Source organism: Malania oleifera, chromosome 4 (genome assembly GCF_029873635.1).
Source record: "Malania oleifera isolate guangnan ecotype guangnan chromosome 4, ASM2987363v1, whole genome shotgun sequence".
Taxonomy (NCBI): Eukaryota; Viridiplantae; Streptophyta; class Magnoliopsida; order Santalales; family Ximeniaceae; genus Malania; species Malania oleifera.
The window spans coordinates 94,089,502-94,161,590 of NC_080420.1; the positions used below are offsets into that span (position 1 = coordinate 94,089,502).

Below are 72,089 nucleotides of genomic sequence, written 5' to 3' on the forward strand. Positions count from 1 at the left end.
ATATACATACTAGAGTATAATCCATCCAAAATACATACATCAACAAACACCCTAAAATAACAAAACTCTAGAGGAAAACATCCATCCCTAGATCAAACACTTACCCTGTATATTAGGGTCCCTGCTCCACTCTATCTGGGAGCTTTATCTCCAACTCGATCTCGGTTTCTTGAAATATTTAATACTTGGGTGAGACACATCTCAGTAAGATGGAATAAGTTATTGACAGTGTGTGGCAATATGAGTGCAATTACATCAATATACATATATATGTTCTGTCAAAACATTTTTCATCTGATAAGATATCTGATATGCACAAGTAGCTTTATAAATATAAAATACAACAGTTATAAACTTTATATCTCATTTTCCAGTTTCATTTATTTTTCTCATGTTTCTTTCATTTCAACTTACTTTCATTACGTCATTCTTTTCTCATTTATTCAACCCATGAGTATCCTTAGTAACCTTTCCATATTGTGTATGTAACTCATGGTCATTTCCAGTTTGCTATCCAGCCCATGGGAATCCTCAGTAACCATAACATGCCGTGTTTGTAACCCATGGCTACCTTGAGGATTTTTTTCTTTCATGCCATGTTTCCCCCCATGATCAAGGTTAGGCGGCCCGAAGTCTGGATCTAACCATGGTTGGCTAACCCGGTTAGATCAAATAATACCATATACCAATTTGTAGTAACGAATGGCCTGCCCATACCCTGGTCCGGAATCTAGGGGGCAATAATCAACTATACTCTGGCCCATTCGTACTGCCACGCCACATGCTCCACGAGTTCGTGGGGTTGCCCTTTTCAACCGCTAGCATCGGTACCATGCTCGATATCATAACCCATTGTCGGGGTTTACATATCCATCCATCAGGGTTTTCATTTCCACTATTTCACTTTTCTCATATCAACGATTCCCATATCAATACATATATTCATTGCAGTTGTTACGCTGCAATGTTCACAATTCCAGTATTCACATTTCATTTCCAATATTCACATTTCATTTCCAGTATTCACACTTCATCATTCACAAATCAATCCCCATATTTCAGTATTCATATTGCAGAATTTCACGTTGCAATATTTCCATATTCATATATCAAAATTCACATATCTAGTATTTTCATTCAATATTCATAAAACAATATTCCCAGTAGATTCCTCATTTTCTACTATTTCATTCTCAGCATTTCAATTTCACAATTCATCTCATAATAATAATATATAAGCAAATATGGGAATATATCACATTTCATATATTTCATCATTTCCAATATGCACATATCAGTATTTCATTTTTTTCCCCCATTTCATAGAAAATCATTTCCACATTTTATTTCATTTTCTCAAGAATATTCATCATCATATCATTTTCCCAAATTTCCCATTTCAAATCAAATTTTACACAATACATTTCATAATTTTCATAAAATCATATGCCACACAATTTCTCATCTATTATTCAATCATATGCCTGTAGCAATCACTGTTCAACACCCTGCAATTTTACATTTTCCCAACTCAATTAACAAAATCCCATAATACACTCATTAGACATTTCCCAGAACATTCAACAAAACCTCAACAAACTTTTCATAAAATACTGCCCAGGTTCCCAATAATCAAAATACATCATTAAACTCCAAAATACCCCACTTACCTCGGTTTTCCTAAAATATGCTCGTAGGGTCCCGAAATTACATCTGAGACGCTTACCCAAGCCCCGAAATCAATAACCCTAATTTAACCTTAGAATGCCCAAAATTTAAAATTTCCAAATATACAATAATTAAATAATAATTAGCCCCTTAATAACTCTCTTAGCCTAATTTTGGGGTTATGCCTACAACAACCCCACGAAAAATCTGCTCTACCAGACTTGTAGAGAATCATCCCTAGATTCTTGTAGTGGTGTCCGATCGTCAATTGGGCTTAAGATTTACAAAAAATTGAGGTAAAAGTAAGAATTGAGCTTACCCCCAGGAGATATACCTACGTCGCTCCAATGATAAATCCACTCGAAATGTCGATGGCGAAGAATGGAGTCTAGCGGTATTTTATGATTTTTGATTGGGTAAAAATCAGTCGAGAAATTGAAGGAAGTGGGAAAGAGATGGAGATGAGCTAGAGAGAGCGTGAGAGAGAAAGCAAAGGGGGCTGCGTAGCTTCTCTCTGCAAAATTAAATGTTTAGATGCTTCCTGAAGGATTTCCTTTAGGAAACTTTGTAGTTGAATATATATTATATTATAATGATATCATATTATATTTTTACTTATATATATATATTATTAATTAATTTAATTAATTAATTATTTATTTATTTATTTATTTATTTTAATTAATTTCATTAATTATTTAATTATTTAATTATTTTATTTTATTTAATTTTAAATTTTAATTTAATTTTTAATTAATTTTTTTTTAATCACTACACCTAAATTTTTTTTTTTTTTTTTTGGGTCATTACATATGGGGTCAATTATGACACATCTGTCACATTGACCTAGACGTGCCAAAGCTGAAGGTATCCAAAAACTCCTCAGGAGCTTTTTACACACTCAAGTGTCCAAATCTGGCATATGAGGTCCAAACCGAGTAGGGTGAGTTCTGACACATCTGTCACATTGATCTGGACATGTCGCAGCTAATAGTGCCCAAAAACTTCTCCTTGATTGAAAATTATGCACTTAGAGGTGAACTTAGTAAACTTAATTCATTTTAAGCACCCACGTGTCTAATTCGGGCATATGAGGTCTAAACTGAGTGGGGTCAGTCCCAACAGGTCTGTCACATTGACTGAACATGCCGGAGCTAACAATGCCCAAAAACTCTTCCTTGGGAGTTTTTTCCCACCTAGAAGAAAAGTTAGAATACAAACATAGTAAACATAGTTCATTTTATGCACTCTGGTGTCCAAATCGGGTATACAAGGTCCAAACAGAGTGGGGTTAGTCCCGACACATCCATCACATTGATATGGACAAGCTGGATCTGATGGTACCCAAAAATCCTCCTCGATTGAAAATTATGCGCTTAGAGGTGGACTTGGTAAACTTAGTTCATTTTAAGCACTCAGGTGTCCAATTTGGACATACAAGGTCCAAAATGAGTGAGATTAGTCTCGACATGCCCGTCACATTAACTTAGACGTGCCAAAGCTGAGGGTGCCCAAAAACTCCTCCCCCATTGAAAATTATGTGCTTAGAAGTGAACTTCGTAAACTTAGTTCATTTTAAGCACCCAAATGTCCAATTCGAGCACACAAGGTCCAAACTGAATGGGGTTAATCCCGACACATTTCTCACATTGACCTAGATGTGCCGAAGCTAACGGTGCCTAAAAACTCCTCCCTATAGTTTTTTCCCCACTTAGAAGTAAAGTTATAATACAAACATAGTAAACTTAGTTCATTTTAAGCACTCGACTGTCCAATTCAGACATACGAGATCCAAACTGAGTGGAGTCCGTCCCAACACATCCATCGCATTGGGCTAGACGTGCCGGCGAGTTGACACTATGAGTCTAATCCCATTTTGATTATTACAAAACCAATGTTTCTCACATGTGCACTGAGTCTCTTGAACAGGTTCATCCTAAGCATGCACTATTGGTAGGAACTCAAGGTAGCCATACAGACCCTAAAGTTCAAGCTTTATATGGCTCTTGAAGAAGTAAAGGGAATGAATACTCTTTTATTGTTGTAATAGCATTCAATTCATTTGAGTTTGTAATATAATATGGTCTGTAATAACTGCATAACATGCATGATAGGTTTAATGCTCAAGACCATAGACCGACCTTAGGGTTCACCCTTCGGTTGACCGATGCCAGGTTTTTTGGACTAACTTAAAAGGCCTTAGAAAAGACCCTAGGTCCCTGCACTTATACTTAAATTAGTCCCCAAAATCACATATACTATCAAAGGAAACAAATGAATTAAAATAGGACTGAAAGGGAAAAAATTGTGAGAGCTCGAGCAGCAGAACCCTTGGTGTTCAAAACACCTCGGACGCCCGAACCACTGAGAAGTCAGCTATTTGACTTGGTTTCGAGCAACTAAACCTAAAATGAACGTATCTTCCTCAATCACCCAAACCCGTGTTAGAACACTTTTGACCAACCCGGGTGTCTGAACCTTCGCGTTCAAAAAGACCTTGGACGATCAAACTTTATAGTTTGGTTAACCAAACTCAGTTTCTAGCACCCGAAACATGGACATAATGCTTCTGAATTTTGTTCAGCCAATCGAACCTGACTTCAGGCACCCGAACTTTAAAAATTGATTTTCTATCTGAGTCTATTCGGGCACCCGAACCTCAGACCGGGCACCTGAATCTCTCGGGTTAAATTAATTTTTACTGAAAATTAAAAGGAATAAACTAGGTTAATTTTTCTAAACTTGTTTTAAACTTTTCTAATTATCCCCATTGAGTCCCCAACGGTCATAATTTTGCCCTTGCCTATATATATCTTCTAATTTGCAAAATTAAGGATTGATTAGCAAGATCATTAAGAAAAAATTCTCTCAAACTTTCAAATCCCATTTAGCTCATACTACTTCCATACACTCTCTATTTTGCTATTCCCTTGATAGATCAAGTTCGCAAGAGTGTTATTGAGTGTTTTACATTGCTAAAACTCTCCATGTTTATTGATTAATTATTTTCATTGAGAGTTCTTAGCTTGGGTTTTCCCTTGATTTAAACAATAAATATTTGAGTGGGACGCCCTTATAGCTAGTGAGTCTTTGCATCTTGATTGCAAGACTCATCAAGCTTGCGGATTTTGATTTGTAAAAGTATTATTTTAAACAAGCTTACATATTATCTTTGATATTGTTTTTGCCAGCTTCAATCCAAAAATATATATTGTGCTTTACATTTGGAATATCCTTGAGATATTTGATTTGGATTGTGTTAAACTTCCTTTGATTATTTTTGTGTTGAATATCTTATCTTAAATCAAAGGTTGAACTCTCAGATATACATACACTCACACATCTTAGAGATTTTACATAGTGGATCTTACCTGAGCATTAAATCTATATCATCTATGAGTGCATATTTATCTAGACTGTATTGTAGTATATATATGCTTGTGTAGAAGCGCTTAAAATTGTACACAAAATTTCATATTCATTGATTGTATTCCAGGCGTGTCCTGAGGGGACAGTAATCCAGCCCGAAAGGATTGTTTGTAAAGGTCGAGGTCAGCCCTATGCTAATTAACCTAATTGTATTAGGAATTGCTCCACCCGTTAAGTGAGACTTAGTATAATCTTCATACTTGTGAACCAAGGCAGGGACATAGGCAATATTGGCCAAACCTCGATAACATTTCTGGTGTTGTCTCTCTTTACTGCTTTCCCGTGCATGCGTACTTAAATTACTTGCGCAATTTAATTTTCGCTGAATATATATTAATTTATTTTATACGCACTAGATTGACCATAAGATTGTGTAATACTGATACTAGCGGATTGACTTGGGGGATAAATTTTTGATCTCCAATTCACCCCCCTCTTGGGATTGCACCAAAGCTAATACAAAGCTGATGGTGCACAAAAACTCCTCCCAAGTTGAAAATTATGCGCTTAGAGGTCAACTTAGTAAACTTAATTCATTTTAAGCACCTAGTTGTACAATTCGACCATACAAGGTCCAAACTAAATGGGGTTAGCTCCAACATGTCCGTCACATTGACCTGGACGTTCCAGAGCTAACAGTACCTAAAAACTCCTCCCCGATTGAAAATTATGTGCTTAGAGGCAAACTTAATAAACTTAGTTCATTTTAAGCATCTAAGTGTCCAATTTGAGCATACGAAGTCCAAAATGAGTAAGGTCAATCCCAACACACCCGTCACATTGACTTGGACATGCTGGAACTAAGAGTACCCAAAAATTCCTCCCCGATTAATTGAAAATTTTGCACTTAGAGACAAACTTAGTAAACTTAGTTCATTTTAAGCACCCATGTAAGGACCTGAACCCGAGTGGGTTCCTACATAAAAATTTTTCAGCAGACGTAATAAATTTCAATTATTTTTATTACCAAAGCACTAATTAGCTTTATTACAATTATACATCTCAAATCTTAAAATTAAAATTTCTAAAATTCTAAAATACACACACATATTTTAAATTGTATTATGCTAAATTTTTTTTTTCTACTCTACTCTTTCTATTCCCGCTCATGCACTTGCTACGCCAGATTTTTGGTATACTCTTTAAAATTACCTGAAATGTAAAATAACAATTGGGGAGGGATGACGCTCAGTAAAATAAGATTATTATTAGTGTGTGGCAAAAATGAGCTTTCACAATATTATACTTTCATAAAATAACATTAATACTATAACTTCAAAATTGCTTTTAAAATAAATGTGAATTTAAAATTTTCTACATAAAATTTTTACCATAAACTACAGCAGTAAAATTTTATAACCATATCCTGTAATTGTTAAATTAAACTTTTAACTTTAAAACTATAACTATAATATTTAATTATATACATATATACCTTTCCTTACATGTTTCCTTTAAATCATCATTTAGGCACAAAAATGGTCATGTTCACATAAACATATACTTTTTCTTCAAATCATCAATAGCACTATACACGTAATTAAATATGTATATACATATACTGTAAAAAAAAAAAAAAAATCACCCTTACGCCTATTAGCCATAAAGTCATGTTTCTGTTAACCGTAAGTCATGTTTACCCCCATGACTGAGTTATGTGGTCCGAAAACTGGACTTAACTGGTTGACCGATCAAATTAAATCAATGTACATAATCATTAAGTGAGATTTTGCCTATTAAACCCTGATCCGACCCAGGTGTGCACTTAGGAGAAATCCACTACCATATAATATCACTCTGTAAATAATGTGGGTACACTCTGATCTGTTTAAACTTTAAGTTAGTGTACCGAGCATTCGTAATTTTTTGTATTGTCTAAGTTATAAGGGGTTTTGAAAAAACCTTATTATATAATTTATACAATTAAAATAATATCATGAAAATCTCATTTTTACTTATATTTTCGTGAAATACGCAACGTAAAAATCAACTCATGTCATCTTTACTCATATTTTCGTGAAATATGAAATGTAGAAATAAACTCATACCACACAATTTTCGTGTTAAAAATATTTTCTTAAATAAAAATTAACACTGTAAAATACCCAAGGGGTTTAGAACATTTCTTAACTCAAAAATAAATGCGAGTATTATAGTGATCTCAAAAAAAAATAAAAAAATAAAATAAAGTAAAAAAAATAAAATAAAATATATAATAAATGTTGACCTTATTGGTCACGCCCGGTTTTGATTATGACAAATACTCATTGTATCTAATGAGCGTTTGAGTTTTTGTACAGGAATCAAGAATGATAAGATCAAGATGTGCACAAAAGCAAGAAAGGCTTGAAGACAATTTCATAACTCTTAATTGTAATAATGTTCAGTAAAATTGTCTGTAATAGTAATTAGGGTTCTTCGGTTTGTAATAAGCACACACATCACAAACATGATTTAATTTGCAAACTCAAACCGAACCGTAGAAAGACCTTAGGGTGAACCTTCGGACTTTTTCGGTGATCTCAAATTGGACCCCAAAGTGACCTTAGGACACACACATATTCACATATATTTGTTAGGCACTTGAATAGGAATTGTTTGGGTAGATACGGGACCGAAATGCACACTTGGTGCACTTTCGGTAAACCGGCCAATTCAGTTCAATTTGGCCCGGTCGACCGAAACCGGTCCGGGTCAACTATTTGACCCAGGCCCGGTCGACCGAGCCCTTATAGGTCATTTGACCTCGGTCGATCGAACCACCTGGGAGTCAACTGTTTGACCTCCCGGTCGACCGACCAGATTTGTACTCCAACTACCTGGTCGACCAAGGGGTCTTGGGAGAATTCCCAGCGGTATGGTCGACCGAGCCATACAGTTCAAAAAGGCCCCGGTCGACCGAACCTCGGAGTTTTTGAAAATCGCCCTTGCCCGGTCGACCGACCACTCAGTTCAAAATCCCCCTGGTCGACCGAGCCGCTTGAGTCCTGGTCGACCGAACCACTTTTGGTCGACCAGACCTCTCGGGTTGTTCCCATTTTTACCGTGGGTAATATTTTTCTAAACAGGGTTAAAATGCCTTAAACATCATTAAACTTTTCTAAAAATACCCTATAGGTCCCCAACGGTCATATTTTCTCCCTTGCCTATATATACAAGTTCATTTGAGAAAATTAGAGAGGGATTAGCCACTTTGATTAGAGAAAATTCTTTGAAAATCCAAAACCCTATAATACTCATTTCCAAGCTCCACACACTCAATCTTACCTTCTCATATTGCCTACATCATTTGTAAGTTGATTTTGAGTGCTTGGTGTAATTGGTTTGTTCTCCCATCTCTGGATTGTCGGATTTATTTTTGAGAGCCAAACCTTAAGTATTCTTAGGGGACTTTGTTAGTAAGTCTCTCCTAAGAAGACTTATATAAAACTTCTGAGTATTGCATAGTCATTGCAATTTCTCAAGAAGTTAGTATTTGTATTTTGGTTGCAAAAACATTTTCAAATATCTACTGTGTTTTTATCTTGAAAATATTTGATGAGATATTTGCTAGTGTGATAAAATCTTTGTTGCAATGTTCGTTAACTCATATATCCCTTGCTGAATACAAAGATTGAATATCCTTTTTGCAAACCAAACCTATACGTTGCTAGAGCTTCATATACATATATGTATTGAGAAAACTCGTTGATTGAAATATATGAAGTTTGATTAATATCTTTGTTTTAGCACTTAGATTGAATATCCTATGATACAAAGATCGTTTAGGTTTGCACTCTCACGCACTCATTACAACGATAGTAAATTTATTTGAGAGTTGACATTTTAGACCACACTGAGCTTACATATTGAATCATACTATGGTGTATATTATTGCGCGAATTTGGGTACATATCTGCTTTACTTGAAAGCACAATCACTGTACCATTTCATTGTAATACACTTTGGTTGTATTTCCAGGCAAGGGCCTGAAGAGGGAGACTAGCCCTGAAATAGTCCCGGATTGGCTTAGACCCGGTTAGGAAAGCTAGGTGCGTCATCCTGTTAAGGCGTGTAGGTTGAGGTCAGCCCCGCTAATTGACCTGGTTAAGGTTGAGGTCAGCCCTGTGTTAATTTGACCTGGTTGTAAACGGTTCCGCTCCACCCTTAAGTGAGCTATTAGTGGAATCCTCTAGCTTGCGAGCTTGAGGCGGGGACGTAGGCACTGTTGGCCGAACCTCGATAACATATCGTGTGTTTATTTACATTTCTGCACTTTACATTTACCGCACGCGTATGTTATTATGTGAATGATGCGCTTAACTTAAATTTCCACATATCTTTTACATCTGCGCATTTGGAATTATATAGACCAACCCTAGGTTGTTTTATACGAGCATTTTATTTAACCTAGGTGATAAACTTGAAAATTCCAATTCACCCCCCCTCTTGGGAATACACCGATTCTAACAATAAATAATGTTGATTAAGGTGTAATCCCAAGAGGGGGGTGAATTGGGTATTTTAAAAATTATTTGACCCTATTTACCACTTACTCCCTATTTGTATATTTAACAAATCAATAGTAAGGACTTATGACTAAATTAAAGTTATTTTATCAATGAGTTCCGTTTACCCAATTAATTGTGTGTAAAGTAATTCAATATCCACGTGCAATGCAATTAATATAATGTAGTGCGGAAAATAAAGAGTTAAGGGAAGAGAGAAGACAAATGCAATTTTTATGAGGTTCAGCCAACTCGGCCTATGTCCTCGCCTTGAGCAACCCGTTCAAGGATTCAACTAAAATCTTTGCTCCTTAAATTGGAATAGAGCTTCTCTTGCAATCCGCTGCTTACAAGAGGTACAGCTCCCTTCTAATCCGCTACTTACAAGAGGTACAACTTTCTCCTAATCCGCTGCTTACAAGAGATACAGCTCTCTCCTCAACTTCGGTTCACACACCGAACTGTGAATACAATGATAATCTGTAAAGCACTCAAAAATGCTTTCAACAAAAGCTAGTGAGTTCAAAGTCCTAGTACATAATCATATGATGAAACTTGAAGCTCAGTATGAATGAAACGATAACATCATTTTATGAACGAAATGCTTCAATACACAATTTCCCTCTTTAACCAAGCTCCCAAGTAATGATTTATTTAAAACGCTTTGGAGAATTTTAGGGTTCTTGGTTCACTTTGAAAAAATGCACAAATATATTTTATGTGAACTTATTAATAAAAAATTTTTCTTGATTATTAAATCAATCAAAATCAAAAAACTTTCTTTCAAATATTCAATCACAACACGACCTTTGCAATATGCAAATATATATACGATATGTAATTCAAAGATCAAAATACTAAGTATAAGGTTTTCCAAACAAAATATCCCTCAATAAAATAAATATTTATGAATACCAAGGATATATATTCAAGTGTTTTAATATATCTAAAATATGAATCCTTTAACTGAATACACATTTGAATCAAACTATTCAATCAATGACAAAACCTTAATCAAGTAGTGAGATTATCCAAATAATCTATGTGAAAATATAATCACTATCAATCACCCGGCTTATTTCAACAATAGCTTATTTCAACAATAGATTTGGAATGAGAAGTTCTTTGAAAAATAGATATACTCTTGAATCAAACACTATTCAACCAATAGCTAAAACCTTTCTTAAGTAATGATCTTGTTAAAACAAAAAATTATATATATATGCACATTCAAGATCAATTTCTCTAATGATATTCAATAATAAGTAATGAGATGAGAAGTTCTTGAAAATAATAACTTGAATGATCAAACCTCAATACTAGAATGAAAAACAAAATGTATACATGAGTTCCCTTCTGATTTTCTAAATTGATTTGCTCAAAGACGATGTGTAGAATGAAGTTCGGGCAATCATATATCAATCAGCTCAAGTTTTTCTATTCTCTTTCAATAAGATGTGTTATTCTCTTCTTGTGTGTCTTAACTTTTTTCTAAGGTTTAGATATTCAATATTTATAGTGTCTTACCTTTAGAATTGATCTCAACTTTTGGATCAAAGAAATAGCTCGTGAGTTCTTTTCATAAAAATCAATTTTTTAAGTTTTTTCGCAAGTTCAGGCGACTGAGGTCGAAGCCCAGGCGTTCGAATTTCCTTAAACCTTTTAAAAATTAACTTGAAATACAGGATCAGACGACTGAAGAGTGGTTCGGGCTCCTGAAGTGGCGAGTTCAGGCACCTGAAGTCCCAAGTTCAGCCAACCGAAATGCCTCAGCCAACTTGCTGTGTTTCCCATTAATTCTTCAAGCTACTGAACTTAATCTTCAGGCTCCTAAAGAAATTCTTCAGATGACTGAGGTTGAGTTTAGGCTACCGAAATCTCCTTTTCTCAATTTTTCTTCTCTTTTTTTTTCACTTTCTTTCTTGGCTCTTTTATAAAAACACTTTCCAAGGTTTTAAGAATATTTCTAAGTCCATGAACGTCCCCTAATGATTTTCATGAAATGCATAAATCCTAAAGTCATTCTAAGTTCTGTTGAGCCTCAAATTAAATCATACGAAAATGTAAATACATGAGCTCTAAGTACCCATTCACAAGATGTTCTTGAACTTTGCCGCTTGCATCTTGATTCTTGTACTCTTTGAGTTCCATGGATCTTGCCAAGATAATATATGCTTTGCTTTATGACTTCCATGACTCGTTGTCCTTCCGTGCATGCTTAATATAGGTCATGTTCGCAAACTCAATGCACAGATCAAATACCAAGTGATTTGTCATTATCAAAACCGGATTAGACTCATAGAGTCAACAAATAATAATAAATAAATAAATAAATAATAAATAATAAATGAATCAATAAATAATTTAATTTAATTTAATTTAAAAAATTAATTAAAATAATTAAATATTTTCTTATTAATTAAATTATATAATATAATATAATAATATAATATATTATATTACATACATATAATTTAAAAATCCTTCCTGAAGAGTCAGGAAGGATTGAAAGGTTTTAAACTCAAAGTCCCCCCCCCCTTGGAATATTTCTCTTGCGCTAGCCAACACTCGCTCCGTCTCCATCTCTCTCTCTTTCAATTTCTCGACGGATATTCGGCTGATCGGGAAACGGAGGTGCCTCTGGATTCTTAGCTCCACTACCGACATTTCTACTGAAGCAAATTTGTCATGAGAGTGGCGTAGGCACCATTTTTGGGGTAAGGTAATTTTTCCTTAATTTCTCAATTTTTTGTTAAATCTGCCATTAAATCGACGATCAGACACCACCATAGGGTCCTAGTTATGATCGTCATCATTTTGACATAAGTAAAGTTCCAATTAGGGTTTTCTAGGCCCCACTCCAAAGCGAGCGTGGGATTTGGGAAATTTGGTAATTTGGTTATATTTAAGGGTATATTTATTTATTTAGAATTTATGGGTTTAGGAAATATTAAAATAATATTATATTCATGATTAATTACATAGAACTAGAATTTTTTATTCGAGGTCAAGGTGAGCGCCGCAGGTATTTTTCCGAAGTCCTTGTCGGCGTAGTTCAAAAAGCCAGATAAGGGAAAAAATATATATTAAACCAAAATTTTTATGAATTTAATGAAAAATAAATTGTGTTATATATACGTGTATATGTCTTGATATGAGTTTAAAATGCCAACCATTTAAATTATGTTTTTTCGAGTTTAAGACTGTTTATTAGATACGTATATGCGAAAATGAACTGATGAAAGTGAAAAAATATTTTTAGAATAATTATATAAGAAACGAAATGTATTTTCAGCATATAAATGTTAAATGTGGGTTGGCCTATTTTACAGAAATTTGTATGAATTTTACTGTTAAATAGTGTGGCATGAGATTTTGTGCAAATATATGTTAAATGTATGAGATGTAGGCTAAGTAAGTAAAGCATTGAGAATAAAATATGAAATGGACTATGTTGCTTGCGTATGTTAAATGCAACTATGTAAACGTAAGACAACTGAAAGACAGTCATGTTAGCAGATCTAGTACGTTTTTACGTAGACTAACTGATGACAGCTAAAAGAAGTTGTAGTAATAATAGTTAAAAGGAGCTGTAGACTAACTGATGATGGCTAAAGACCAGCTGTAGTATGAAAAAATTAAATGAAAATGTTATGCAATGAAATGACAATGAAGTGGCAATGGAATGAAATGAGAAATGTGAACAATGAAAATGGGAAAGAGTCACTTAAAGTGAAACGCAATGTAATGTTTAAGTTATGAATATGAACAAGTGTGTATGATTGAATAATGACAGAAAGAATGATGTATTATAATATTAGAAGTATTTATGTACGTAGAACATGCTATGATTTGGGCAGGGCGTACTCTTCGCCTGAGGGCTTGCTGAGAAAGGTGAGTGCACTAGTAATTTCATATGTGACAGTAGCTGCACAACGTACTATAGCAGAGGGAACCTACCTGTATGGGCGGGTGGATTTCCCTATCCTTAGGGCCTTTGTTGGTAAGCTATTGTTGAATTGTATGAGTACGAGATCAATCTAACACTTTATGGCTTACTGAGTAAGGTGAGTGCCCTGGTATGCTTTAGTTGTGACCCTGGGGTTGCGTGAGTATCAGAGCAGAGGGGTGCTACTTGTATGGGCGGGTAATCACCTCTATCCTTGGGTAATCTCATGGGTAAACATTTGCATGTGATTGTTTAGATTTAGAGAATGATTTCAGAGTTTATGAAAATGCTTTATACATGTTATAAAAATGATATTTATATGCCTCATGTTAGTCACACGCTGTGTTTAATATGTATGTTTTTTCCCTTACTGAAATGTGTCTCAACCGAATATGAATTCATCTTTTTCAAAATTTCTTCGAGATTGAGCTTTGAGAGTTCGAGGTTTTTATAGTATTATTGGGAATTAGAAAAAGAAAAGGGTATATTTTTATGTTAATTTTGGGGAATGTAAATATTTAAGTTTTATGTCTTCATGTTTTAAGGCTATTGAGTAAGGAATGATTGTGAAAATACTGAATTGTTTTAGGAGTTATGTAGATTTATGGAAATACAGGTGATGGATGATTTATTATAGATTATAGTTAGAATTAGTAAACTCTGGTATTATGTTGTATGGAGATTTTGTTTATGTTTTCCGTTGCGTACATGTATGAATTTATGGATTATCAGGATATTAACAGGTATAATGCGTCGGACCTGAGTTTAAGGGTTCGGGGCGTTACAAGTATATTAAAGATAAAACTGGTATAATTAAATATGCGTAAAAATAAATTCGGGAGAATTTTATGAAAATAACTAACATAATCAAAATTTACTTTCAAATAAATTCGAGTATAAATTTTAAATAAAAATCTAAGATAATCAAATTTACTTACCTCTTACTTAACCTTGTGATACGATCACAATGAATATCTCTAAAAAATGAGATCGGAAAGAGTGGGTGAGTGAGAATTTTAAGTATAATAAAAATTCTTCCTCTACCACTAATTCTTTCACTCACTAATCTTCCTCTTCCTTTGAAACATTTTTGTGAAAAATGAACGTTGAGAGATTCTTATTTGTAGGAAAATTTTGGAGAAGAAAATGGAATTTGTAAAAGTGTGGGGGGAGTGGTGAAATTATAATTTTTTTTTAAATAAAGGAATTGGCAGGGCTTGGAAGAAATTGTGTGTTCTTGTGGAGGAGGGGGGCATAGGAGTAAGGGACATTTCGGAAGTACAATGGTCTTTGTTCATGAAGTTTGGTTGGCATTTATTAACGCAAAATTCTTTATAAGCTAAATTTTTTAAAGCTAAATATGTGAAAGGAGGACATATTGCTCTTTGCAAATCGCATGGATCGGATTCTTCCTTTTTTAGGAAAGTCCTGTAGGGTATGCCTGAACTATTAAGTAAATCTAAGTGGAAGGTTAGAGAATGAGATGTAAAATTGTGGTATGATAAGTTTCTAGATTCGGGACCTTTGTTTGCTGATTATCCAAATGGTGCAAAATCTCATATCAAATTAAAAGATTTGGTTATCAATAATGCGTGGGATGTGAAAAATTTGCAGAAGATTATGGGGTTTAGTAAAGCGGATGAAGTGACGGAAAAGGTGGGAAATCTTAGAAATTCTTTGGACATTCTGTTATGGCTCCCGGAAAAGGATGGTTGCTTTAATACAAAATCCGCATAGAATGTTATCAGAGTTAGAGCTCCAAAATTTGATTGGGCTAAGTGGGTTTGGAACAAATGGTTACCAAAGAAAATTTCTATCTGTATGTGGAAGGCTGCTTTTGAGTGCCTAAGTGTTGATGAAAAGGTGAGAAGGGTAGGGGTTTCACCTGTTTCGGCATGCAATTGTTGTAAGATGAGGTAATCAGAAGATTTGGAGCATGTGTTAAATAAGGGAGACCTTGCGTCTGAGGTTTGGAGGAAGGTTTCGGTGGAGGTAGGTGTTCCTTTTCTTAGGCATCAAAGATGGAAAGAAAGAGTCCAAATATGGTTTAATAGGGCTTCTAGGTTCTCTCAACTGGGTTCATTGATGGGTTTGATTCCTTGTCTAGTAGTTTGGAAACTGTGGAGAAGGAGATGTGTGGCTAAAATGGGAGGAAAATTAGAGAGTAGTACTGATGTGTGGCTGTCCATTAAGTATTGGGTGGGGGTTTTGAGTAGGAACATGACAGAAATGGTTCAGTTAAAGGATGCTGATTTTCGGATATTACAGAATCTGGAAGTGCAAATTGTGAATAAAATAATTAAAATTATGTAAAGTGTGAGATGGCTAAAACCGAGGCAAGGGAGGTTGAAACTAAATTTGGATGGGAGTAGCCTAGGGAACCCAAGGCCAGCGGGTGGTGGTGGCATCCTTAGAGACCATACAGGTTCTTTTGTGATTGATTTTTCAAAATATTTTGGTTCTTATTCAAATAATGAAGCAAAGTTGAGAGCTATGTTAGAGGGAATAAAGATTTGCAAACATTTGGGACATACCTGTATCGATATTGAATGTGATTCAAATACTGTAGTTAATTGGATAAGAGCTAGGAAGTGCTCCTTGTGGTATTTATGGGATTTTTGGGAGCAGCTTATTGATTTATTGGAGGGAGTAGATTTTTCGATAAATCATTGGTATAGAGAAGGGAACAAAGTGGCAGATGCCTTGGCTCAACAAGGTGCTATGGGGAGGAATAGTTTGTTTACAAATAGTAGTCAACTCCCTTGAGTTAGCAATGGTTTGTATGAATTGAAGAAGATGGGTACGGCTTATATGAGGTATGTTTAGCTAATTTCCTTTTTAGTTTTATCTTATACTTTATGTGGTTTTTGTTTTGTTTTGTAGGTCATGTTTTGTTTTGTTTTGTTTGGACTTGTAACCCGGTTTTTGGCTGGATGTTAGTGTTGTTCTTTGGGAGATTTTTAACGTGTTGTCTTTTGCTATCTCCCATTGATTGTCTTGTAACCATGGTATTTCTCTGCCAAAAGTGAGGGGTTTTCAATAAATAAATAGAGGTTCCGCCCTTCTTTTTTTCAATAAAAATAAAAACAAAAAACAAAAAACAAAAAACAAAAAAAAAAAAAAAAGGAATGGGCATAGGATGGGCATGAGATGGGCTTAAGATGGGAGGTATGGGATGGGGATGGGGGTAGATATGGGGAAAATGGGAGTGACTGCTGACACTCCCATTTAATTAATTTTTAATTAATTTATTTATTTATTTATTTATTTATTTTGAAATCATTGTTATTATTTTTAAGGTACGTTTTAGTATTTTCTTTTTATGAAAAAGAATTAAGTTTGAATTTCAAAAACTCATGTGGGCCCCCACATAACTTCAAGACCCAAGTGGGTTCTACGTAATTCCAATAGTTCTCACACGATTTTATGAACTCTACACAATTTCGGGACTCATGTGAACCCCACACGGCTTCGGGACTCATGTGGGCCCCACATAGGATACCTATATTATTATTATTATTATTATATCATATATTTCTACAAATTTTATCAATCAAAACATTATTTTATATATATGTACTTATTTATGTGTACAAATAGTGTCTACCTTGTTTATCTTATGAAATTCCATTTTGACCAGTCTGACATTTAAGGAGCGACTGAGCCGCAATGGTCTCTAAGCACTCGCTAAGATAAGGTCTTTTTTAGGCATCAAACATGGAATCAAGGATCGTACATAAAAGCGCCTCTGTATTGATATTAACTTAATGACAATTTTTATTATTTTATTATTATTATTATTATTATTATTATTATTATTATTATTATTATTATTATTATTATTATTATGCTTTAATCATATATATATTTTTGGGGTCATTACAAACCAGGTGTCCAATTCGGTCATATGAGGTCAAAATTTAGTGGGGTCAGTCCCGAGACGTCCGTCACATTGACTTGGATGTGTTGGAGCTAATAGTGTCCAAAAACTCCTCCGCAATTGAAAACTATGCACTTCGAGACGAACTTAGTAAATTTTGTTTATTTTAAACACCCTCAAGTGTCCAATTCGGGAATATGAGGTACAAACTATGTGGGGTCATTCCCTACACGTCTGTCACAATGACCTAGATATGCCGGAGTTGACGGTGCCCAAAAACTTCTCTCCGATTGAAAATTATGCGCTTTGAGACGAACTTAGTAAATTTAGTTCATTTTAAGCACCCAGGAGTCCAATTCGGGCATATGAGGTCCAAACTTAATGCAGTTAATCACAACAAGTCTGTCACATTGACCTAGACGTGCCGGAGCTGAGGGTGCGCAAAAACTCCTCCTTAGGAGCTTTTTCCCCACTTAGAAGCAAAATTAAAATTCAAACAAATTTAGTAAATTTAGTTCATTTTAAGCACTTAGGTTACAATTTGAACATACGAGGTCCGAATTGAATAGGGTGAATTCCAACTGATCAAACTTAGTTATTTACAATTGTGTCATTTTTTTTAACTATGTCTGAATGTCTGATCATTTTGCTATCAAATCATTTTTAATTATAGTATACATATATGTTCAAAAATTGTATATTAATCTTTTGTATAATTATTACTTTATAGGGTTTGTGGCTATCACAACACTACGATGATGCTAGGCACTATAGTCGGATGCACACAACTTTTGTCTTTTCCTATATTTTTGTTATCTGAATAGAATTAATTTTTTTTTATTTGAATTTGAATTTATATTTTTATATATTTGAATTTTGAACAATTTGTATTTTAATTTTGAATAATTTATGAATGTTTAGGAATTTTAGTTTAATTTTATGTATGCTAAAATGTAATTACAGGTTTTACAGGAATTTTTTTTTAAGTATTAGTGACGGTAATAACACAACGAAATATTAGTGACAGTCCTCAAACTATGACTAATAGTCCATTATTAGTAAGAGTTCTCAAATCGTCACTAAAAGCTGGTCCCGAGAGCATTAGTGATGATTTAGTGACAGTCAATAATTGTGGCCTATTAGTGACGGTTATTAAACTGTTACTAATACTTAGGCTTTAGCGACGATTTTGAGTCGAAAAAATATAAAATTTATAGTGGCGGTCTTAGACTTTTAGTGACAGAATAAAACTGTCACTAAAAGAGCAATATTAGTAACGGTTTCCGAGATTCATCACTAATAAGTATTAGTCACCGCAGATCTAGTGACTAATATATTGATTAAACTTACAGTAATAAGTATAAGGGACGATTTTGTATTATTAGTGACAGTTTAAAACCGTCACTTATATTAACTTTGTTTTTTGTAGTGCTAACTTGGATCTCAACAAAAATTGAAAGGAATTAATGCAACCTATTCATTGGAGTTTGATCACTATGGACTAGTGGTTGGGTAGATTATCACACTTTGATACAACTGATCAATATATTAACCATGCAAATGAATAAATAATGAGTGCAATATATAATGTGTAGATGGTGATCAATTTCAAAGAAAAGGTAAGATTTTTGGTAACCTATTATAGTTTCACAAAATTTGGTGAAATTTGGTTCCGAAGAAACCTATTTTTTCAATATGTATACAGAATAAATAAGGAAAAAAGAAATTAATCTCCCCTAAGGTTTGATAAAAAGACATTGACCTCCGTTGAGATTTCAAAAATTTTAGGAACCTCCTTTAAGGCTTTAAAAATCTTACGAACCTCCCATAAATTTTTTCAAAAAAACAAAAAAATTTCCTTATATTTTGCATAAAGATAATTTTTTAAAAGGAAAGTTTATGTCTTTTTGGAAAATCTTAAAGAAAGTTATTGGTATTTTTGAAATCTTAGGAGAGTTTTGTAATATTTTCGAAACCTCAGGGGAGATCTCTGTCTTTTTGTCAAAGCTCAGGGAAGTTAAGTGTTCTTTATCCAAAAAATTATGTTTATGATGCTTCATCATTTATCACGCTTTAACAAAACTCGATACCACAAAAATATCACTTACTAACCGAATGCAAAAACTAATGAAGCATTTATTTCAACTCGCTTCAACTAGAACTCTTCATTATATTTTCATAATAAAATAACTATTCAAAACAAATTTGACTTTCAAGAGGCAACTTCTTCGACTCAAAAAAAAAAAAATTGGGGCATTCCTCTTGCTTGATCAATTTGCTCACATTATTATTGTTGGATGTTTCACACATGTAAATTATAAACTACCAACACATGACAATTATTCATTGCAACTTGTGGATGCACTTGCAGTGGCTCAAATAAAAAAAAATAAAAAAACAATTCAGTGTGAAATCAGGGCAGCAACTTTTTCATCCACGACTCAATTAGAAGCAGTGCACATATAATTTTTAGGGTATAAGCGCAGTGCGCAGCAGGCTCACTTTAAGAGGGAGCAGTAAAATTTTCAGAAACCCTTTACACACTAGGGTTTGGAAACCCTAAAAGGAGAGAATAGGGTCAGAAAGTCACTCTTTTCTCACAGAGAGACAGAAGAGGAAGGGTGGGTAAGATTGGGGTTGGGCATGATCATGATTAGATTACCGAGAGAGCATTAATTTTTATTATTATTATTTTTACTTTTTTTTTTTTTTTACAGTAGGATTGGATTGGGGCAGGCTTTTATTAACATTAACTATTAATATAATAATAATAATAATAATAATAATAAAGAGGGAGCCATGTGTTTTACCATATTTGATTCCTTTCTCATTTCCTTTTTTTTTTCCTTGACGGTCAAACCTACAGGAAGTGTTTTGCAGCCACCGAGATGAGTCTCTTTCATCTTTTTCGGAAACACTTCTCCTTAAAATATTCCATGCAAACCCCTCTTCCACCCTCCATCCGTACCCTAGCTAGCCTGCCTCACGTTCTCTCTCTCTCTCTCTCTCTCTCTCTCTCTCTATATATATATATATATATATATACATAGTCACACTTTAATTTTGTATATGCAAATTTTGTATGGCAATTCACTGTGAGGGAGGCTGAACGCGTATATGCTTATTAAATGTCAAGCTACTTTTCAATTACTCAAGTCTCATTTATAATTAACAAGTGTGCATTTACTAGTGCCATTATAATAATTATTAGTTGATTATTTAGCAAGCAAATAAAGCCTTTACATTGTTATGGGCGGCTAATAATTAATTTTCTATACTACTACTGTGGATTGAAGGGTGAAACTATGCTTCATAATTAATTTTTTGTTCTATTATTTTGTTGGGTGGGATTAAGATCAAAAGTAAAGAGATTTATAGTAATGCTATAGACATAATTAAAAACCCTAAATTAGAGAAAGGGAAAGCACGTCAATCTCTCCTTTTTGTTTTGCACTTACTTTAATCTTTCAAAATTCTCTAAATTAATTATTTATCAAATATATAACTGATAAAAAAATGTAATAGTAATATAGTAAAGACAATTTTTTTCCCAAAAATTTTGCATGCATAACTATTATCACAAATTTTTTCCCTTTATTCGTATGTATAGTGGTGTTAAAAGACTACTAAGTCTCTAGAGGATATTCCAATAAATAGAATATGAGATTTTTATATTCTTGGAAGTCTCAAAATTTAACTTTGTGAGAGTTAAAAAAGGGTGAAAGATTACCTACCTTTCATTATACAACTTATTTAGGTTCAATGGGCATCTGATTAATGAACCAAAAGGTATTAACTAAAGAAAATTTATTCGCTCAAGTACGACCCAATGATGTAATGTTTTATTTGCTTCTTCAACTGCACAAATAGGATCATAATTTTGTTGTAATTTTGCTCATTTGGTTTTCCTCAAGTTTTAAACCACTACATCAAGGTTGTGATGTTGTAAAAATTCTCATTTAAATTATCTCCCATAACTTTACTGATTGATAATATTTTTTTTTTCATTTTGTTGCAAATATTTCAACATGCAAGCATGGATACTCAATGCATAAAGTTGAAACAAGTTAATTGAGTCTCAACATCACTATGACGGCAATTGTCACAAAGTTTAAGTCCTCACAACACACCTTGACACTATGATGATACCAAGTCTCATTTGGATTAACTTAATAACACACAATTAAACTCATTGGTTAAGTCCTATAAGTGTGTGTTACAAGAAAGAGACATACTACACAAGGCAATAATGTCTACAAGAGCAACACTACTATGTACGCAACCTTACTTTTATTTAAAGACAATAATTACTCATAACATGTGCAATGACGCTATACATGAATTCTCTCATATGTCTCATGCCATCCACACATCGTATTTATACAGTTGACACCTTTAACTATCTAGAGTCAGTAGTTGATAACCTCAACTGCCTAGATTGTGCTGGGCGCAGTCGACATATTTCAATAAGACATAACCAATTGTGTCTACAATTTTGTGGCCAAAAACATTGTTATGTGTCAACCCACTAATTATCCCTCAAGAAAGCCTACATGTTCCCCCCCCCCCCCCTACAAGGAAAATTATCAAGTAAATGATATGCCAATTAATATGCATGCCGACACTGCAACCCTTGTCATTGACACTAGACATAGCCTGGTCAACACCTTGCGTCATGTATGATTTCCCTTTAGTCATGACCTATCCCATGCACGAGCAAGTACCATGTCAATAAGACACTTGACATATACTTGATTTAACCATTGGACCATGCATGTCAGTTAAAACCCACCACTGTAACAACCTTATCAAAGACCATGACGTCAATCATGTTCATCTCTGACCATGTCTAGTAGACAACTGAACATTATATGTTCCTTCCTTAGTAACATAAAATGTAAAGATAACACATAACAAGTCATTTCAAATTAAGCATCAGGGAGTTTGCGATAGGCCTGGAAAAATTATTTCATAAGTTAAACCTCCAGTAGGGTGGATAAAAATTAATTTTGATGAGAGTTGTAGGGGCAATCCGAGTACTTTAAGAGGTGGAGGAATTATTCGGGATTGTCATGGTATGGTAAAAGCGACTTTTTCAAGTTATTTTGGCAATAGTACGAATAATAGTACAGAATTAAAAGCAATTAGGGAAGGAATTCGCTTGTATAAATGTTTGCATTATATTAATGTGATTATTGAAAGACTCGCGAATTGTAGTTGATTGGTTTCGGAAAGGTAGATGTACTTTGTGGTATCTTTGGGAATTTTGGGAGGAGCTTGTGGCAGAGTTAGAATGAGTGAATGTCATGGTGATGCATCAATATAGGGAAGGTAATAGTGCTGCTGATTTTCTCGCTAAAGAAGGAGAAATGAGAAACAATGTAATTTACGAAAAACAACACCTTCTACCACGTTATCTGAAAGGTATCCTTCAAATGGATAGATGGGGTCTTATTTCCGTTCGTTGTTAGTTCATCTTTAGAGTTTCGTTTAGTGTATTTTGTTTTGTTTTTTGTTGTTTTTATGTTTTTTTTTCCTTTGTTAGTTATGTTTAATTTTGTTTATCCTAATTTGGTTGGTTGGTATTAACTTGTAACCACGGTATTCCTCCACCAAAAGTGAGGGTTTATTAATAAATAAATGGAGGTGTTGCCCTCTTTTACAAAAAAAAAACAAAAAAAAAAAAAGTCATTTTATGCTATTACCTTAGTATAAGAGTTTGTCAATATCATGTGCTTTGACAATATCAAGGTAATCAAGAGTCTTAGAGCAGTCCATTGTACATTTCAAATATTTTCTCACCCACTGCCTCCATTAGATACTTTTTGCATGCATGCAAATGACACATTTTAGCGAATAGAGTATCTTAACGAATTATGAAATTATTATTTTTCTTTTTATGACTCAAAACTTTAACCTGAGTGAGCTCTTCGGATCCATTTAAGTAGCACCAAATCGAAAGGATGAATATATTACCATCCTCACGCATTTCTAATAATTCAGTTGATAAACCACAAGTGAGAAAGCCAACATGAGATTAGATTTTTAGGATTATCAAAGCCCGATCTTGGTTATCACTTCAGTAAACCCTTATCAATGATTATGAAATTATTTATAATGTGTTACCAGGATAGGCATTTTGGATGCTGTACTTTCTACTTAATGTCCAAATATAGAAAATAGAGAGGAAAATATGGAGATTCAGTGTAGAGGGCGTGGTACTGGAACAGGTGAAAGAGACAGTCGTTAAAAGCTAGGGTCGGTGGGTGCCCATAAATTCCATTTCTCTGAATGTTTAGGAGTATGATTTTATGGTCCAATCTGTCGAGTGAGCAGTCTTAGTCTAGTACTCTAAAATTTGAGTTTTGAATGAAAATGACCTTATAAGGATCGGACCCGGAAGACGAGGGTTCGTGTCCTGATAGAGGGGTGCAGGGGGGGGCGAACCCCCATCTCCATATTTTTTTTTTCACCTTTTTCACTTTTTTTGAGGATGTGAGCTGAGTGATTCTCCATTAATTTCCTTCCACTCCCCCCATGAAATTAAAGTTTTATTTATATATATATATATATATAAATTGTCAGCACTCAGCTAGCTGCAGACCTGGACATGCACATATACACACATACATGAATGAATGAATTATTGCACAGTAGGGAGAGAAAGAGAGGCACAGTAGAAAGAGAAAGAGAGAGAGTCCCGTTTGAAGCGGGGGGAGCAGCTTGATGATTAGGACGAGGGGATAATAGTAAAATAATGTGTGGGGATAGTGTGATGGATGGATGGAATGTGAGAAAGTTATGGGTTGTGTTGAAGGGAGAGAGTCCTCTGTGTGAGAGAGAGAGAGATCAGAGATGGCAATGAAATGAAATGAAAAGGGGGGGTTGGCTTAGAGGAGTGGTAGGAGCAGAGAGGACTGACAGTGAAATGACTTATGTCCAACTGGGCATGAATAAATGGGTGTGGAGGGGGCCTGCTCCTGCGTGCGTGTTTTTTGTCACACTTTGTCAGATATCATCTTCTACAGGTGTGCTCTCTCCAGCACACACAGTCACAAAGACAGAAACATATTCAAAGGAGTAAAAATATATATCTATAACTCTAATGCTGATCAATTAGCTAGGGTTTTTTTTTTTTTTTATGTTAAATTTTAGTCTATGCATATTTTAAGTTTATTTTTCATTTAACATAGTTTATAGGTACTAGACATACTGACTAAGATATATGAAGAGCTTTAACTCATTTAAATGAGATAAAATTCATCCTTCTTCCCTCACCAATTAACAACACTGATTGTACAATTTTAGTGACAAAGAGAACTAAACTGTCTTTTTATTCTCTAATTTTTATTATAATCACATCTTTAATAAATCTCAAATAATTTTTGACTATCATAATAAAGTTAATAATTCACCCCAATAAATCTTCATATGTACATCGTGCATGCATACATGAAAATTAATTAAGAGAAGCTTAAAAGGTAATATATATGATCTTTGAAGAAGTCGAAAGTTTGTTTGGAGTCTACCAAGCCACATGCTCAAAGCTTGTGACCCATGTGTTAGCCCTATTCTTTATCATATTACCTGGCCTCATGATAAACATTAAATAGTTTTGACTGTAAAATTAAAGGCGTGTAGAATGATCGAAGATAAGCTCAAGTTGCAGCACCCACCCATTGCCTATTTTTGGATGCAAAACCAAAAACCATTTTTAACTCTTTCTCCGTCTCTCTCTCTCTCTCTCTCTCCCCCCGCAATAGTCCAACAGCCTTAGTTTCAAATTTTTATTATTAATATTGCTCTCCTCGTGTCCCCCCTTTATTATTTCTGATGAGGCAGTCCTCCTCAGTCTCAGATTGTGTGTGTGTGTGCGTGTGCGTGTGTGTGTGTGAGAGAGAGAGAGGATGTACCATTCTTTTATTTTGTACATATAGTAATAATAATGCAGAGTGATTTGGGCGCCTCACTGTGTTTCATGGAAACCCACTTCATTGACTATACTGCCCCTGTTTAGCTTGCCCACTTGACCGCATTTTCTGTACCCTTACCGGAGATAAATGTTTAGAGCCCTTGAATAAAAGGGCACCCATTCGTGTGCCTGCAATCTAGAGCGCGCGCGAGAGAGAGAGAGAGAGAGATGGAATTTATATAAATCTTCATTTTGCTTTGGAAGAGATGATTTCTATTCAACTTTTTGACCTTTCTTCTTCTTCCTTACTTCCTTCCCTGCCCTCTCTCCTACCCTCTCTCTCTCTCTCTCTCTCTCTCTCTCTCTCTCTCTCTCATCTTCATGCATGAACTAGCTCTTACTCATCTACCTTCATTTACAGCTCACAACACTTGTAAATCTCACACTCAACCATAAAAGATAAGAACACCACCACGCCTGCTTCAATGAATAACTGGTTAGCCTTCTCTCTCTCCCCTCAACAGCACCAAGAAATCTCCGGCACCGACCTCTCCACCGATCAATGCTTCGATCTCCCTTCTGACTCCTCTGCTCCTTCTCTTACCCCCTTTGCCATACTCCAAGCCTTCAACACTAACAATCAACCTCAAGGTTATCTGCCACCTTAATATATACAAATCTCCTTAACTTAATAGTAACTTATTAAAAATACAAATATATATATATATACACACACACACACATATATATGGTTTTTTACTAGCCCTTTTCTTTGTTCTCCTCTGCAGATTGGAACATGAAAGATTTGGGGATGAACTCTGAACTTATAATGGGCAGTTCATGCAGCAGCCAAACCCTCCAGACCCAAGCCCCCAAGCTCGAAAACTTCCTAGGTGAACACTCGTTTTCTGATCATGACAAACTACAAGGGTGCAACACCATTAGCACTGCAGACTACTTGTTCCCCAACTGCTCCCTCCAGCTTCCGTCCGAAGCCGCCTCCGAGGCAACAAAGGAAAGAGCAAGCAGCGGAGGATGTGGTGGCGGAGGCGGTGCTACTTCCATTGGGCTGTCCATGATCAAGACTTGGTTGAGGAACCAACCGGTGCCGCCCCACCAGGCTGAGGAAGAGGAGAATATTTGTGGCAGGTCGGTGGCGGTCGGCGGAGGCGGAGCACAGACATTGTCGCTTTCAATGAGCACGGGGTCGCAACCGAACCAGCTGCCGCTGGTTACGGCTAGTGCAGGAGAGAGTTCTTCATCTGATAATAACAATAATAAAAAGCAGCAGCAGCAGCCGAAGGTGAACGATAATCTTGACAGCCAAACAGGAGCTATTGAGGCTGTGCCTCGCAAGTCCATTGACACTTTTGGGCAAAGGACTTCTATCTACCGTGGTGTAACAAGGTTACTATACATACATACATACATACATATATATATATATATATATATATATATACATATATATATCTAGTGATTTCTATTATTATTATTTCTATGTTCGTTCTTCATGATTAGGGTTTAGTTTATTTGTTTTATTTTTTATTTTCATTTGAGTGAATGAGCTAGGGTTTTGTGCGTGCAGACATAGGTGGACTGGAAGATACGAGGCACATCTATGGGATAACAGTTGCAGAAGAGAAGGACAAACGCGCAAGGGAAGGCAAGGTATGGATTATATGTATATAAATGTACTTTGCTTACCTATAATAGAAACTTTTTTCTTTTCTTTTCTTTTCTTTTCATATTAAGATCAAACCATAAATTTTTTTACTAACTCGAGTTTCCATTTCTGGGTTGTCTCTTGATCTGGGCTTCCTCAACCTGTGCTCTCCTTTATTGCAGTTTATTTGGGTAAGTAGAAAAAAGGGAATTCTTTTATATATGCCTTTTAGATAGAGCATGTTCTATTATTTCACCTTCCTTTATTTGATTAATTTCTTGAAAATTATTTTATATGTGGGCGTGGGTGTGGGTGTGGGTGTGTGAATGTGTTCCTTTTTCATATAGAAAATGAAAGCTGATTAGACATGTGGGTGTATTGAATATATACTTGTAGGAGGTTATGACAAAGAAGAAAAGGCTGCCAGAGCCTATGATTTAGCAGCATTGAAGTACTGGGGCACTACTACTACCACCAATTTCCCTGTATATATTTTCTCTCCTTCCTTTTAAATAAAATAAAACTCCAAATGCAATGACTTGAGTATGGTTTTTGTCTTGCTTCCCGTCTCCTTTTTTGCCTTTAAACTTAATTAAGTGCAAAAAAAAAAAAAAACATAAATGAAAGGTGCACAATCTACTACTTAGAAGTGCAGTAAATAGAAGCACAACATATATTTTCAGTAATGGTGGTTCTTGAAGCCCTTTGAAACATGAATAATCATGAATAGGTTTCGTCTTAATTACTATTTAATGGTACAGGATTTGAATTCTTGACCAACAATAAATATTGTTCGTGTCTTTTCTTAGCAGGAACCTATATGAAAGTGCACTAATTATAATTTTTGTTATATGAAAGTGCACAATGCATGCACAAGATCGGTAGACAGGTAGACATGCCCCTTGGAGTGTCTTTCAAATGCTTTTAATGGATGGGATTCGAATTCATGACCAATAATAACTACTATATATGACTATTTTCGAATACTATGTCTTGGATTTGATATTAATTGAAGTGCACATATTACAACTTTTTTATATGAAAGTGCAAAATGTATGCACAAGATTGTTGGCCATACCCCCAGGTGTGTCTGTTCTACAGAATTTTTCCAATCATTAAAGTGTACACAGAAAAATTAATTCATTATACTCAATCCTAAAAAGTTTTTCCCTTTATCGGATCAGTCAGTACTGATCGAGTGTGGAGTTTTTAGAACGATTTATTTTACAGATTTGTTAATTGAGCTGTATCTAAAGTTATAATCTAATGATTCAATTACTGACGAAAAACAGATTGGCAACTATGAAAAAGAGTTGGAAGAAATGAAGCACATGACTAGGCAGGAGTATGTTGCATCACTTCGAAGGTACTCTAAAATGTTGCGTACTCTAAAATGTTGCTTCTAGTTTTCTTCTTCTTCTTCTTTTTTTATGAAGTAAAATATGCTGTCTAAACATTGAGCATTGATCATCCGAGAGATCAATAATCATGAGCATGAAGTTTTATGTCTAATATAAAATATTTTCTTGCTTTGCAGGAAGAGTAGCGGCTTTTCCCGTGGAGCATCCATTTATCGAGGAGTGACGAGGTATATACAATGGCAATGCAAGAATATTTGGAGAATAATATATACTAGCCAGTGTTGCATTTTCATTTTATGCATCTTGTTCATTTGTTTTACTCACTAATATTGTTGGGGCTTATTAGGCATGGCAGTTTTCAATTGCAATATCTCCATAATTATAGATCAGAAAGCTACCTAGCTTAGGTCTAAATATTTCTAACCAGTTATTGGGATTTTTCTACAATGTGATGAATTGAAAAATTGAGAACACATTAGCTAGCCTGTTGTTTGAGGTAGCCTCTCAAGAATATTTCATGACCAAGAAATATTATACTGGAATATTTTGTGTAATTAATGACTAAGGCAGGTGATAGATGATAAGCTTGGTCTAATAGAAAGTCATAATTTTGTGTCTCTTTGCTCCTTTTTGGAATGAAAATGATGTCCAAGCCCCATGGGGACCTGGGACTCAACTAATCCTCCAAGTGTTAACTCTTGTCACTGTCCAGTCTCAGTCATAAGACGGGATTCAAACTTTTGACGATCAAGCAATAGGCATTGTCCATACCTTTACTAGTGGGACGATTGGACAAAAAAACTAAAAAATTTCTTTCATAATATTACAAGCATAAGCAGTATGATTTACTGAAAAGGCTCTCTTTAGTTTTAATAAGTATTTACTTTTAATGGTCTACAACAGCTAAAGGCACTTTTAATCTGTTTAATTCTGTTGATCTCTCCTTGATGTTCAATTTCCTTTTCTTATACGAGTACTTCCAAACAAGCCCCAGCTCCTACATTAGATGCCCTTTGTGTGATACTTTCAAGTTTCAATGACAAATGGCTGCGTATATGGTATAAATTAATTGCTTTCATGATTAAATTACTGGTAATTCCTTTATGATGAAATGATGACAAAAGAGCTGCAATATATACATAATTTGGGATTACGCTGCAATGTGGGGTAGTGTATGTGATAATTGCATGCAGTGAAAGAAAATTTAGGCTTCCCTAATCCTGATATATAGCCTACCAATTTGTCATTATATTATAACAAATGTTTATTTTCTTAACAGACACCACCAGCATGGAAGATGGCAAGCTAGGATTGGAAGGGTGGCTGGGAATAAAGACCTCTATCTAGGAACTTTCAGTAAGTATGCTTCACTAAACATTCCAACTTTAGTAGAATTAATTCAATTATGGATTTCCTTCACTTGAAGGAAATGTTTTTTTTTTTTAAATAACCCAAGGACTCCAATCAACATCGTGCCACTTTGGATGCTATGGTGCGACACCAAACCTAAGGGGCGCCTGCCCATTAACACACCGGTGTAATGCCTCAAGTAGAAATCGAATCTATGACCTTGAGGTCACCAAAGTTACAAGTTGCCCTTAATGGAAATAATTTACTTAAACAGGCACCCAAGAGGAAGCAGCAGAAGCATATGATGTTGCTGCCATTAAATTCCGTGGATTGAATGCAGTGACCAACTTTGATATGAGCAGATACGACGTCAACAGCATCCTCGAGAGTAGCACGTTACCAATTGGGGGAGTGGCCAAGCGTCTAAAGGACGCCGAGCAATCTGAGATGACTGTTGACAGGCGAAGGCCCGATGAGGACAACTTCAGTAATACCCATCTCACTGATGGAATCAACAGCCATGGCTGGCCTAACCTTGCCTTCCAACATCCACAGCCCTTCAGCCTGCACCACTACCCCTATGGCACTACCACGCAGCAAAGGGTTTGGTGCAAACAAGAACAAGACTCCGACGCGTTCCAAGACCTTAACCAGCTTCAATTGGGAAACAACCACAACTTCTTCCAGCCCAATTCTGTGGTGCACAACCTTATGAGCTTGGACTCTTCCACCATGGAACACAGCTCTGGGTCTAATTCTGTCGGCTTCAGTGATGGAGGCAACACTAACATTGGAGGCTTTTATGGGAACAATGGAGCTTATGTGATGCCCATGGAAACCACTGTCATTGCTCATGAAGGCAGCAGCAACAGCATTGGTCAGGGAAATGGGTTATCGCAGAATGATGTCAATTTGTTTGTGTCCACCGATCCTTATCATGGTAGGAATTTGTATTATCTTTCGCAGCAGTACTCATCCGCCGCTGGCATGGTGAAGAGTAGTCATTATGATCAGGGCTCGACTTGTAACAACTGGGTTCCAACCGGAGTTCCCACCATTGCACCGAGGAGTACTACTAACAATATGGCAGTTCCGACCTTCACAGTATGGAATGATACATGAAACATATACACTGATCATTTCCTAGTTATGATTTTTTTTTTCTTTTTTTCTTTTTTAAATTTTGTTTCTTCCTGCTATATTTACTAAATGAACGAAGGCAGATAGCTAGTCTTCTCTCTTTTTTAGTTTTTTCAAACTTGATCCTATAAGGAAAGTTTCGTAAGGATCCAAAAGCTGAAGTTCAGCAATAGCATGTGAGAGATTTAAAGTGGTCTCACTTGCTATGAATTTTGGGAACTTCAGATCAATGGATCCTCGGATAGGAAGATACACCAGGCTTTGTAATTTTGAAATAACAATATGATGATACAAAGAATGGGATTTTAATGTTTTGTTTATATTTATATATTATATATTGATTGTAATTTGGTCATTGAATTCGTGTTTTGGCCCATTAGAGACCCAATTGGGTTAATACAATGCAATGAAAAAATAGTGCACCTCCCATCCTATAAAAAAAGTCCACCTCCCATGCTATACAAACCCAAGCACTCTACATAAAAATACCAAGCTTCTGAGCCCTTTCAATTTCACAAGACATTCTGACATTATGTTTGAAGACATGAATTTTGAATATTGAATTTGAATTTGCATAGATTTGAGCAAAATATATTACAAAATTATATTGAGATTTTTTCTGGTCTAAATCTAAGCCTCCAAATCTAGCCTCTCAAGTAATACCTCCATGTTGTCAAGTGAAGTTTAGGTATGGCTGCTTCCAATATAAGAAATCAAATTTTTATCCAAATCAAATATCATGAAATAACTTAAAATTAGGATCTTCTATTGAGTACCCTGTGTTTAGACTACCTCTAATATACAGGCCTGCAACATTAGCTCGTCAAGGAGCCCCCAAATTAAGGCTCAAGGAAATGGGGGGCCTTCAGATGATTCAGCTGGGATGAGCAGGAAGAGCTTTTACCCCTTTCAGTTGTATTACCACTGACCAGAAGGCTCATCTTTCATTCTACAGATGTACCATAGAAATTCAACGAGGATCCGAGATTCTTTTTGTTTTTTTTAATTTCTTTTGAGAGAATCAGGTGAAGTTTAGCAGTAACTTTTTTGAAGACTAGGCTTCATAATTTTAAGTAAATTTGAAATTTTCATGTAAAAGAATGGCCATCAGGCTTGATATAATTGAACCGCAACATGATGTGAAAATTTTAGTGCACAAAAAGAATGGCCACTCCCCGCTCCTCCCCATGCCTCTTTTCTTCTTCCGAAGAACATTTAGCATGTGAAAACAAGACCTGAAAATAAAATACCAAAAAAAAAAAATAGGGATAATTTCAACTCCCTAACTTGAAAGCATCAACAAAGAGGCCTAAGCAAACACCAGCTTTCCAATAATTGACCATCCCCACAAAAGACTGCAGCCTCCTAGTGGGTACAGGGGGGGGCTTTCTGTACATGAGCATACCAATCCCTTCGATGGCAGCAACCACAACACCTGCAACCAGCACATCCCAGTCACCTGTCTGCCCAAGAATAGTAGCCAGTGCATTTGCTGTATAAAAGCCCAGCAAAACGAGAAATATCTTTGTGGGGAAGTTCTTTCCAGCTGAATTCAGCTTCCCCAAGAGCTGCCTGGCCCCTGAACTCACTAGTCTGCCCAGTCGAGTTTGGCCAAGACCTAGGAGGCTGTTGCCACTGGGACTCTCTTGCCCACCATCATCAGGAAGTCCACTTGTGTCCAAAGCAAATCTTATTTTCCACCCACGTTGTCGAGTCTGGAAACTGTTTGAGGGACAAAACATATGTTCACAAGACTTATCTGTTTACATTCAACAACTGACATAAATAGAGATACTTATGGACATGAAGGCATAGTTTAAGAGCAGTCGAGTGTACCACAGGAATCTAATCTGTCAATTGTATGCCAAGTTGTACATTATCTGCTAAACAGTCAAGAAAGTCAAAATTCCTAACATCACTACACTAATTAAAGCAGAAAAACTCAAATCCGAGAGAAGAACTAAACCCACCCAGTGTGGAGAGGGGAAAGAGACTTCCCCTGGGTTCCATTTTTTTTTTTTTTCCTCCTTTTTTGAGATTTTCTTTTGCCGGGGAGGGGGGGGGGGGTGTTGGCAATTTATGCTACAATTTTATTGTTTATAAAGAAAGCAATTCAAGTGCCTCATTGAAAATTCTGCTTTTTTGAAAATTCTGCTTTCGTTCAGAAACCACTAGATTGGATAGGTACTGGCAACAAACTTCACGTGCTGATCAGTATGCATGCGGTTGTAGATCTTATGATTCTTTTTAACTTGTTGTTTACCGCATCATACAGCAACAACAACCAACATTTCCTTAACCCCACTCTAGTAAACATCACCACCAATTAAAAAGTTAATTCATTTAGGCTATTGGTGACCACCTTGATAAGAAGGTGACAAATTAGGTTTGCATCTTACTATCTTTGAATAAGTTGATATTCAAGAAACATCATCCATATTCACGAAACAAATGTTTTTTTCCTTACATCGGCAGTGGCAACAACAATATTCAAACAAAGGATGGGGCATTCATATGTGTGCCTCAACCCTGCTTTTAGGGGAAGGATGACAAGAAGAGTGGAGTACAAATCAGGATCAGTGGGCCACACATTGAAGTAATGGATCTGAATTTCAAGCAAACAAAATGACGAGACATAATAGCAACAGCACTAGAAAGGGTTCTAGTGGAAACAGAAATAGAATTAAGCAACTAATCTTAAGGTACCAACTGAATGGTATTAAACAACTAAATCATCTTCATAGTCTTGGAGATTAGAATGTACCTCTTTCTGGGTAAAGATGCAACCATACTGCCAACCTTTAATATTTGGGCACTGAAATTTGGTTCATTGTTCCCAATCAGGAATCCACAAGTTTTGAGGGTGACACATGGTCTATCTGATCTTTCATTTTCCATTATTGGTAAAGTTGGTTGTAACATGATTGCACCCATTCTACAGACCATGAACTACAAAAAATGAAAAGTGGCAACTTTAACAGTATGTGAAGTCAAAAAAAAACACATTAAAATAAAATGAGAAATTGCAATGTGCAAGTGTCAATTTGACACATCTGATCCCTAATTTCTTTGTATTGAATGACAGTTCGACAATTCAGTCATATTTTGATGACCATAGTGGCATCAACATGACGTAAATTTTGGGTTGGGTCGTAGCAACCATTGGACCATGAATTAAGAGACTAAACTTCATTTGAGAGGAGCCCCTCCATGTAGACATATAAAAATTATCAGTCAGCCCTATCAATTGCCCAAAAAAATCATGTCCATATTCTATGATAGCAACGGAGAAGAGTTCAAAAACTATTTGGGGGGCATTTAGTTTGCGGCATCTTTCAAGATTCCCAATAATATGTCCCACATTTGTTTAAGCCAACAGGCCCTTATGTGACGAGCATCTTAACATTCTTAGGAATGAGACATCCTATGCCCATCCTTCCCCATGAGTAACTTTCATGGGAATCCCATTCCTATGGGAAACCTACTTTTTGGACCAAACTGCCCTCGCTAGTTTAGCATATTGGATAATAATGCCCTTATAGTATACTAATACTACACTCTATTATTGTATTTGAAATAATAATTTATTAATAAATTGAAAGTAATGTCATTATTATGTTATACTAATATAATATAATGCTTAAAATTTAGACACCATATTGTCCTAAACTAGTTCGAGTAATTGGATCATTTAAGTGTTGAATTTTTTTAATTGATGATTGTTAAAAATTTTAGGACATGAATTTAAGAAAGTACATATTCTTAAAAGGTTTTTGTATTGAAAATAAAACCATTCTTCATATAGTGGTTATACAAATGCCAAGGGTATAATCCTTTCAGCATTCTCTTGTTGAACCAAACATTGACATAGGAACCTTGTGTATATTCTTGAGAATTTAACAAATTTCAAACCAAAAAAAAAAAAATCCCACAAGACAGAAATCCCATTTCTAGGAATGAGACTCATAAAAATGTCATTTATTGAGAATATTTTTTATCCGCAAACCAAACGCTCCCTTAGGTGCTCTTAATTGATGAGAAACATCATGAGAAATTTGACAACCCTACCACAAGGACAACAATTTAGGGGAGAAAAAACATTATTACAATACCTCCATACCATCACCCGTGCATGTCTTGCGAATTTGTCCAAATCTATCCTCAACCCCTTTGGTACATATCTAAAATCTAACAAGAATCAAATTCATATGTTAGCTGCATTCAAGTGCCATGCTCATAAATTCAAAATTTTTCTAATTCCCAGAAGAACAATGATTCCATTCTAAGCCCACAAGGGCCAAACTCACCATTCCGAAAGATGTTACAATAGGCATTTTTCAGAAAAATTGATGGCTACTTCAGTTCTCAATAAAAAAAGAGATGCACTTCCAACATTTGTCAAAATATGTAAGGATCAAACAATCCCAAATCCCAGGAGATAGCATGGTTGAGTTGTCTATTTCTTCAATTTTAACCTTCTCAGTCCACCCAATGGTAAAATGATACTTGAGTTTCATAGCATTTATTAACTGATTTTGAAAGCCAGGCACTATTGTACTCCAAAAAAAAAAGGGCCACTGGCACTCAACTACCTTTAATGCATCAGATGACAATTCTACCCTCATGATTCTCACTTTTCAAGTGAGAAAGCAATAAAGGAGAGGGGGGGCAAATTTGTCATTTGAGTGCAAACAAAAAATGGTGAACTTCCAACTGCTTTTTTTTTTTTGGAGCATGAATAGCACCTCCTATTTTGAAATGCTCATGTTATAATGGCACATCCCATATTGAAATGCCCCTGTTATACATATATGCTCCTTTCTTCCCTTGGAAACACCTTATGAACCATGCGTCTGAAATCAACCAGCCACACACATCCATAATATTACACAAGCAAAGTGACACATAAATCTAAACTTGTACATGCCAGCAACCAAGACAAGAAGTCCTGTAAAACTCAAGGAAACAATAAAGAGGTAACACTTCTTCCAGAATTTCATTCTATGAGGAAGCAAGTTATTACTTCGAGATTCAAGATTAACTTTTTGGAGCCAACCAAATGCAGGGCAATTACTAAACTTCCTATAAATTGCTAAGGGTTTTGCATCCTTGTTGACACAAGGAAAGCATCAACGATAGTCCAGCACAAAGTAAGGAGACTATGGAGACTTGGAAATGAGTGCATAGAAGTAACTAAGGATGTCCACAGCTGATTCAAATGACAGTACCACTGCAAATGTGGCAGTTGGAGTCACAGAAACAACCCAATTTTTGAGTCAAGTAAGCATGCACAAGATTGCTCCCTTACTATATAAAGAAAATCTAATAGTCAGCTTTTCTCTGCACAAAGCAGACATTGGACAAAAATATCTATGTGGAACTTAAATGCAAAAGATTAGAACACGTAATCAGAATTAAAAGGAGAGCGACACTGCATATTGTATTTAAATTAGAAAAAAAAAAATGAAATGACGCATCAAGAAAGTGAAGCGTTGGTTCTACTTTTTAAAATTGGACTAAGTAGTTTGATTTTACCATTCACGTGAAATTTTAAAACAAAATAGATTTGAGAATAATTTGCACATGTCTAAAAAAGTCATTGGAAATTATTGCCTCATGAATTTCTCATATAATTTGTGCAGAAGCTCAAAATATTCCCAGTCAATTCAAACAAATACCTCTGCTTGAAAGCACATTACAGGTTTTCTCAACAAATAATGGAAAATTTTGTCTCCAAATTGACAAATGGATATGCATAAAGAATTATGAAATATTTCTAATAGAGGACATGAGAAGCCCAAGAGCAGTCCAAATTATCTTGCATCTCAGATAGCAGGGAGATTGGAAAAAATTTCTGGGAATGATGATGGGTGGCACAGAGGGCTGCAGCCCCATTACAGACAAGCATGTGGGCAAACTTAAGCCAAGACGCCTATATTGCAGCTCCATGAGTGTGTGAAACCCACTGTACGTAACCGGAAATCAGCATTCATAATATAGGTTTCATTTCTTCGGCAATGGCAGAATTCCATCAAGGGAAGCAACGGGAGAAACGGTTTTGAGAGTGGAAATTTTGATCAAGGCAAGCAATTAGGGATTTCACCAGCGAGATCAATTTCCTCATTGGGATATATTAACATCAAAAATCAACCCTTTGATCTGCACATCCACAGGTTGGTGGCGATCACCGACAACCAGGGGAAAAGAGAGCTTGGAAGAGCTCTGATGGCCTTCATGGGCTTAAGCTGATATCAAAGGTGAGGGATTAGGATAAATCTTGCATAGAAAATATTTACTCAAATTACCTATGGCCTCTATATTGTTGGCCTAACAAGGCTAAATCTAGTTTTAATGATAACAAATCAAGGGTACTTAACATGTTTGTTTAAGTATAGTCAAGGCTCAAAAGTATTCATAAGATCAAGTTCAAGTATTTGACGAGCTTAAATGAAGTTTATACTTAAAGTCATGAGTAATGATGAAGTTAAAGCATATTGAAGAAATGATTAAAGCTGGACATAGCATGGAAGCTAAAGCATGAAAACTTAGAGCTTAGATAGTTTTATCTTAAGAGTCTCATGTAAGTACTTCACAAATTCAATACTAATGTTTGAAGCTCTTAAGAAATATCATTGACTTAGAGACCTGTTTTAAATCAAGGAAAACATTTTCTCAAAGTCTCAAGTAAGTTTTTCCAAGTTACAAGTTAAGTATCGAAACCAAATTTTAACAAAAAAGTGGCAAGCAGGACATGCGACTGGTGATTAATCGTCAGGCGACTGATGTGTTGCTAACTTTGTTAATAAACAGACAAAACAGGAGCAGGCGACTGACCTCTTAAAGTCCAGTCGACTGACTCAGCACAGACATTTAAAATGCTCTAAATTTAAAAAGCTCAGGCAACTGACCCTCGGGCCTTAGTCGACTGAAGTCTATGTTTTAACTTTTTAATAGCGCTGATAAAGTTTCAAAATTGATTTCTTGGCTTCCAAACTTAGAGAAAACAAACTTAGGGAAAATGGAAATAAACTTTATTGCTCTATATATACATGATATTTTCGCATATTATAAAACAACATCAAGCACATACGAATCATAATTTCAAAGTTATATTGCTGAAAGCATTCTGAAAACACTGTTGCGCTGTTGCTGAATTTATTCATGCAATTCTAATCTGTTCTACTGATTTTCTCAATTCTAAATCAGAACCCTAGTGATATTAATCTGAGCTTCAACTTATTTATTGTTTTAGATTGAAATATACTGAATTTAACTTGTACAAATCTACTCCAACTGAGAGTACTCCTTTGTACGAACCAAGTTGTTCCTTGTTTTGTTTTTTGATTGATAGTTCAGGATTGTTGAATCGTTGCCTAGCGAGAGGGTTGTTCTCGTTAGAGAGGGATCTCCACCTTAAACAGAGAGAGGCTTGCTCCACCTGGTAACGAAGTGGAAAGGAATCCTCACAGCAGGTTGCTTGAGGCAAGGACATAGGCCACTGGCTGAACCTTGTAAAAATTCTGGTGTTCAGCTTTTCTTCCCTTACCTTTTTACATTCTTGCAAGAGTATTAACTGCGTGTATGCTTACTTAATCATTGAAAACTTGCTGGGTATTGAGAATTTGTTGAATATTGATTTTAGTTGTATTTGAATCAAGGAATTAGATTGGTTGTGTGGATTGGATTGAATATTCAGACAAGCTTTGAAAACTGAAATTTTGAATATACAGCTGAGGTAAAACATGTGTGATTGATTATCCTATTGGGGCAAAAATTGCAAGATACTTAAGACTGACATATTTAAATTGTATCTTGGATTATCATCGATCATTGCTGAAAAACTGATTCTGAATTTTAATTGAAGTCTTGAAATTTGGATTTGAATTGTTATCTCATATTTCATTCATATATATATATATCTAGGATTCTCGATTGGTATATCTAGGATTCTCGATTCTCGATTGGTATATCTAGGTTTTTTGTGTGTGAGTGATTGTAGCAATTTAATTTGAAAAGGGTAATATTTAACCAAAGTTTTTTGAAGAAAATTTTAAAAAACCCAATTCACCCCCCCCCCCCCCACCCTATTGGGAGTACACCTTTAATCTCATATATTGTACCTTTCATAGGATTTCCCGAGGGGTTAAATGTCAATACCCAATAGGCCCATATTGATAAAACCTTGGCATTATGTGTGTATTGTTGTGGGGGAGGGGGGTTACACCAAATATTTTGTGAGGAGGTTATTCCCCCCATAATGTGCTCTGCTAAATGGTATTCATGAGATAAGGATGCCAACCACCTCCCATCTCACCAAATGGCCCCTAAAGCCCTTGTCCTTGACCACAAGAAGTCTCTCATAATTCTCTCAATTTTGCTACCAACTCCGGCAGGAATTTCGAAAATAGAAAGAAAAACAACAGGATACTAACAAGACAAACCTGAATGAAAGTAATCCTGCTCCAAAAGAATAAAGAGCACCCTTCCACGCATCTAAACAGTAATCCTACTCCCAAAGAAAAAAAAGCATTCTACCACCCATCTAAACACTTAGACACTCTCACCAACTAGATCTCAAAAACTAATAGATCTAGCGTTACCCCCCAAAAAAACCCTAAATAGGACAATAGCCAATCCAACACATCACAACCTACTCCGAGGACAACTCCCTAATGTTAATTTTGGTCTGAATGCCCTTTCCATTGGGTTTGCTTTCATTATATATAGAAAAGGTTTAAATAGTTGTTGCCCGATTCTCAGCACATTTTCAGCACCTAAATGCTGCCAGATTTTCAGCATTAATTACAGCCTAATTTTCTGCTATATACAATCTAAATAAGGGCAGCCCGGTGCACAAAGCTACCGCGTATGCAGGGTCCATAACATCCCCCTCAAATTGATGTTGGTAGATCAAGAAGCATCAATTTTTCAACCAAGAACTGATGTCGGTGCTGAGAAAGAGCTTTAGTGAATACGTCTGTAGTTTGACGCTCGGTGGAAATGTGAGGAAGAGTAATCACTTGTTTGTCAAAGGATTCACGTATGGAATGGCAATCGACTTCGATATGTTTTGTACGCTCATGGAAGACAGGATTAGCGGCGATCTAAATAGCATTGGTATTATCAGCACGAAGAGGAGTGGAATGAAGATGAGAAAAACCAAGTTCACCCAATAACCCACGAAGCCATGTGATCTCAGAGCATGCGGAAGACATAGCACAATACTCAGACTCAATGGAGGACTTGGAAACTCTGTCTTGCTTCTTACTCTTCCAAGAAAGGAGTGCATTGCCTAAGAACATGCACCAGCCAGTAACAGAGCGACGAGTATCCGCAAATCCGGCCTAATAAGCATCACTATACCCCACAAATTGTAAGGAAGATTCCTTAGGAAAGAACAACCCGTGTGTAGAGGTGCCCTTTAGATATTGAATAATGTGGTTGACAGCAGCTAAATGAAGATGTCAGGGAGCCTGCATAAATTGACCGACTTGCTGCAGAGCAAAATAAATATCAAGATGAGTAATCATTAAGTAGTTCAAACTCCCAACAAGTTGCCAATACAAGGATGGATCTGATAGAAGCTCGCCTTCCTCCAAAATAAGCTTAAGATTTACCTCCAAGGGACTAAGAACAAAGTTACCCGATTTGAGACCAACCAATGAAATCACTTCTTGCGTGTATTTGTGCTGGTGTAACAACATACCAGTTGGAGTAAGCTGCACCTCAAGGCCAAGCAGGGTAGAGCGAAATTTATGAAACCATGCACGCAAAGCCTGTTTCAGTCCATACAAGGATTGACATAGCCGACAAACCTTTGAGGAAGGTGTAGCAAACATGCCAGGAGGTGGAGACATAGATTTCTTCCTTCAAATCCCTATGTAGAAAAGCATTCTTCACATCCATCTGCTGGAGAGACCACCCCTGTGACGCAACAAGTGCCAAGATAGTCCACACAGTAGTCATTTTGGCAACAAGTCCAAAGGTCTCTTCATAATCAATACCATACTCCTGTCGGTTCCCAAGAGCCACAAGACGGGCCTTATATCTGTCTAGTGACCCATCAGACTGAAAATTGACTGAATACACCCATTTACAACCAATAGGTTTGACACCAAAGGGAGAAGTCACAAGATCCCAAGTGTGATTATCTATAAGAGCTTGGATTTCTTCTTGCATGGCTTGCTGCCAACATGCTTGGGTGGCTGCTTGAGTATATAAGTAAGGAACGGAAACAGTGTCGAGAGTGGCAGTAAGTGAGGTATGAGGAAAACCATACCGATCCGGTGGATGTGTAACCCAGGTGGAGCGCCGAGGAACCGCAGAATCAGATGATGGATAAGTGTCTAGAATGGGGCGTTGAAGAATGAGGACATCGATGATACACCACACCTAGTTTAAATCGCTCAATAGAAGAAGACACATCATCAAAAGCGGGAAGAAGAGTAATAGGAGTATCATAAATAACCTGAGACTGAAAGAAATATTGATTTTGAAAGAAAATCACATTCCAGGAGATCCAGAATTTGTTTGCACGAGCATCATAACAAACAAATCCTTTCTGAGTAGGACTATATCCCATAAAGGCACACGTGATAGACTGGCCAACAAGCTTGTGACGCTCAACAGGTGGTACATGAACAAAATAAACACACCAAAAAGTATAAAAGGATTTATACTCAAGAGATATGCCAAATAATCGAAAATAGGGAGAATCATAATTTAGAGTGGCAATATGCAAACAATTGTTCAAATAGACAGCAGTAGATAAAGCTTCTACCCAGAACCTAGAAGGTATAGAAGAATCAATCAACAAAATACGAACAACATCTAAGATATGACACTTACACTCAACGGCTCCATTTTGTTCAGGGGTATAAGGACAAGAACGCTGAAAAATGATTCCCTTTTTCTGAAGAAAAGTCTAAAAAGAATGAGACATGTACTCCCCCCCGAGTTGAAACGTAAATTTTTTATATAAGCACTGAACTGTGTCTTGACAAACGCAAGAAATTTTTAAAAGACAGAAAACACGTTAGCTTTAGAGCAGAGAAAATATATCCAAGTGAATCGACTATAATCATCAACAAACGTCACCAAATAACAATACTGACCACTCACACCCCAAACATCAGTATGCAAAATCTCAAAGCAATTAGAAGCACGACTACCATGCACAGGAAAAGGTAAAGTTTTACTTTTATCAAGACGGCAAGTAGCACAATCAAAAAATACAGGAGAAGAAGAAAAGGAATCTTTATTGCCCCAAAAACCATGTTTCATAAAATGAGCCAAGACAACAGAATTAGGATAACCCAATTTCTTATGCCAGACTTCATTATTATTGGCAGTAGCCGTACAAGCAAGAGAAACAACATTAGGAATAGAAAACTGTAAAGGAAATAAACGTTCCACTTTAGGACTACCATTAGCCATCTGAATATTTTGCGTGCCTCTATACTTACAAACACCATGGAAACCCATCATATTACTAGTCATATGATTAGAAGCACCCAAATCAACAATCCAAGAAGTTGAGTTAGTAGTCGTACCTTGCAAGCCTAAGGTCGTAAAAGCAAACACAATCATTTATTGGACCATTGCTGGTGAAGAAGAAGAAGAAGAAGAACAGCAGCCTGAAGGCAATTTTGAGGCCGCACTCGACGGTCTTTGATGATATGGCCTTCTTTCTTGTAGTAGTTACAAACTTTCTTAGGACAGTTGCGAGCAATATGACCAAACTCCTTGCAATTGAAACACTGCAACTTGTTCCTCCCTCTCCCTTGTGATGCATATGCTACATTCACAGCTTCAGATAAATACCTTCTCAGAAGCCAAACCCATCTGAGTGGATACCCGCTGTTCATCACACAATAAATCTCCCAAACAAATATTTAAAGAAGAAACGGGATTATTGTTCAATAAACTGACTCGAACAAGCTCAAATTCAGGTCGAAGTTTCATCAAAAAACTAATTGCGTTGACTCTCAGCATGAACCGCTTGAAGAGCCGCAAGTGCCGTAGGGGAAACCTTAGCATGAACAATAGCAAAATATTCACTCCAAAGATTAATAAAACTAGAATAAAATTGTTCAATAGGTAAATTACCTTGACTGTAATTACTAATTTCCAACTCCAATTGGAACTTCTGAGCACTGTGATCTTGGTGGTAAATACAGTGGAGATAATCCCACATAGCCTGAGCCGTAGTAAAACAGCGAAGATTGGTCACAAGGTGAGACTCAATTGTCCCCAACAGCCAAGAGATCACCTTAGCATCCTTGACCTCCCAGTGTGCAAATTCCTTTCATCAGTGGGAACTTTTGAACAGAACTATCAATATGATTTGATAATTCGTTCCCTTTCAAGAATATCATAAATTGGAATTCCCACGTCGGGAAATTCTTTCTAGTAAATCGAACAATAGTCTTTTCAATAGACATGATGAAAGGCACTAAAAAAACAAGCCCAAGCAGGCGACCAAATAAATGGCAAGCCTAACTCAAATCAGGTCCAAATCCAAATAATAAGAGGTCCACAGACACAACCAGATTACAAAAGCCTAGCAAAAATAAAAAGCCCAAATCAAACACGGAAGGCCCAGATCAAACAAGGAAGCCTAACTCGAAATACCTGCCCTGTGTGAAAAACGACACAGTAGAGGAAGAAACACAGCACCTTAGTCGATCACACCAGGAGGAGTCGAAGCTGCTAACCACCACAGAAACTGCCGACAGCCACAAAGATGCCCAGCCACCATGAGAAAAACACCGAGATGAGTAGCCCCCAACCAAGGAAAGCGTGCGCAGCTAAAAAAATTCCAGCAGAGCCCAACAAAACTCAAAACCACCAAAGTGGACACCACATAGAAGGCTGACGCCCACGAAAAGCAAGAAAAAACTTGCTGAAACCGAGAGTTTTTTTTTTTTTTTTTTGTCAAGAACAGCGAGGAGAATCGCACCCAGTGATTAAGACCAAAACAAGGGAATCAGAAGAGGGCTCTAATACCATGTTAATTTTGGTCTGAATGCCCTTTCCATCGGATTTGCTTTCATTATATATAGAAGAGATTTACGTAGTTGTTGTCCAATTTTCAGCATTCTTTACAGCCTAATTTTATGCTATATACAATCTAAATATAAACTAAAATATTTAAACTAAATTATTTACAGCCTAATTATCCTAAATTATCTCCATAATACCTAACATACCCAACAAGCACATTAATTGTCGAGATATAGCCTTTCCCTATATTAATCTTAAGCCCCAAAAACCTTTAAATATGGAGAAGCCCCAAAATATTCAAAAAAGAAGGCCTATGATAAGAAAAAGATAGTACCGCCAGCAAACTAAAGGTGCAAAACCATTACCTCCTCCCTCCCCACTCTTTGTCCTTTCACTAAACCTCTATCCACGGCCCTATCAACCATCCTATTCAAAACAAAATGGGGAGAGAGGATCCCTTGTCTAATCCCCCTCTTAACCCTAAACCAGGATTTAGGTTCACCATTCACTAACAACAAACAATTCACATTAGACATGCAGCCTTTCATCCAACTATGCCATCTCTCTTCAAATCCCTTCCTCACGAAAATCTTATCCAAGAAGCTCCAACTCACTCCATCATATGCTTTTTTGAAGTCCAGCTTAAAAACGAGCCCCTTCTTTTTTCTCCTCTAAATGTCCTCAACAACTTCATTGGCATCCACAATCAATCTCTCCCCCTTCCCAACAAATGCACTTGACGCCTTAGTAATATTTTAGCTAGTACCTTAGTGATTTTTTTTTATAAACACTGGATACTAGATTAATAGGTCTACAATTAGATGTCTTAATAGACATTTTTCTTCAGCACCAAAGTTATAAAGGTAGAATTAATACTCTTGCTTAAATTCCATTCTGGTAAAATTCATTAAAAACCTTCAGCAATTCATCCCTAACCACCGTCCAACAATCTTGAAAGAAAGCCAAATTGAAACCATCTGGCCCTGGAGCTTTATCCGTCTCCATCCCAATGCCAATAGACCTCTCTTCCTCTTCCTCAAAAGGTCTCTCTAACCAAGCTGTCTTATCATCAAATAAAGGATCCCACTCTAGCATTCCAGCATCAGTCTACTCTCATCCTCCTTAGAAAACAAACCATAATAAAAATTAGTTGTCTTGAAGCAATCCTTTTAGTATCCAAAATAATGTCCCCCCCATAGTTAAATAACTGTCGCAGCCATTAAGTTATGTTTTGTTGGGTTCCCGATACCGTTACAAACTGCAAAATCAGTGCGAAGAAAAATCACGCCCGTAGTAGTCGTTACACATTGTGACCGTTACATAAAGGCCTCTACGACCGTTACGTAACCACTACAGGACTGTTACAAGAAAAAATAAATATTTTATTTTTTTACTTTTTCTTCTCACTTCTGTTTTTTCCTCCTTTTCATAAACCATTCTCAATATACAATGGAGAGAGGGGGAAAAAGATTATAATAAGAATGATAATGGTACAAAATTTAATACTTTTTTAAATACTCACAAGAGATGCATTAGTTAACAGTTAGACAATACTAATTTGTTAAGAAAATATTTTACTTTTATAATAATAGCAATTTGATACTCATGTTCTATATTCTTGAATTTCAAACTTCTTTCCTTTTCTAGTTATTATATATTTGTCTTATTCATATGTCTTACGAGTTTAATAGATTAATAGTGTATAATGTATTTTATTTTACTGATTAATTTATCACACAGAAGAATAATGAAAAAGTATAAATACACGCACTCACACATAATTTATTGTCAATGGTGCATAAAAACAAATGTAAATTTTTTGCCCTAACGAAAAAAACTTAGTTGAACTAAAGGATCCAAAATACACTAAAACTCTTTCTAAGAAGGGTAAAAAACTTAAAACATGCAAATACACTAATATGCATAAGGTTGTGTGCGCTTGAAAAAAATTCACGATTATTACACCCGCTTCCCATTATGTAACATCCACTACTCCCACTTCCCCTACACCTATTACCATTACATTACGCTACCCACTACTACAATTTAAAACAATGATCCCCCCTATGCACCCCCAACTCCCTAATCAAATTCTTCTTCATTTTCCCACTTACTATCTTATGGAAAAATCTAGAATTATAACCACCATCTCTTATCTTTTAAACTTCGTCTTCTACATCCAACTTTTCATTTCCTTAAAAAATCACCTCTTCCAATTCATTCTTCAATGAAACCCTTCTCAACTCCTCCTCCCCTAAGATAGTAACAACTTCTTCCTTTTTAACTCATCCAACTCTTCTAAAATAGAAATATTTCTAAACAAAATATCTCCAAACATCTACCTATTTCACTCTTTCAATTTTTCTTTCAACCTCTTCAATTGCTTCATAAATCCAAACCCTTCCCAACCCTTTCCACAAGAATCCCTCAAAAAAGGCTGCAAAGAACCATAATCCGACCACATGTTTCAAACAGAACCATAATCCAACCACATGTTTTCAAACTTGAGGGGAGTAGGAAACCAAGAAACCTTCCTTGATTACAATAAGATAGAAAAGTGATTAGAGGTGGATCTAGGTAAAAGACTTGGGAAAGATTAAGGAACTCATCCTCCAACATCCTAAAAAACAAGAACCGACCAATTCCACTAGCCACTGCCCTAGCTCCACCCACTGACCACAAAAAATTAGCACTACCCAAAGGAAGATCCCTCAATCCACACTCACTAATAAACAAATCAAACTTCTGCTTAGTTGTAGTAACCCTAACTCCCCTCTTCTTCTCTCAAGGAAATCTCAACAGATTTAAATCACCACCCACAATCCACTTAGGGAAGCAAAATCTTGAAACAAAATAATACTAGTCCCAAAAAAGCCCCTAAGAGCAGGTCTAGAAGGATCATACATCAAAGAAACGCACCATTGACCCTAATCTCTCACTTCTAACAAGACAAAAAAGGGAGAGAAAAAAAAAACACACACACACACACACACACACTAGACAATCCATTCTAGTAATTAAATGAGTATCCTGCAACACAAGAATGCCACCTACTGACTCCTAAGAGGGTACAAAAACCCAATCCTTACAATGCCCTTCCCAAAACCCCTTCAAACAACCTCTTGATCAACTAAATCAAGCTTAATCTCTTAGATCAATAAAACATCAAAAGAGTTCCTAAGCAAAACATCCCTAATCAAACATCTCTTCCTAACATCCCTTAGACATTGAATAGGTATTTCTTCTATAGAAAATACTTATATTACTGAGTGACCCTTCGCGTTATAAGGGCAGTTACACCTTTGTAATGTCAGATATTGATAGGGAGGTTACTCCCCCCATAATGAGCTCTATTAAATGGTATTCATGAAATTAGGATACCCTTTGGAGTCCCTCACTAGTCCATGGGACAAAGGTCAATTTTTCCCTCATCAAGATGCATTTTGAATTCTTTGCCCAATTATGGGCGTCAACCGAAAGGAAATAAAATAGGCAACTCATTCACAGCCCATTTTGCAGTTTTGCTCATCCCAATGACATGAGCATTGGCCCTTTCAAGAGATTCGCACACGAGGCCCAAAACCCCATTTTGGAGGCCCCAAAGGATCCAGTTTTGGTGGGCCTAAGGACTTCACAATTGTAACTCAAAAGCTAGAGCCTTCATCTTCACAGGTCCATTTTACTTGAGCTCACAAAGATCCAGGGGCTCAGGGGAATACACATGGCAACCCTGAAAAATCAGAACCCAGGAAAACAGCAGTGCTTGAAGTTTCAGCAGCAGCTAAGGGAGGCATATGTGATTCACAAGGATTTGAAGAGCAAGGCGTCACACAGAAGTAAAATGAGGGGTATGATGGACTCCAAAGCAAGCTCTGCAAAGGATTTTGGGGGTGTGTATCGCTGTTAGGGCGTCAGAAACAACAAACAAAGGAAAACAGGTGATAGTGTCAGCCAGTTTTGAGCAGCTATCGTGATAGTGTCGGCCAGTTTTGAGAAGCTATCTTCCAGCTGTGACAACAAGGAGGACGACACCCTATCCTCTTAAGAATTTGAGGATGATGAGTTATTAATACAGAACCTGCAGGGAACAGGGAGAGTAGCAAATGATACAGCAAAGAGAACAAACTGACAGCAGGATTTCTAATGTCTGGGAGGCAGCAGGGACAGGAGTGGATGCTGAAGGGTTGAGTTTAGACTTTAGACATGGCAAAAAAATTGGAATATAACTGCCCTAACAGCCCCTGCATTTATGGTAATGGAGGTGACCGAGATCACTATGGGCCAATTTAACAAAGGTGCTGGGATTCATGGGGTAACTGTCAGTTATGCACCATAACATCCCTTTACTGTTACAAGATCTGCAACATTCCTTATGGGATGTTACGCCAGGCAGTTGGCAGAGAAGGATCACTTACTCATTTTTTTCTCATTCTTTCAGCTTCTTTCTTGTCTCTAAGGCTCAGAAACAGAGTTTCTGATATGTCAAAGCTCATTTTCTGCATCAAAACAGAATTTGACAAAATATCCTTCTATATGAGTCGAATCTGACATTCAGAAAAAAAAAAAAAAAAACATTTTTTCTTAAGTGAAAATGGTCCCCCATTGTACAATATTAAAAAGATGTTCTCAACCAAAATCATATTTAAGATTATCACTTATCCACTGTGTTATGCACATGGTCCCCCATTGAGTGTATCAAGGTATCAATCAATATATACCCACTCTAATCTCTATGGCAGGACCCATTTGTCATTGGGCGTTAATTTTCTGCTTACAAGATGCATATACAAGTTTTCAAGTACACTATTAAGAGATATAAATACTAAAATCCAACATTCTTAGGAAAACTGATTAAATAAAGTGTGGCCGTTTTGATTCTTTTCTGTCAATATATCCTCACAAGGACCAGGGCACATAATCTACCATACTTCCTAAATTTCACATGATTTTACTCCACCCATTAGCAATGCTTGGCCTACGTGGTACCAATGCTTTTGTATTATTTCCCAAAATTCCATTATAAGTCATATATGTTCCTAAAATATCAAAAAATTATATGAAAATTAATGGACTAGAAATCTTCCATGAACTAACTTGTACCAACCAAATCCATTGAAGTTAAGCTTCACAAGCTTTATAAAAATTGAAAGCCATAATTCTGTATTTTATAATAACTACAATTGGAATCCTATGCCACTGAGCCTCAATTTAATTCTCCATTCGCAAGATGCAAATAGAAGCTTTCATACAGTATCAAGATATAAATACTTAAATTATAAAATTTTTTTCAACAAAAATACTAAATTCAATAACTCCCTTTCAATGATCTAATAAGCTGAAATGACATGGGTTAATTGGATTTTTTATTGTTCCCCTTGTCAGTTTATTCTCACAATGACCAAAGCACATTATTTATTACAGTTTATAATTTTGACATGATTTTATCATACATGAACCCCATTAACAATTTTTGAGCACTGGTACCAATGCTTTTTCTGCAGTTTCGTCAATTTTATCCCATAATTCAAACTCAAAATTCTGGGATTATTAAAGGACTGTAATTTGATAAACTAACACAAACTAATTCAGGTACAAGAACAGTCCAACACATCTATGTTTTTTTCTTTTTTAAAAAAGAAAAAAAAAATTGCACGGGGAACCCAGCCCATAAAAATGGACCAGTAAACACCATGGCCCACCCATCCCACACAAACAAAGAACCAAGAATACTGAAAGGGATTAAATCAGCGACCAATGTTTCCTAAGGCACATGCCTGACAGTTGAGCTGGCCTAAGGTCGGCCCAATGAAACCCATCGAATCAAGCTTTGAAAGCTTTGCAGAAACTGCATATGACACACCAGATCTTCCATTACTCATTTTTCTAAACCCATACAGGCATAGAAAACATATGACCCAGCTTCATGCCTTCATCAGTTCTTTAAACCACCAGTTCATGGATAAACTTAATAGAAGGAAAAACACTAGAAAATTTTATTTGGTTTCTAAATGTAGTTTAACATAGTAAGTTAGAATAAAAGTTAATTTCCCAGTTGAGTATTCCTTGTCGTCTTCCTAGGGGTGTACTCAAGTCAAGTTGATTCAGCAATGGATGCTCAAACTCAACACAACTCGAAATTTTAAACTCGAAACTTGACAAAACTCAATCAAGTTCTAATTGCTTAACACAAACTTGTCTAAAATGCGGGTTCTTAAAACTTGAGCTTGAATCTATTAAGCTCGGTTCACTTATAAAATAATACTAAATATATGTATATAATATAAAACAAATCAATATATAATTTATGTACAAAATAAATAATATATCACTTGTACAACGTTAAAAATATTAAAATAACAACAGCTCAACTAAGCTCAATTAAGCATGTGAGTAGAACAAACTCAAACTTGAGTAGAGCTCGTCAAGCTACTCAAGTAACTCAAACTCAAATAGAGTCGAGCCAAACCAAGCTACAGATTGAGTCAAGTATGAGTAGCTCGCATGTGAGCTTGACTCATTCTTGTGGAGAACTAAGTAGCTTGGGTACTGAGTTCTTCCTGGCACAATTCATCCAATTGGGAGAGTATGTTAGCTAACCACCATCTTTCACAATTCAGCATTCCAGATTTGGAAGACAGGGGACAGATGGGATTATTAAAGGTGACTAATAAAATATATAAAACTAAAAGATCCACAAAAATCTACTGTCCCCTCAATACTTTGATCTGCAATCAATTTGTTAAGGCAAGTTGTTACTTAAACAGTCCAAAGACTCACCATCTAAGAACAGAATCATAAAACCCCGTGAGTTTGTACAGATAACACAAAACTCGGCTTAAGATGAATCAAACTGAGCAAGAAAAATCACAATCAGAGAGGGCACAGTCCACCTTCCATTGAACTGTAGCACACAATGCTTTCAGTAGAAATTATTCACAATTATTTAGACCAAAATTCCACAGGAAAGTAGATCACAAGTAACTTGATATTTCTTAAATTTTAATACTTATCTTGCAATCAATAAATATCCATAAAACTGGAGCTCAAGGGAAAAAAAGGAGGCATACATTTAGCAACATTTTTAAATCAAAAAGGTTCAAGCAAAATCAAACCAAAGATTCCACTGCAATTTATTATCTGGAAAATTCGTAAAAAGCTCATTTTAGGACACCCTTGGTCACCTCAATAATCACTTGGACAGAACTAAATGACTGCTTAGTCAGCATTTTCCTAGGCATCTTACATCATAAAACTTTATGAACACCTGGTCGATACACTCTCACCATTGCAACCAAGGCTATTCAATGAAAATAGGAACATATATGTAGTACAGGAGTAGGCTTCCAATCCCAGACATCTTCATTATTAGGAAACTTATTCATCTCCTAATCACCTAATTCTATTCTAGAATAGAGGTCACATGCCCACTCTGCAACCACATTCCACCTAATGCTAGCCCTGCACATCATCTAACACTGAAAGCGCAAACCATTCTCCACACACCATCCCCAAATCTAAATCTAATCCCTCTCGGCCTTGAAACAAGCACCATTTCAATTTCTACACAGGCCCACAGTACAAGTCCATGACACTTATCATCTATACATATATAAAGGGGATTACCCCACTTTGGTGTCCACTTTTTATTTTTTAATTAAAAAAAAAAAAAAACTAATCACAATGTAAGAAAATACTATGCATCTTATAACTCATCCATATCTACTTATATCAAACACATAAAAATCTGTAACTATCAAATAACTAAATAACTAAACATAACTCTTACTTTGATGTTTACTTCTTAAAATCTTAAACTATCACTGGTAGACATAGAAAAAGAATTCAATTATAAAAATAAATAAAAAATAAAAACTAAAGGGTAAATAACACCACAACTCCTTGAAGTTTGACCAGATTGCACTTTATTCCTGAATCTTGAATTTGACAATTTGATCCTTAAATTTTTCATATTTGAGCTAATTCAGGTCCCTGTTTGTCAAAGTTAAAATTTAAACTTCTAAGGAACAAACTGTCGCAATGCAAACTTCATGGGGTGAAGTGCAAATGTGCAATACAATCAAACTTCAGAACTTGTGGTGTAATTTACCCAAAAATAAGTACTAGTTAGCCGTACAAAAAATTAAATAAAACAAATTATACACATTGTGCCCATTTAATAACTTGTAATAAGGTGAAATGCAGCTTTGAGTTCTGATTATTGGGACATTTTTACTTGCAATAATACATTTTTAGTTACTGCTAAATAGCATTGGTGTCCAAGCTAGTTTCAACCTGCAAAGGCTCCAAAAACATAATCCTAAATCAGAGGAAAGTTTATCAATCTTATATACAAGAGCCTTCATTGAACTAATGCTTTTTTGTAGCCAATATTTCTGTTCAACATTGAAAAGTTCAACATTAGTTTAAATCCTCCACTAATTCGGTGCTTTCATCTTTTTTCTCATTTTTCAAGTCATGATGATCCTCTTCTACACAAGCGCACACACAATTGTAAGCACTAGCAGGAAGAACCCATTCATAGAAACCCAGAAAGATTAATGAAGTTATCGTTAAATAAAACACAGATTAGCAGAGCAAGAGAGGGATTTGAGCTTACCCAAAAGCTTTTTCAGGGAGCAATGAAACGCTGACGTTCCAAGGAAGACGGGAACCGCCGCAGAGAGAGAACCGGGAGAGAGAAAGCTCAGACAAGTGACTGGGGAAGAGGAGAGTCGCACATTTCGACAGCTCAAAACGCCGCCGTCTCGAGCCAAGCCCTCCAAGACGGTATCGTTTCGGTGAAGAATGTCATAGTTTATAAATTTAATGCAGCGTTTGGTCCGTGGCATTTTCAACATCGTCAAAATGAAATCTCACATTTATTAGGGTATAGAAATAAGACATGACAAAAATATTAGTATTATTAAAAATAAAAATCTTTACAGAGGATAAGTATCACTCATTGTCCTCTCCTATAATAAGTTTTATAGAAATTTCAGTTGTATTGGATTCTAGTTTTTTAGATTAAGATTTAGTTTAACCTATTCGTGACTTTTTAAAAGGAAATTTTTAAAAGGAGAGGATGAAAAGGAGCTTTTCAAATAATTATAAAAGTTATTTGAACTTGATATAACCTAAAAGAAATCCTAACATTGAAATCAGTATTAACTTATGTAAGACCAAAAAATTTAAAAAAAAATATCGAGAAATCAATATAAAGGAAGTCGTGATTGATCTAAATTCTCCGGAACATATTTTGATAGCAATAGTTAGCGCCATCTGTGAGCAATTTGGAAAATTTTCTTTTTAAAATTCAGTCATGGTTGCATCATGTAATTCCAACTCTGAACTCGTTATTAGAGATCAATCACTCTAGTTGGTTCACTACCTACCACTAGACAATTCGCCACAAATTGTGTCTCTTTTAGATCAATTTTTAATCTTTCAAAGGATTGTGGAATACATGTTTAGCAAGATTTTACAACAAAAAAAGATCATGTAGAAGATGGCCTAGTGGTTGTTCAAGCAAAAATGACATCTAAAGGTAAAGCAATAATACCACATGAAGTAGTCTTGAAAATTTCAGATCCTACAAAAAAAGTAGAAGGCGACAACAATATTGGCTTTAACGAACAATAATGGTCCCACGAATTTGAAGAAAAAATCAAGAAAATTGATCAACTAGAAAAGTTAGTAAAATATGTTCATAGTCACCCCTCAATAAGGGAAACCTCAGTTAGATCGTCTTATCCCCCTTTTACCATGGAAATAATGGAGATCCTTCTACCCAATAAATTAAAGATACCTAACATAAACGGATATGATGGATCGTCAGATCTCTTAGACCACCTTAACACCTTCAAAATGCTAATACAATTGCAAGGTGCACCTGATTCCATTATGTGTCGAGCATTTACGGCAACCTTGAAGGAGAATGCTGGGGCATGGTACCAGATATTGAAGCTTGGCTTGGTTGTCTCTTTTCCTAAGATGGAGCAACAACTTTTAGGACATTTCATCAGTAACTGAGAAATGGCAAAAACTTCAACTCACCTGATGAGTCATGTTCAAGAAAAAGAAGATATGTTGAAAGAGTTCATGTGTTGTTTTATTAGTGCAACTCGAGAGGTTAGAAACTTAGACCATGGAGTAACAGTGGTCGCCTTGACAACAACTTTACAACCTTGTGACTTTCTGAATTTCATAAGGAAGAACTCGTAGTTGACATGAAAAAACTAATGGTGTGAACCCAAAAATATATCAATTTGGAGAAGGTTATCACCACAAAAGGAAGTAGATCATATTTGAAGAAACAACATACCAAAGACACTGATGAAATCATTAAGGGAGGAGTAAGGAAACGTACCTATAGTAAAGACTTCCTTTCCAAGTGTGGAGAATAACATAAGGGGAAGGAGACTATTTATAAGCGAGAAAGAGGTGACATGGACCATGAGGCTTTATGAGATGCAAATCATGTTGGGAAAATCTACCCATAAAGCGGATTCTACTCACCAAGATATGACCTATCTAATGAGCATCGCTCATGAGACCCAAAAATACTCATATGATGAGCATCACTTATAAGGCAATAAGAGACAGGCATTATTCAGAAAAAAAAATTGACCCATCTAATAAGCACCATTCATGCGACCCAAAAATGTCTATCTAATGAGTGCCGCTCATAAGACAATAAGAGACATGCGCTACTCAAAAAAAATTAGTCCATTTAATGAGTACCACTCATAAGATCCAAAAATGTCCATCTAATGAGCACCGTCTATGGGGCAATAAGAGACAAACACTACAGAATGAAAATTTGATCATTTGATGAGCATCGCTTATGAGGCAACAAGAGACAAGTACTACCCAATAAAAAAAATTTGGCTCATCTGATGAGCACCACTCATGAGGCCCAAAAATGCCTATTTGATGAATACTTCTCATAAGGCAACAAAAGATGGGCACTGTTCGGCAAAAATTTAGCCCATCTGGTGAGCACCACCCATGAGGCCCAAAAATGTAGTGCTCATGAGGTAGTAAGAGATGGGCACATGTCGACAAAAATTGGTCCATCTAATGAGCATCACTCATGAGACCCAAAAATACCCATATGATCAGCACCACTCATGAGACAGCAAGATACGAACACTACTTGGCAAAGTATAGACTCATCTGATGAGCACCAATCATGAGGCAACAAGAAATGAGTACTTCTTGGTAGAGTATTGGCTTATCTAATAACCACCGCTCATGAAACCCAAAGATGTCCATCTAATGACTTAATATGAATCTCATGATAATAAAAAGGACTTATAGTAAATACAATATACTATTAAGCCAAAAAGGCAACTCTAAGACTTGACAGTGGGGGAGTAATTAATATAACCTAAAAGAGGCCCTGGCATTAAATTAGGAATTAACTTAAGTAAAACCAAAAAATGAAAAGACATCAAGGGATCAATAAAAAGGAGGTAACATCCATTAATTAAGGTAAGAGGTTAGCACATCAATCTTTACTCCCTAGTAACATATCCATAGCCAAAGTGTAACTCCTGCAACCCAAATAAATATCCATTAGTAGGAAAATCGATAAGGAGGTATCTAAAATGCCTATAAAGAGAACCCCATAAGGAAGGTAATGCATCTCATCTCATTCTTATTACTCACTCATTTACTATTGTGATCTTATAATCCTTCTAGATTACATTACTTAGGCATCATAGTGGTCCCCCAGACTATATTTTGGGTTCTTGAAGGCATTTTTCTTTCATTCTTGGTAGGTGATCGAAGTTGTGATTGATATAAATTCTCCCAAAAAAAATTTTGGCTACAATTGGCCCTTTTGTGAAAAGGGAGCTATTGAAAAGAAAAAATTAGTATCGAGTGTTTGGTAAATAAGCTACAAGTTGATTGAAAATAAAGAATTTTTACATGATAGAAATATTAGTATTATTGAAAATAAAGAATTTTTACACATTGCCCTATCCTATGATAAGTTTCATAGAAATTTCAGTTGTATTGAAATCTTACTTTTGAGACTAAGACTTTGTTTAGCCTCCCTGTGACTTTTTAAATGGAATTTTTTAAAAGGAGCTAATGGAAAGTAGTTCTCCAAATAGCTATAGAAGTTGTTTGACCCTTATGTGAAAAGGAGCTATTGAAAAAAAAATTTATTGTTGAGTGTTCGGCAAAAAAGCTATAATTTGCTTGAAATATTTGAAATGACTAAAATGAGTATGTCAATGTTGGGCTTACAAGACTTAAAATCTTATTTTAATGATAACAAATTAGATGAACTTAACATATTTAGTTAAGTGATGATATTTCAATACTCGAGTATGTGAATACAAGGTCAAGTGCACACAAAGATTATTGAAAGCTTATACTCCAAAGAAAGAAGATCTCATAAAACTTATACTATTAAAGCATAGTTTCAAAGATGATTTGATGAAACTTAAAGTAAATTGAAGTTGGAAGTCAAGATAGACTCAAGAGATGGAAAATCATGAAGACTTAAGTGCTTAGAATGTATAAGTCTTAAGAAGGCTCATGTAAGTACTTCAAGCGATTTCAACATGGATACATGAAACTCTTAGGTTAATTTTTTAGACTTAGATACCTTTTAAAATACTTGAAAAATATTTTTATAAGGTCAAAAGTTATTTCAAAAAAGTTAAAATTATTTTTGGAATGAAAAACACCAAAACAAGATTTTTCAAATTCTATTCTTTTTTCTACATCTGCATTGATGAGCATTTTTCTCTATCAAATTCCTTATCTTAAACAATGTTCAATATGAAATTGTGAGATTTTCTCTTAACTTTATGTTGATACCAAGAACATCTAATTTGGAATTGTATAGAAAAAGTTATAACGAAAATACTGAAGGGTGGTCAAAGCTGTCAAATGTCTGACAATGTTGACCCAAGCGACTGACATGTAGATAGAATGATTTTTGGAAAACCTGAGAGGACCTAAGCGATTGACTCTTCATATCCAAGCGACTGACTCTTCGAAAATTCAAATTTTAAAAATAACATAAACTTTCCAAAAGTGATTTCTTAGCCACCAAATTTTGTGAAAACTTGAGGAATACTTCAAGCAACTTGGGCAACACAAAAATATGTTTTTCAACTCTACAAATACATACTTAACCTAAGGATTTTATACACCAACAATTAAGAAATCACCTATTGTTCAAATTCTTCCACATTCAAAGAGTTCTTGCTGAGCATACTTTACTGAAAAGCTATTGCTATGAATTTGTTGAATTAAAGCTTGATGTTCGTGTGCTTAAACTGAGATTTTTCAAAACTAAAGAACCTCGGTGATATATTCTTGAGCTTCATCTATTTATATTGATTAATTGATGAAGTATATTGTGCTATAAATTGTACTAATCTGCTCTTGAAGAGAGTGTCTTTGTACACCAAATTTGTTTCTCATTTTTTTTGACAGTTTAGGATTGTTGAATCGTTGTACCGAGCGTGAGGTATCGCTTAGAGAGGAGGCTCCACCCTACTTGAAGTAGGAATTATAAAAGGTTGCTTTTGCCCGTAAAGTTATGTGTAAGGTTGCTCCTACCCATAAAGGAGTGGTATAATGGAATCCTTAGGCATGTTTCCTAAGGCAAGGGCGTAGGCGGGTATGGCCGAACCTCATAAAACTTGTGGTGTCACTCTCTTCCCTACTCTCATTTAATTTTCTGCTCATATTAAATGCATGGTTGGATTTTAATTTTTGCTCATATAAACTACTTTGATTGGATATTAAATAAACTGAAAATTAATTTGACTTTGAGATTGCGGAAACTAAAAGGGAGTACGTTAGTTGATCAATACTTATTGCGGAAACCATAAGGGAGTACATTGATTGATTAACACCCAAGACTCATTAATTGAAAGTTTATTTAAATTCTAAGTTTTGGAAGGGTGCTGGAAATTTCAATTGTGCTTCATATTGAGAAATAAAATCTATTAATATAGGGCTTTTATCAGCTACATTCTTAAACTCTACTCTGAGTTACTCAATTGCTAAATCTTGGAAGCATTGCTGAATTCATTCTGTATTGTGAATTTAGTTTTGGGAATCTTGGTTGGTTGAACTAAATTGCTGAAAGAAGTAGTCGAGTTAGAATTCTCATTCATAAAGGTTTATAACTAAATTAATTTCCCCCAAACTTATGATTGTAAACCAACTTTGTATGTGTGTTTGCTGAAACCAAAAAGAGTTAAGAAATAATTAATTAAAAAGGGTATAAAGAAATTTTAAATTTCCAATTCACCCCCTCTCTAGGGAATACACCTTCCTTTTCAATTGATATCAGAGCGAGGTTGTAGTAAATCTTAAACTAGAAGCTATATAAAGATCCCTATGGTACACCTAGGTGTATCTCCCTTCGTCGAGGGTCAATCCTCTTATAGACCACCCCTCTTTTGCTGTATCAACTATACTTTTTGGAAACAACGGATGAGGATATACCTACAAATAATGGATTGGAAAGTTTGGAAAGTTGTCACACATGGTGACTTTGTCCCTATCAAAAACATTAATAACAAAGAAATATCTAAAGAGGAAAAAGAGATGACCAACAATGACCATAAGATGTTACAAGTAAATTCAAGTGCTATAAATGATTTATATTGTGTTATTGATGTAAATGTATTCAATAGGGTCATGTCATGTAAATCAGCTAAAGAAATATGGGATAAACTAGAGGCAACCTATGAATGAACAATTGATGTTAGAATCGACATGCTCACAAGCGAGTGTGAGGCTTTTAAGATGAACCCGGATGAAACAATCACTAGTATGTACACTAAGTTCACCCATATAAAAAACTCTCTCAATGCTTTAGGAAAGAATTACTCAACTTATCAAATGATCTAAAAAATTCTTAGATGACTTCCACCGATTTGGGAACCTAAGGCCGCGAAAATAACTGAAGGAAGAAATTTGAAAAACACCTCCCTAGATGAATTAATAGGTTCTCTACTCACTTATTAGATGGCAACAAACCAAAGAAATGGAAAATCTAAAAACAAGGAATCCATTGCATTAAAAGCCTTAAGTGAAAGCTCTAGTGATGAAGATGAAGAAGTGATGGATGTAAATGATGTAGCCCTCATTACCAAAAGACTTGCAAAAAATCCTTAGAAAGAAGAATAGGTTTACAAGAAAAATCTGGAACTCAAAATTAGATGAACATGAAGAAGAAGAAGAAGAAGAAATTAGTAAGACGAAAACAAAGTCTGAACTTCCAACGTGTTATAATTCTAAGAAAGTTGGACACATAAAATTGAATTGTCCACCACTTAAGAAGGATTCCAAGAAGAAAAAAAAAAAAGCAATGAAGACTACTACATGGGACAATATAAGTATAAGTAGTTCAGAAAGTGAATCAAGTGACCAAGAAGTTGTTTATACTTGCTTTATGACATGGGACGATGATGAAGAACAAAGTTCCACATCCAAATCATTAAATGACTCATACAATGAATCTTGCTCATCTAATGAATCCAATGATGAGAGTATGTCATCTTATGAAGAATTACAAAGTGAACTATTCATGATTCTTAATATTCTAGTTAAAGTAATTAAACGATACACTTCATTGAAAAATAAGAATGAAGTTGTTATGAAAGAATTAGAATCTAAAACTCTTACTGAAAGAGAAAAGGATTTAAAAATCAAGAGATTAGAAAGCAAGAATGAAAAGGTGATGAAAGAATTGGAAGATCTAAGATCCTAAACTTCAATTGATAATGAGAAAGATCTATATATTTCTGAACTAGAAAACAAATCAGCAAAATATCTCAAAATCAAGAGAAGGGTAAAAATACTAAAGGCCCAAAAATTTGTGATCTTGAAAAGAAAATTAAGGATCAAAATAAAATAATTTACAACTTCACTAGAGGAAATTTTTAGTGCACAAAGAATGTCCTTGAATAAAGAAGACATATGATTCAATGGAATTGAGAATACAAGAAAAAAGAACCTCAACATGGGGTACTTTGCAAAAGTCTCCAAAGACTATGCTAGCACCTCTTTAAATGCTTCACACACACCACATGTTTTCTATGTAAGGAAAAAAGACATATTAAGTTTGAATGTCCATTAAAAATAAAAGGTGCAAAAATTAGACAAGTTTGGAAAATAAAATAATCAACTCTTGTTAAACCATCCGGACTCAAGAAAGTATGGGTGCCTAGATAAAAAGCCTAGTTCACAAACGAAGAACTCCAATGATATTAGGATTAGTCATTCCCTTTTTAGAAATTAAGAAAGCTAAATCTACACTAAAATTAAAATGGATGCCTCCATAGCCTACAAGATTCAAGATAGCCAATTCAAATATAAGAAGAAAATTTCTCCTTGTTCAATAAATGGAAAGCTACTTAATCCAATTTCATACAAGGATATTGAACTAGTTGAAATGGAAAATCTTAAAGAAGAGTTTATGAGCTTATTGACGACTATTACATCGAAACAAATGAATACAAAAGTGGCATTATTTGTCACGTCCCGAACCCAAAAATGGGCCCCATGGTGTGATTTAGTAACCTAACTTGTTCCTATAGCATACAACATCCATGATACTACACAATATAAGGGTCTGACCCTGTAGGGTTCACGTATACCCTATCCATCATCACATACACAAGATATATGCAGCGGAAAAATTCAACCTAATACATTCATAAAACCATACTGGAGTCCATACAAAACATGATCTAATTTCCCTAAAATACACACATACCCCGGGTGTCTACATAACCCAAACTGACAACCCGACCAAGGATCAGTACTTACACAAGTACTTCTATATGGCTAACCCACGCTCCTGAAACAAAGGACGCTAGTGTTGGCTACTCGAAGGACCTGAAAAATATTTGTATGATAGGGGTGAAAACCCCCTTAGTAAGGGAGAAACAGGTTATATCAATGTGTGGCACATGAGTGTTATTTCAACAGTAAAACATAAACATTTCACAATTTTAGTAATTTCACAAAACAATTATAGTATACATCTCACAAAACATCTCGGTCTAGTATCGTCACACTCTTCAGCCTAAGTTGGCCGCAGGACATGGCACCCCCGGTAACTTGGCGTAGCCTAAGCCCCACAACGTTCAACCGGTGCAAACATGGTACAAACTCATACCCTTCGGTGACCAACCGGAATCATAGGTGGTATTGCACACCCTTGGCCTCAAGCCGGATATCGTCGCCTATGGTATTATTCAGGCACACCTCATATCTCAGCCTTCGGTTGTTAACCGGCATACTTCGATTATCCTAGGCCTTTGATTTTCTCCCGACTCGACATTTTCACAAAACCTAGAACAATTTGGAATTCATGTTCCTATGTCTCATTTCAAATACTCACAGCCTACGATAGTTAACCAACGCGTTTTTCCATAAAATACATCATTCACAGCTTACGGTAGTTAACCGGCACGCTTTTCCACAAAACATATCATTCAATATATATAAGTTCATTCCACACTTATTTGGGTAAACAAACAATTTCACAACAGGTATTCTAAAAATACAATTTAAAATAATCAAAGGTACGATCATCTCTATATTACAGTTTAACCAAATATATAGTTTTCTAACAGAAATGGAGATGATACCCGAAACCCCTAATTGTCCAAAAAAAAAAAAAAGTAAACCCAAAAATCCCGTAATTTCACCTGATAGATTTCCCAAATTAGTAGTCAAAACATCTGCAGAATTGTAAATCATAGTTTTATAGATTTAGATCACAAAAATAACTGATATAAACAGAAACCCCTTACATTTTCCCAAAAGTCAAAATAGGAACTAAACGGCTCCAAAACAGGGAACCAAGATCCCAAAACCTAAAAATCGAAGAACAATACTTCAATATAATCTTACCTACTACAAATCTACTGAACCGAAAATGACATCGGACCCTTACATCAATTTTGGATCAAAACTTGAAAATCCTCGAAATGAAATTCCAATTTGCTATAATTGTAAAGATTCTCCTCCTGATCCATGTGGTAACGTCGGATCGTCGACTCGAGTAACGGATAGCCTGAATCATAGAGAGAGAGAGAGAGAGAGAGAGAGTTTTGGTTTCTTCTCCATTAAGCAAGTGATTTAGATATTTATAAACCTTTGACCTGGCCAGCCTTGTCGAAGAGTTAGCGTCCTCGTCGACGAGACGACGTCCTTGTCGACGAGCATAAGAAGGGATATCATCGATGACCGAGTGGCCTTGTTGACAAGCTTGAGATTTCAGAATTCTCAAAACCTCTCGGCATCCTCTCGTCGATAAACCTCTGAATTTCGTTGCCGAGATGGAGAAGGGACTTCATCAGCAAGAGAATGAGCCTCGTTGACGAGCCCTACTGATTTTCCGTTTTTAAATTTCCTTCCTCTTTTATTATTTATTTAATCTGAACTTCTTGGGTCAGGTTCTTACAACCTCCCCTATTTACAAAAATTTAGTCCTCGAAATTTGCAATCTCTCACTAGATAACTTGTCATAAACTCAAATGCACACCCACCTTTGGGAAAAGTTGTCGGCTACCCACATAGCAACCCCATCCCAAATTTACATACTCTCACTTATGGCGGAGGAATACCATGGTTACATACACAGGGTCTTAGGAGTTCACATTCATCACAAAACCCTCCCAGAGACTAACCACACATTAACACTCTAAACAACAAATACATCATACATTTACCTAAACCATACCTGTAAACATTACTCCTCAGAATAGATGTGGATATTTCCAGCGTATTTTCGTCTCCAATTCCCAAGAAGCTTCCTTAACTGCGTGATTCATCCATAACACTTTCACTAACGGTATCTCCTTGGTACGCAACTTCTAAACTTTTTGGTCCAAAATCTAAACAGGTATCTCTTCATACGCCAAAGCATCCCCAATGTCTAAGGATTTGTAACTAATCACATGTGATGGATCTGGCACATACCTTCTCAATATGGATATGTGGAATACATCGTCGATCCGAGAGAGCGTTTGGGGTAGTGCAATTCTGTAGGCTACCAGACCCACTCGTTCAAGTACCTCGAATGGTCCAATATACCTCGACCTCAGCTTGCCCTTCTTCCCGAATCTCATCACCCCTTTCATCGGAGCGATTCTCAGGAATATCTTACCCCCCCACCTCGAATTCCAACTCGCGACGGTGAACATCCGCGTAACTCTTCTGCCGACTCTAAGTTGATTTAATTCTATCCCTGATCAACTTGACCTTCTCAGAAGCCTGTTATACGAGTTTGGGACCCATTATCTGCCATTCACTAACATCATCTCAGTGTCGAGGATACTAACACCTCCAACCATACAATGCCTCGAATGGTGTCATACCAACGCTAGCTTGGAAGCTATTATTATAGGAAAATTCTACTAACGATAGAAACTGAATCCAACTACCACCAAAATCTAGCACGCCAGCCCATAACATATCCTCCAAAATCTGTATCATCCTCTCTGACTGTCTGTCAGTTTTCTAGTGGAACACTGTACTGAAAGTAAGTTTCGTCCCCAGTGCCTCTTATAAGCTATTCTAGAATCGAGAAGTAAATCTAGGGTCTTAATTTGAAACAATGGACACTAGTACCCCATACATTCTGATCATCTCCTGCACGTATAGATCTGCTAGCCTACTTAAGGAGTAAACCTTCATCGGTACAAAGTGAGTGATTTAGTCAACTTGTCCACGCTCACCTAGATTGCGTTCTGGCAGTGAACTGCTGGTGGTAACCCGATGAAGAAATCCATGGAGATATGCTCCCATTTCCACTATGGGATGCTCAATGGCTGCAACGGCCCTGCCGACCTCTGATGTTTAGCCTTTAATTGCCGACACGTCAGACATTGCTCCACAAATCGAGCAATCTCCCTTTTCATACCACTCCACCAGAAAGGTTCGTGCAGATCCTGATACATCTTCTTGTTACCTGGATGTACCATATATAAAGAATGATGTGCCTCCTCCTGGATCATCCTCCTTATCCCCTTTTCATTTAGAACACATAGTTTGGTTCCAAACCTCAATACACCTTCCTCAAAGATGTTAAATCCTGCAGCCAACCCCTGTTGCACTTTCTCTACAACCTAGACTAACTTCGCATTATTAGCCTGTGTGTCTTTAATCCTTTTTTATAATGTCGACCTCATCCCAATACAGAAGCCTGTAGTACCGACCTAAAGATTACATCAGTTGAACTCCTATTGTCTATCAATACCCTTCTTATTCTATAATTGGCTACCAATAGTGACACTACCAAGGCGTCATCGTGAGACTACTGCACACCTTCTTTGTCTTCTTTAGTGGAGACGATAACATCTGCTTGCCTCTATTTTTTGTAATTCAGCTCCTTTCTTTCCATCAAGAGCACCTGTTTTGTGTACCTTTTCTAGGCACCTCCACTATCTCCTCCGCTAGCTAGTCTGCCAAAAATTACAGCAATCTCTCCCATGATTTGTTCCCCCTTATGTTCTACTTCTAGCTTTTTATGCTTGCGAGCTTCCATTCAGTAGTCTCCTCTTTTCACTAACCTTGATAGATACTCCCTCATGATCAAAGCCTTAATTTCATTCTTGAGGTGAACGGACTCCTTTGTGCCGTGCCCATGATCTCTATGGAACTGATAGAATTTGGACATGTTTTGCTTATACGATGGTGCACGCATAGGCTCGGGCCATGAAATATAGCCTCTTTCTTTTATATGCAATAAGACGTTGGTTCGTGAGACATTTAGGAGGGTGTAGGACTGGAACTTAGTTGTATGTCCTAACCCCCTAGAACTGCTTTGCAGCTTGCTACTCTCTTACTTTTTTCCTATTTTGAAGGCTTCCTCCATATCCCTCGAGCTATTTCCTTTCAAGTCAATTCAGTTTTTCCTCATGTCCATAACCTCCTCCAGATTAATATATTTATGAGCTTGTGCCATTAGTTCTCCCATATCGGCTGGGGACTTCTTTCCTAGCGAGTACAAAAAGTCCCCGGGCTAGAGGGCCGTTGTTAGGGCCACCAGCGCCACTCCGTGATCCAAGTTACGAATCTCCAAGGTTACAGTAACGAAACAGTGTATGAATTTTTTCAGCGTCTCTTGGAAAAGGAGTTGATAGATCCAGGCTTCAGGATCCGATACCATGCCCTGGCATTCCCTTTAAGAGTAGTGGTAAATGCACGACACATGATAGCATCTAGTGCACCTTGCATTTGCATTAGCACCTTAAAGGTATCTAGGTGGTTGACAAGATCGAATAAGCCTCCATACCTTTCAAAGCTAGACATTTTGAACTTACTAGGCAATGGGACATTCATTACTTCTTTGGTGAAGGGAGGATTTGAAGACTTCAACGAAGACTCCCCAAAGGATGGGTTGGTGCAAGCGTTCTTCATCATTTTTTTTTCTAATTGGTCAATCTTCTTGACCCTTTCTTCCAATTCGTTTGATTGTTGCTTGTTGATCCCCACACTATTTGTGTCTTCCACCTTCTTTGCAGGGTTGGTCTTTTCATCGATCTCCTGCAGGTTTGCAATTTTTTGTGTGATTTAGGATCTGCTTGCTAATGGTGGGGAACAAGTTCTTTATGACAATTTTTGCTGCAGGATCATATTGAACATGTCCTTCATCTTATTTTGGGGAGCTGCCATGTCTTAAAATTCTTCTATGGAAGGCAAGGAACTCTCCTCTCGTCACACTGGAATGGTCAGCAGGCGTGGAGTGTAAGTACTAGGGTGACTAATCACCCACAGCAGGTTCTGACTTCGAATTATTAGATGTGGTCATGATTCAAAGATCGAAGATCTAAAAAAGGAAGAAACCTCTCAGAAAAGTTCCCACAGACAGCGCCAACTGTTGCTGAATGAAAAGTGGAATGACATTTGAAATGTTCTTCGATCGCGATCACCTGAAAAGAAAGAAAGTACGAACGGCTTAGAGGACCTGGGGTGTACTCTAGGGGATCGCTATGATGTCTAAGTAAGGGATTTGCTTGATAGGTTTTATGCAACAGTAAACTAATAGGTTGGAATGAGATGCCTTACCTCTGCATGGTGTCCCCTTTTATATTGGCAAGGTTTGACCCTATGGTGATATGTCATTTATGAGCGTATTAAGGCATTGGTGTGAATCACTCTAATCTTTATGGTTATTACAATGCTGGCATGAATCATTTGGGCTAAACAATTGACTTGGGTGGTTTCGTAACTGCCCTCATCAATGTAGTGCTTTAGTATTCTCTTGGTTTATGGTAGGTGATGATTTGATAGCTAGTTTTCTTAATGGTGATATATTTGGGGTATATCATAAGCAAAAGAGAAAGAACTTGCAAATGAGGTAATTGACCGTTGGATCTTGCAAAAAAATTATTCTTTCAAATATTTTTAGTTCCAACCATTTCTTTTATAAATTTGCCTTCAATAAAGAGAGATACACAGACTCACACAAGGTAAGTATGGTAATATTCACAGAATATGTGTTTTAGGATGCTAAGTATTTGAATTCCAATAAAAAGGGATTTAAAGTATTACCTTCCCTATTTAAAAAAAAGTGCTCCAAAACCTAATCTTTTTTCAAAAAAGGTTTTCCTTTGTTTTTTTCTTTTCAAAACTAAAATTAAAAGCAACTTAGTTTTATAAATAAAAAATAAAAAAGTTAGGAAATTAACAATTTGGTTATCTATACTTGTTTGGTTTGTAAACAGAAACCAAATTGTTGGCAACCCATAACAAGTCTTCAAAACCTTGTGTCGTCTTTGAATTCCAATATAAAGGGATTTAAAGTATTACCTTCCCTATTTCAAAAAAGTACTCTCGAACCTAATCTCTTTTCAAGAAGGTTTTCCTTTGTTTTTTCTTTTCAAAACTAAAATAAAGTGGCAACTTCGTTTTCTAAAATAAAAAAGGCAAGTTAGGAAACTAATAATTTGGTTGTCTATACTTGTTTGGTTTGTAAACAGAAACCAAATTGTTAGTAACCCAAAACAAGTCTTCAAAACTTTATGTCAACTATATATAGGGTGAGAGAGAGAGAGAGAGAGAGAGAGAGAGAGAGAGAGAGAGAGAGAGAGAGAGAGAGAGAGAGAGAAATTAGTCATTTTCTGCCTTTTAGGGTTAATTACGGTCAAGTTGATCAACCACTTATAAAGGTCGATTGACTCGACACTAACCTTTAGGGAAAAAAAAATTAGATGGTTGCAGCCAAAACTAGGAGGACCAATAAACCTCCCTAGCTATTGCCTGGACAAGTTGAGCATCCTCTAGGGCTTGGTTGACCAACCTAGGTTACATATCTTGGAACATCCTCCTTTTGATTGCATTTTGCTAGTTTTAGCCCATTAGTGTCATGTTCTTTTCATTCTTAGATATTTACATAATAAAGCTTAATACAATAGAGAGAAAAGAATACAAATTAAATAAGCGAAGTTTTCAAAATCTTCTATCAATTTTTCAACTCTAAATGACTTAAACCTATATACTCACAACTTCAAATACAGAGTCATTAAACTAAAATAGTTTGCTATCATCAAGATATGGTTAATGAAACTTTGGGGCTAACATGAATTTTCGAAGTCTTTTTGCAAAACCGAGAGAGAGTCATAAGATTTTTAAAGTCACAACTTTAAATACAAAGTCATTAAACCAAAATAGTTTGCTATCATCAAGACATGGTTAATGAAACGTTGGGGCTAACACGAATTTTCAAAGTCTTTTTGCAAAACCTCGAGAGTGTCATAAGATTTTTAAAGTCACAACTTTAAATACAAAGTCATTAAACCAAAATAGTTTGCTATCATCAAGACATGGTTAATGAAATGTTGGGGCTAACACGAATTTTCAAAGTTTTTTTGCAAAACCTCGAGAGAGTCATAAGATTTTTAAAGTCACAACTTTAAATACAAAGTCATTAAACCAAAATAGTTTGCTATCATCAAGACATGGTTAATGAAACTTTGGGACTAACACGAATTTTTGAAGTCTTTTTGCAAAACCTCAAGAGAGTCATAAGATTTTTAAAGTCACAACTTTAAATACAAAGTCATTAAACCAAAATAGTTTGCTATCATCAAGACATGGTTAATGAAACTTTGAGGCTAACACGAATTTTCGAAGTCGTTTTGCAAAACCTCAAGAGAGTCTTAAGATTTTTAAAGCCTCAAAAGAGTTCTCCTCTCTTTTTATTAAATCTCAAGAGAGGTTAACGATTTTTGCCCTTCTCTTTAATTCCCTTTTATTTTTTTTAAAATCAACATGGTATCCCAAGGACAAATTACCCAAATAATGGAAAAAATATACTTATATCCTCTGCATTACTTTTCATATATTAAATACCTTTTTAATTTTATAATGAGCATTTGGTTCGAATTATCGTAAATATATTCATCCTCATGTTTGGGAGATAAGAGTTGTGTCTTAGATTTGGATTTATTTGTATTTGATAAATTGTAGTATAATATTATATTTTCAACCAAATTCATATAAATCTAAATCCAAGACTTAAATATATATACTCCTAAATATTATAGCATATATAAAATTTTCCCATATATTTAATGCTTGGAGAGAGGATTAGCATCTCACAAAAATATTTTAGTTTAGTTCAATCATCAAGATTTTTGAAAATATCAAAATTAGTATTTGTCAAGATATCCTAATGTTATTTTAATATGATTAACAAAATAATTTTAGCCTCTAATTATAATAATTTTACACCCATTATATAATATGAGTATTTATATATAATGTTAAATGCGGCGATCTTTAATAATTATCAATAAATACATAAATAAAATAATTATTATTTAATAATATTAAATTTTCAATAGTGTCATTATAACTATTTAATAATATTTTCATGATAATAATCATAACAATGGAAACAAAACAAATAGTAGTCACAATTTTAATAATATAACATTGAATATCAACTGCCACAATAATAAAATAATAAGAAAAATTGTATAAACGCCTTCTAATTTAACAAGAAAACAATGAGTCGCACAATTATAGAAATCATGGGATCATTTTATGATTGTTAAAATTATTTAAAAAAAAAAAATAGAATACTAACAGTTTTCTTGACGAAAATCAATATATGAGATGTCTGTGCTATTATTTTTAAACAAAAATATTCTACCTCCAAAAAAAAAATCGAACTCTTTACTATAGCCCACAGCATTGTTCATTGGACAAACCAAAAATGCATCTGATGCCTATATGGATCATCAACTTTAATGTGCTCCCACACCAAAATAAAAAAAAAAAACTTCATTTTGTAAATTAGACAACTCTTATTTTGTTCCTATGGAGCTCAAAAGTCCTCACCACATTAACACAAATGGTGTATTCTCAAGAGGGGTGGTGAATTGGGTTTTAAAACTTTTGGCTAATTAATTTTGCCAATTCACCACAAGTCATATTCCGTTCAAATATTAAGGTGTGTATGTAAAATGATTAATGTAAAGAATACAGACATACACGTGTGGAGCATATATCATTTCAACTAAATGTGTGTATGCAAAATAATTATAATAATAAATGAACAAGCATACACGTACGGAATTTAAAATGCGGAAATTAAATGAGATACACACACAAAAAAGATTTGTTATCGAGGTTTAACCAATCCTGTCTACGTCCCCGCCTTAGGCAACCATCCAAGGATTTCACTATTTGCTCACTTAATTGGGCGGAGTAACGCCGTTTACAAATCTCCTTATGGGGCGGAGTCTCCCCAATTCAAATACCAAGCTGAGTCAAATTGGTTCCTCCTTACGGGGCGGAATCTCCCTAACTCAATTACCAGGCTAAGCCAAACTGGTTCTTCCTTATGGGGCGGAGTCTTCCCAACTCAATTATCAGGCTGAGCCAAACTGGTTCTTCCTTGCGGAGCAAAGTCTCCCCAACTCACCTAACTGGGCTTGAGCCAAACCGGTACTTAAATATGAGATTTTTTGTACAAACAAGTGTTTCTCAAATTAAGCAAATATGTACAAGTTGAAGCTCTAAAATGCACTCTCAAATGGTGTGATTTATGCTCAATAGAGTATGAGTGTTTTTCTCAATATTTTTGCAATCTTTGAAAATTGTATATATGATAAAATATTTCAAAGATTTAACTAATATAAATTTCTCCAAAAATTATTTTCAATAAAAATGTAGAAGAACCTAGGGTTTAGTTTTCAAACGATTTTCTTAAAATCAAAACATGAGAGACCTTTCAAGTAAAGATATGTATATGAAAATATGCTCAAGGTTCTTTTGACTTGCCCAAAGATTTTCTCCAAAATATATTTCAAAAATGAATATGAGAGATGCTTAGGGTTTTTGCTCAAAAAAGATTTTGCAATAAAGAACACGTGAGCTTTTGAATATTTGCAATCAATGTACAAAAAGATCCACAAGTTAGAATGAGTTTCTCCAAAAATATTTATCAAGAAAAATATGTAGAGAAATTTTAAAGTTTACTCTCAAAATGATTTTCAAAAATAAAAGTTTAAGTGAGAGTAAGTGCTTTAGATAAATGCTCACTCAAATAAAACTTTAACAATCTTCAAGAACAATGAGACTTGAAAATGAAGAAAGTAAAATAAAATCAAGGCTCTCTTAAAAGATTTTTCAAAAAATAAAAAGAGAGTAGGAGAGAGTATAAAATTTTGTCCCAAAGAGATTTTTCAATAAAAATGAGTGGGGAAACTTTGATTTAGAAAAATAAATGCTAAAAAATTTGGGAGGATTTTCAAGATAATCAAAGTTGCTAATTATGTTTATGAAAGGGGTATGTAGACACCCCATTTTTCCCCGGACCCAATATAATCAAAGTAATAATATTGTTATTATTACTTTATTATATTATTATTATTATTATTACTATTATTATTAATATTTTTAAAATTATTATTATTACTTTATTATTATGATTATTTTTACTTCTACTATTATTATTATTATTATTATTATTATTAATTTTACTATGTTATTATTATTATTTTATTTTTATTATTATCATTATAATCACTGTTATTATTATTATTATTATTATTATTATTATTATTATTATTATTATTTTTAGGGTTAGAAGCCTATAAAAGGCTTGCTAACCCACACACAAAGGGAGGAGCAGAGAGCCAAACAAAAAAATAAACCCTCTAACACTCACCCGCAGCTCTCTCTTCCCTCAACCCTATCTCTCTCCTCAGCACTCTCCTCTATCTCTACTCTCCTTTCTTGCCTCTCTTCACGGTCTTGCTCAGCCTCGCCGGCACCACACCCCCATACACCCATCTCCAGCCACCCTCGACGTCTCAGACACCGCCGGCGAAAGCCACCACTTTTGGCAACACTCCACGGCGCCGTTCACTCTCTCAGCTCCACGATCATCCCTTGTCTGCTCACGATCCCTACTATAGCAGCCCTCGCGGCTTGCACTGCTCCAGGCACCACCCACCGGAGACCCGAACCCGGCCACGACACCACGCGCCAGCAGGCCACGCGAGACCACCTTTGCTGCTGCCGTGCGCCACCACCTCTGCTGTAACTCTCCTCTGCTGCCAACAGCCACCCGAAGCCTCCATCTCCTCTAGTCCGCCGACCAAGCCTGCTTGTTGTTGCTGCCGCTGCTGCTGCCGCCTCCGCCGCCGCCGGCGGTGATGACCAGAGGCCCATGGTTGTTGTTGCTGCAGCTGCTTCTCTCTCTGCACACTCTCCCTGCAACTCCCCACGACCACTAATCGCTTATACTCACTTGCACACACAACTTTTATACACAGTACACACACTTTTACGCACAGAAAATACACACCCACGCACACAGCAAAACACACACTACACATGCAGCAAAACACACACGGCAACACACGCTGCACACACTGTTTACACACACAACACACCCAACAACCGTTTCCAAAGATGAATATGATTTTATTTTTTTTCTTCTTTCATGTTAGTACTGTTCATATATTTTTAAGGTTTTGTTTATTTCATATCAATATTGACCATGTGTTTTTAGGATTTTGCTTATTTCACATTATTATTAGGATCTTCTTTTTATTGTTTAATATTTGTATAGTAGGGTTTTTATCATTTGTTGTATTTATCCAATATTTAATGGTTATATTCATTGTTTTCGTATTTACCGTTTCATGCCAATTTTAGAATCGATTTGTTTCCATATTATATAGTTTAAATGTTAATTGTGGGGATTTGTTTCTTTACTTTCAT

General features: G+C 35.7%; 2 protein-coding genes across 4 annotated transcripts; one reads left to right on the forward strand and one right to left on the reverse strand.

The window, feature by feature from the left end:
• The first annotated feature begins 25,810 nt into the window (after positions 1-25,810).
• LOC131153892 (AP2-like ethylene-responsive transcription factor BBM2) lies at positions 25,811-31,225 on the forward strand. The gene is made up of 8 exons (XM_058106342.1): positions 25,811-25,976; positions 26,114-26,732; positions 26,914-26,996; positions 27,388-27,476; positions 28,284-28,357; positions 28,529-28,579; positions 29,632-29,708; positions 29,977-31,225. Exons 1-8 carry the CDS (start codon positions 25,811-25,813, stop codon positions 30,822-30,824), a joined length of 2,007 nt encoding a protein of 668 aa, XP_057962325.1. The 3' UTR covers positions 30,825-31,225.
• A 710-nt stretch (positions 31,226-31,935) lies between these two features.
• LOC131154327 (ycf20-like protein) lies at positions 31,936-52,700 on the reverse strand. Of its 3 annotated transcripts, none has more exons than XM_058107022.1 (4): positions 52,465-52,700; positions 34,955-35,030; positions 33,607-33,791; positions 31,936-32,564 (listed from the first exon to the last, which is right to left on the reverse strand). In XM_058107022.1, the coding sequence occupies exons 2-4, from the start codon at positions 34,958-34,960 to the stop codon at positions 32,117-32,119; spliced, it is 639 nt and encodes a 212-aa protein (XP_057963005.1). In that variant the 5' UTR covers positions 34,961-35,030; positions 52,465-52,700; the 3' UTR covers positions 31,936-32,116. The 3 variants fall into 3 exon arrangements, with proteins under 3 accessions (XP_057963005.1, XP_057963007.1, XP_057963006.1); XM_058107024.1 differs by having other exon boundaries at positions 34,955-35,023; positions 52,465-52,639; XM_058107023.1 differs by lacking the exon at positions 52,465-52,700 and adding an exon at positions 42,395-42,417.
• Between the last annotated feature and the right edge of the window lie 19,389 nt (positions 52,701-72,089).

What these genes read in the sequence shown, in the direction of transcription:
- LOC131153892 (XM_058106342.1), top strand. Translation starts at nt 25,811, where the DNA reads ATGAATAACTGGTTAGCCTTCTCTCTCTCCCCTCAACAGCACCAAGAA. An exon ending in CTACTACCACCAATTTCCCT is followed by an intron (nt 27,477 to 28,283) that starts GTATATATTTTC and finishes GACGAAAAACAG; the next exon opens with ATTGGCAACTATGAAAAAGA. An exon ending in TATGTTGCATCACTTCGAAG is followed by an intron (nt 28,358 to 28,528) that starts GTACTCTAAAAT and finishes CTTGCTTTGCAG; the next exon opens with GAAGAGTAGCGGCTTTTCCC.
- LOC131154327 (XM_058107022.1), bottom strand. An exon ending in GCATCTTTACCCAGAAAGAG is followed by an intron (nt 32,565 to 33,606) that starts GTACATTCTAAT and finishes TCCCTCAAACAG; the next exon opens with TTTCCAGACTCGACAACGTG.